Genomic DNA, 60,948 nt, shown 5'->3' with positions numbered 1-60,948 from the left:
CCCAGCTACTGCCTGCAGAATCAGTGAGTCAGGTCTCTCTGGCCTCAGTCTCCCCACTGGGAGCAAGCAAGTGAAATTCCCCAACCCCAGCCCTGCTGCAGGGAGTGGTGGGGACAAGCATGAGAGGAGCCAGGCAGCGTGGATGTCTGCTGCAGGTGCCAGGCAGCGGGTGGCCACAGGAGAACCTGGGTCTGCTGCGGACGCATCCCTGTGGCAGGGAGGCCCAGCCTTGAGTCAGGCCCCTCCCGTGGACAGGCAAGTGTTTCAGGGAGGCTGACCTGTAGGGCTGTCACCCCCCCAGATCCCAGCCCCCAGCAGAATTCTGAGGGCTTGGAGTGTGCTGGGGGTAGGGAGCGCGTGGGGCATGGCTGTGTCTTCCAGTCACTGGCTCAGGAGTGTGCTGGGGGTAGGAAGGTCATCCCAGATGGGGCTTGGCTGTGTGTCTCAGTCACTGGCTCAGGGAATGAGGGAGGGGGACTTGCTCTCACCTCCCCTGCTTCACGTGGCTGTGTGATCCCCCACGAGGTCCTGATGACAGGAGTGGGAGGAGGCACTGGAGAACGGGGTCCTTCCTGTAGGACCTCGGTGCCCACGGTGCGGAGCCCTCAGGCCTGCAGAGGAGGGGCCAGTGTGCATCCAGACCCCTAAGGTGGGAGCCTGCCTCAGGTCCCACCCAGCCAGGCCTGTGGGGTCCCCTCCTATCCCACTCCTGCTCCGCCCTCCCCAGCACCAATGGGGTTTGCAGATGGCACCATCAGCTATTAGGAAGGGGGTGGGGGCAGGGAGTAGCTCCTATGAGGGGAGAGAGGGTGTGGGGCACCTGGGTGTCCTGGAGGGGAGCAGAGGGAGCGTGGGCCTGTGCGCAGGAGGGGTCCCTGGAACCTGCAGCAGGTGGGGCGACCCAGGAGGACAGTGGGGGGCAGGTGCTGGGGGCCAGGACAAAGCAGGGCTGTGCTGGCCCGGGAGGGTCAGGCAGAGAAGGCGCCGGGACAGCCAAGGAGCGGTGGTTGGTGGGGAGAGAGTCGTGAAGGTGCGGGGTGAGTGGCGCAGGGACAGAAGAGTGGGCCTTGGAGGGGTCCATGGGGGGTCCATGATGGGGTCAGCAATTCCTGCAGGAGAGGCGGCACAGTGGAGGGGGCAGCGCTTCCTTCTGCTCTGTGGGTACTTGGACCAGGAGTGGACAGTGTGGGGGTGGCCTCAGGATGGGGCAGCGCTGGGCCAAAGATGGATGGTCCAGGAAAATGGAGCCGGAATCTCCGCAGGAGAGGCGGCACGGGGAGGAGGGGCTGGGAGGGGTGGGCAGCTCTTTACTGCACCATCTTTGGGGTCTGTGCCGCTCGCCGCCCCCACCGGGGCCTCACAGCTGCTTCCCCCACAGGATCCCCAGGACCCGTGGCTGTGGACAGCCCAGGGCCAGGGAGGCCACGCGGCGAGCCACCTGCTTACGTGAACATCCCCGTCAGCCCCCCCTCCGGGAAGCAGCTGCACTACATGGGCCTGGAGCTCCAAGAGGCCAGCGAGGGCGTCCGAGGTGGGTCCCTGCCCTTCGTGGAGGCCCTGACGGTCGGGGACTGGGACCACAGCCTCAAGGCCCTACCCCCCACCAGCCCAGTCCAGCAGCCCTCAGTCAGGGAGCTCTTCCTACAGCCTCCCCCCAGGAGGCAAACGTCCCCAACTCCATCCCCGGCCAGGCCACATCCCCTGAGGGTGTCCCCACTCAGGCACTTCCGAGGGTCTGGCTAGGGGACTGGTGTGGAGGGCAGGGTCACGGGGCTGGGCAGCTTGGGGGCGCAGGCTGCGGCTCACCACAGGCTTCTTTCAGGGGCCAGCGCCTCCCTCTACGCCCAGATCGACATCGCGGCCACTGAGATGGCGCACAGAGTGGGAGCGCAGCACGCACGGGCCCGGGAGGAGCAGCTGTCAGAGCTGGAGCAGAGGAAGGCAGCCCCGCAGTGAGGCTGCAACGCCAGGAGCTGACCGCAAACCTGGCCCCCGGGCCGCCTCGTGGCCCCCAGCAGGCCGGCCCCTTCTATTGGTCCTGGCCTGGTCCCCAGGGAGCCCCCAGTCACAGGAGAGGGCATGGCCGGTCTCCGGGCCACAGTGCGAACAGGAAGACGTCTCCAGGGCCCACAGCCAGGCCTCCCGCCTCACGAGTGCTGGGGGTTGACACTTCCTTTGGCCTGAATGAGTCGCTCTGGACCCCAGGCCACCTGAGGCCCCGCTTCCAGGCATCAGGCAGCTCTGGTTGCTGTTGCGCGTCTCAGGCAGAGGCCGCTGCCCAGGAGTGTTTGGGAGCATGGTTTGTGGTGCCTGGGATGCAAACCGCCCTCTCACCCTGGGGGTGACTGCACGGATGACAGCCGTGTCCTGGCAAAACGCTCATCGCTTCACCTGGGTGTTGTGGCCCCACAGCGCCAGGATCCAGTGCCCGCTCACACTGTCGGCACCACGCCCACTCCTGAGACTGGCGGCTCAGACACTTCCGGCGTCCCCTCCCCGCCTCCCGGCTGTCCTGCCTGGGCCACCGCAGCCCTGCGCCTGGGGACGGAGCCTGGACTCTTCCAGCCGCCTGACTGCTGCACTTCTTGGGACACACTGCAGTCAGTCATGTAAAGAGCTTAAAATTCTGACTGCTCTGTTCCTGACAATGCCTACTTTCTCTCTCCTGGTTTCTGCTCTTGGACATGGATCTGATGTCTTCACCTGGGGATGCTTGGGGTTGAGGCGAGCAGAGCTGCCTTCCTTGGTGGCTTCCTCCTGCGTCAGTGCGGTGCTGTGGCTTGGGGGTTGGTGAACTGATGGGGCTGTGTGCGTAGGTGGTGGGCGTCCTGCGTGCCCTCAACCCCTGTGGCAGGAGGAAGCACCGGGCGGCCCCTGCCTTGCTCCCGGAGATGGGCCTTCTGCTCTGCAAGTCTCCACCCGTATCTGTCCCTTGCTTTCATCTTCCTGCCTGTCCTTCCCCCGCCCCTCCCCTAGCAGCCCGTCAAGGACTTGGAGAGTCTGTGGTTGGCCTGCCCCGGGGGACGGCAGGCAGCTGCCACTGCTGCTCAGTGGGGCCCTCAGTGGGCAGGCTCAGAGCACTGGCCCTCCTGGCGCCCCCACTCCGCATGTGACTGCTGAGGATGCTTGGTGTCAAGGTGGCAGGAGGCAGGGTCAACCCGGAGGCAGCTGGAGCCAGGACAGAGATCCCCTGCTTAGACGCAAAGGCCCTGGGGAGCGTTCTGACAGACAGGGCGGGGCTGGGCTCTCAGCCTGGAGGATCCGTGGACAAGACTTTCAGCTGCACGTTGGGGCAAGGCATGGCCTGCACCCTGGTCCAGGGTTGCAGCCGTGTCGGGCCCTTAGGGTGGCAGAGTTGAGATGTCCACCTCCAGGGCCAGCCGCATGCACCAGCTCAGACACGCAACCTGGGTGGCACAGCCCCACCCCTCCCCATGACCCTGGCCTGCTGGAGCTCGGGCTTCCTGTTCACAAAGTGGGAGAGAGTGTCAGTCCCTCTGCTGCTGATGGGATCGTGGTGCTGCGGGGGAGGGTTTGGAGCCTAGACCCAGTGTGTCTGGGTGTGCCTTGGGCCACACCCTTTTGGCACAATGGAGTGGCCAGGCCATGTCCTGGGGAAACGGCCACATGAAGAGTGTGGATGTGGGGCTGGGGCTGGTCCCACGGCTGTGGGAAGCCAGGAAGCAGGGGTCAGAGTCAGACCTGGCCAGGGCATCACGGGTGGGAGTATGGGGCCCAGGTACACCCAGGCCTCTAGCAGAGTGCCCGGGGAGGCTGTGATGGCCCACGCTGTACCTGGCACCCGTGGTGCCCTGGCCAGGGTCCCAGTTGTGTGGTGGAGGGGCCGCGGGAAGGGGTGATGCTGGCCAAGGCAGGGTCGCTCTGATCTCAGGGCAGCTGCCCTCAGCCCAGGACAGCCACGCAAGGCCAGAGCTGCAACTGGACAAACGCCTGACCTTCCCCTGGAGTTGTGACCAGCAGCCAAAGTCCGACAGGGTCATCTCTGCAAAGTTGTTGAAGACGTGAGGAGGTGGAGCACATGGGCCATCGTGTCTCAGGCACCCTGGACTCCAACCTCATGTACATCCAGCCCCAGAGGAGTTGAACCTAGAGATACCTCGAAACCTAGCTTAGGGAAGAAAAAAAAAAAAAAAAACACCCCCTCTTAATTTTAGTGATATTTTTTTATTTTTAAAAGCTTTTTTTTTTTTTTTTTTTGACACAGAGTCTTGCTCTGCCATCCATGTTGGAGAGCAGTGGCACGATTTTGGCTCACTGCAAACTCCATCTCCCAGCTTCAAGTGATTCTCGTGTCTTAGCCTCCGGAGTAGCCGGGATTATAGGCAGATGCTGCCACCACTCCTGGTTAATTTTTGTATTTCTAGTAGAGATGGGATTTTGCGATGTTGGCCAGGCTGGTCTTGAACTCCTGGCCTCAAGTGATCCTCCTGCCTCAGCCTCCCAAAGTGCTGGGATTCCAGGCGGGAGCCACCCATGCTTGGCTCAAGCTGTTTTTTTTTTTTTTTTAAGGTGAAGTCTTGCTCTTGCCCCCCGGGCTGGAGTGCAATGGCGTGATCTTGGTTCACTGCAACCTCTGCCTCCTGGGTTCAAGCGATTCTCCTGCCTCAGCTTCCTAAGTAGCTAGGATTACAGGTGCCTGCCATCACGCCTGGCTAAGTTTTGTATTTTTTTAGTAGAGACGGAGTTTCCCCATGTTGGCCAGGCTGGTCTCGAACTCCTGACCTCATGTGAGACCCATCTTGGCCTCCCACAGTGCTGGGATTCCAGGCGTGAGCCACTGCGCCTGGCTGGCTTGAGCTGTTTTTAAGAGGATATGTCCTGGTTTGCTGCTGTGTAGTTTCCCCAAAGTCTCAATTTGATGAGAAAACTAGAATAAAAAAATAAATAAAAATTAAATTTCATCAAATTAGAAACCTTTGCTTTCCAAAAGATAACCACTAACAAGTAAAATAGCAAGCCAGAGAATCAGAAATTATTCACAACACGTATCTGAGAAAGGACTCACACCTAGACCTAGAAAGAACTCCAAGACCAGGCTGGGTGTGGGGGCTTACGCCACCTGGAATCCTGGCACTCTGGGAGGTGGAGGCAGGTGAATCACTTAAGACCAGGACTTTGAGATCAGTCTGGGCAACACAGCAAGACCCAGTCTCTACAAAAAAAAAAAAATTAATTAGCAGAGCATAGTGATGCATGACTATAGTCTCAGCTACCCAGGAGACTGAGGTGGGAGGCTCGCTTGAGCCGAGGAGTTTGAGGCTGCAGTGAGCTATGATCGTACCGCTGCACTCCAGCCTGTGCAAGAAAGATCCTGACTCAAAAAAACGACGAGACTTCTAAGATCCAGTTTTTTAAATAGGCAAAAGAATTAAGTAGGCCCTTCCCAAAGAAGATACCCAAATGGCCAAGAGCGCACAAAAAGGTGCTGGGCCTCAGGCATCAGGGAAGTGCAAGTTATTACAAAACAAAAACAAAACAATCAAATGTGTTTAATTGCCTTTTTGTTACTGATTTCCTCCTCAATTGCACACTGGCCAACGAATGTGATTTGTATTATTTATCTACATGTCGTATATTTATACATTATCTTCTGTAAGTTATTGACATTTGCTTCGTGTCCTAGTACATGGTCAATTTTTAAAAGATTCCATGTGTGCTTAAGAATGTTTTCTCTAATGGGCATAAGTAGACCAAGTTTTTAACTGTACTACCCCGTTCTTTCATATTCTTCATCAATGATCTAGGCCTCTACCACATGAACCTAAGACAAGGAGAGCAAATGGAACATAAAATAGGTAGAAGAAAGGAAATTTATAAGAATAAAAGGAGAAAAAGTCAATGAAAAAGAAAACAATAGAAAAAAAATCAATGAATCCAAAAGTAGGTTTCTTTGGGGAAAATATCTGTAAAAACGATCAACTCTTAGCTAGTCTGATCGGGGGAAAAGAAAACACAAATGGCCCAGAGCAGGAATGAAAATGAACATCACCGCACAGTATACAGTGAATAATTTATGTAAATTGTTTTGATAACTTAGATGAAACTCTGCGACAAATCTATCTTTAAAAAAAATGACAAAGGGAGAAACAGAAAATCCAAAACACTCTTTTTTTTTTTTTTTTTTTGAGACAGAGCCTCACTCTGTTGCAGTGGCGTGATCTCAGCTCACTGCAACCTCCACCTCCTGAGTTCAAGTGATTCTCCTGCCTCAGCCTCCAGAGTAGCTGGGATTACAGGCACGTGCCATCAAGCCCAGTTAATTTTTATATTTTTAATGGAGATGAGGTTTCACCATTGTTGGCCAGGTTGGTCTCAAACTCCTGACCTCAGGTGATCCATCCACCTCGGCCTCCCAAAGTGCTGGGATTACAAGTGTGAGCCACCACGCCCGGCCTCATGTCTATTTTTAAAAATCAAGTTCTCTTTTTTTTTCTTTTTTTTTGAGACGGAGTCTTGCTCTGTCGCCCAGGCTGGAGTGCAGTGGCTGGATCTCAGCTCACTGCAAGCTCCACCTCCCGGGTTCACGCCATTCTCCTGCCTCAGCCTCCCGAGTAGCTGGGACTACAGGCGCCCGCCACCTCGCCCGGCTAGTTTTTTGTATTTTTAGTAGCGACGGGGTTTCACAGTGTTAGCCAGGATGGTCTCCATCTCCTGATCTCATGATGCGCGAAAAACCTAAGCAAAAGGAAAATGGCAGGCATAGATGGCTTCACCCATCAAATCTCTGTGAAACAAATAATGTCAATCCTATACAAACTATGGCAGACCTTGTTTCAGGAGGCCAACTTAATGCAGTACCAAACCATGACAGACACATCACATAACAAGAGCCCAGTGTCCTTCATGAGCATTCACACACAGGAGGTCCTCAGCCCGGTATAAGCAAATCTCATCCGGCCATGCAGAGAAAAGGCCAGTGTACCATCATCCGGCCATGCAGAGAAAAGGCCAGTGTACCATCATCCGGCCATGCAGAGAAAAGGCCAGTGTACCACGGCCACATGGACTTACCCAGAAATGCCAGGTGGTCTTGGCATACGAAAGTCAGTGTAACTCGCCACAGTAATGCGGTGAGGAAGCGACCTCATGAATATCTCACTAGGTGCAGCAAAGGCAGCTGACCACATTCAACACGGATTCAGGAAAAGCCCTCAGCAAATGAGGAAGCTCTTCGCCTGTAAGTGCACCAGTGCAAACGCCACACCGAACTGGGAGAGACTGAGCCCATGTTTACCGAGATGGGGAGTAAGATAAGGACGTGCCAGCCCACCTCGCCAGTGCAGTGAGAAGCCGAGTCCCAGACTGCCGAGGGGAAGCAAAGCCACGCACGCACACGGAAACCCCGCGAGTCCACAGAAACACGCCATGGCCAAGACGGGAGTTTAGGGCACAGGATTAAAGCACCACACACAAGTGAGAAATGAAATAAAAATACGCAGTCCTCAATAGCATATCGAACACCTAGGACTAGATCTAAAGGAAAACGTGTCAGATGCATGCACAGAAGACTCCGGTCCATTGTTGGGAGAAGTTGAAGATGAACTCAGTGCCTGGAGTCACACACGGCAGTCAACATGTGGACACCGGAGACTGTTAAAATGCCGATTGGAGTCATACATGGCAGTCAACATGTGGAGACTGGAGACTGTTAAAATGCCGATTCTTCCCCACGTGTATTCAAGACATTCAGAAAAGCTTTTCAAAAACGCCTTCAAGGGAATCGCTATTGAAATTCCAGAAGGCTGCCTTTTTTGGTAGAAATGGAAAGCCTGATTGTAAAATGTGTACGGAAACACCAAGGACATAAACAGCCACGAGAATCTTTAAAAGGAGGAGTTGGAAAATGCACATCACCTTGATTCAGGGTTTATTACAAACCCAACTGTAGCCAGGACAGTGTGGCGGCCGGGCACCGTGGCTCACACCCACAACCTGTAATCCCAGCAGTTTGGGAGGCTGAGACGGGAGGTTCACTTGAGCCCAGATCAAGATCTGCCTGGGGAACATAGTGAAACCCCATCTCTGCCAAAAAAATAATTAAGCAAATAAAATCAGCCGGGCGTGGTGGTGCTCACTTGTGGTCCCAGCGACTCAGGAGACCGAGGCGGGAGGATTTCTTGAGCATGGGAGGTCGAGGGTACAGTGAGCTGAGATCGCGCTACTGCACTCCAGCCTGAATGCCAGAGCAAGACTTTGTCTAAAGTGTGGCAACGGCAATAGCGTAAGGACAAACAGAAACAGATCCAAACCGGTAGGTCAGCTGATTTCTGACAAAGGCACCAAATTAGGAAAAAAAAGCCTATGCAGCAAATACTGCTGAAAGGTAAGGGAGAAATGGATCTTGACTGCACACTGGAAACGCAAACGCTCCTGAGTAGGGACTGGCTACACAACCTGCACACACCCACACAACAGGCCGCCACGCAGCAATCAGGAGTCAGTCACTGATCCACACAAAAGCCTGGGTGAATCTCAGATGCTGAGTGAACGTAAGTAGACATGCACAGACGCACACTACCCAACACCATGCACGTGGAACCCGTGGCAGGCGGGAGGCAGGGAGCTGCGGCGGTGGGAGTCAGAACGGGCACCCCTGTGGGGACTGGCTCTGTGGAGTGGAGGGCGTCACCTACGTCCTTCGTGAGTGCGCACCATGACCAGCCACACCCATGGAACTAACACTGGGCATCTGGGCTTTTTGTGTGTGTAACTGCCTCCCTCCAACACCACGGTCTCCCACATACAAAAGAGCCCATCATAAAATAAGACACGCTACTCCGCAATTAGACATCACGAAATGCCAGCCAGGCTGTCCATAATCAAAAAGACCGAGCACCAAGTCTCAGCAATCCACTAGTGTTCTGCTTCCACCCAGCCGGGAGAAAGAAACAGTCCAACCACTTTGGAATCATCTCTATACTTGGACAGCACACATCGTTAAGATCCATTGGGTATGCCCAGAGCCGTTCCTCCCCCGCCCACACACACGAGTGTTCACCACAGTTATTTCCAAGTGGGTGTTCTTACCCAGAAAGGAAGCAACTCAAATATCCCCCACAATAAAGTGCATTAAAATCAGAGCACAGGACCGTCATGCAATGGAATACTATACAGCAATGAAAAGGAACACACTTCTGCTAGATGACAGGGCTGAGTCTCACCAACACACTGAATACAAGAACTAGATACCTTAAGGCTCTCAGGATAATGGGAAAAAAAGGAACCAGAATCCCCGCCCCCCATCAGCCACACACACACACACACAAGTAAACACAGTGTCATTTCATTTCTATGAAGTTCAAACAGCACAACCCAACTGTCCAAGTCAAGAAGTGCGCTCCGCTCCAGGGAACAGAGGACGATGAGCTGGGTGCGCTGCGGCGGCCAGGGCCCTGACAGTGTCTACTTCACTGGGCTGTGGGCCCCACACTGCTGACTTCACCAAGCTGTGTGTGTGTTTCACACGCTTTTATGAACACGTGGTTTTTTTTACGACCATTTGGAAGTTAGAAGAAAATACAGTCACAGGTGCTGTCTCGGCGGGTGGCAGTAACAGAACTCAGGACACACCTGTCTCTCCTGCAGAGGGAGTCCCTTCTGCTGCTGACTCCAAAGAGGGCAAACTGAGCCACAGACCTCCACTACTCGCTGCGTCCTAGGCCCAGCCCCACCCCAGACCTTGCACCCCTGCCCCCGACTGTGAAGGCCCCAGGGCTGTGCTCTGCACGTGGGTTCCTGACCTGGAGCTCGGAGCCCTGATGGGACCAATGTGGAGATCCTGGCAGACAGTGCTTCTCTGGGCCTCAGAGGCCACATCTGAGTGGACGGTCACCCCAGCCCTGCCTGAGACGGACAGTGTGGCGGACACCGTGGGGGGGCCTGGCAAGGCTCCTGTGCTGAGGGGAGACACAGGGGCACTGCTGGGGCCGGCGCCACCGGGCCAGGCAGAAGGCCACCCTCCCCGGAGTCCACATAGGAGCAGGCACTCACATGCCGCACCCTGGGGCCCCTCCCACCCTGATGCGCCAACTCCCGACATGCTGCCTCTAGCCTTGACCTTTCTTAGAAATGACCGCTAAGCGGATGTTCGTGTTTGGCAGATCTCAACAGTCAAGCCAAGATCCAGCTGCAGCCAAAACACAATATGCCGGATGGAGCCTCTTCCAGGCTCAAACGTGGGAACCGTGCTCGGACCCGGACGGAAGCAATGGCCAGCCCATCAGCTATGGTCAGCGGAAGGCCTCCGTGGCTGTCCCTACCCCCGTGAGATGGGGCATTTACACAGCACACTTAGGGACACGGAGGCCGTGCAGGTTCGCTGCGGTCTCCCCAGGCCCCTGAGCTGCAGAGGTGAGAGTTGAAAGACGCTGCCCCCAGGCCACAGTCTCTGACTGTCCACGGAACCACAGGCTCCTCTCTCTGCCATCTTCCCCTCAAACTCAACTCCAGCGCTCTCAGCTTTCAATCAGGCCGGGCCGTCTCACGGGAAAAGGAGTCTGGCTGCAAAGGCCCGTGGGGCCCAGAGGGGAAGCTGGCTATGACGCGATCCCTTCACAAGCACTGGCTCCGGCCCGAGCCACCAGGACACTTAGTGACCAGCTGACAAGCATGTGGTTTAAATACTGCACTCTATTTTTTAAGGACTTTGTACATAGTATTTCCAGGGGCAGATGTGTAAGATTTTTTTAAGTAAATCGTGTTGTTTAACAAGAAGACTGTCAGACCCGACAGCAGCTGGACATCGAGGTCCTCACTGGGGTGGTGACTGCCACGCTGACGCTGAGTGGAAGACAACCCCCTCAGTCAGAGCTGGGCCCATCTCAGACCCAGACGCGACCACCACCAAGTCCTGTGCTGTGACAGCAGCGGCTGCAGTCACCGGAAACAATCCTTCCTGCTGCGACACCTGTGCCAGCCCCAGCTACCCTCACGGCAGGCTGTCCACGGAAATGCCATGGCCAAGAGCCCAGGTCCTTCATGCTGGCCTCTTCCCTGCCGGGCCGGGTTCCCCGATACCTTCAGAGTTCGTTGTGCCGAGCTCTGGAGATCCTGCTGGACAGGTCCTGAAGATGCTTCTTCACCTGTGGACAGAAACAACTCATCAGCTGGGGAGAGCGCACCTCGAGGCCGGCTCTGTGAGCTCAGCCTCACGTCAGGAGACGTGTGATCCAAAAGGAAAAGGCACAAACCCTGTGCATCTCCAATTCCACGCCCGTCCAGAAATGCTCAAATCACAAGAGCAGCTCAGTGCTAACTAGGAAATCCCACCAAAGAATGCTAAGAGCCGAAAGCTCAGGGTCTCTGGGATCAGCCCATAGTGTTATTTATTTACTTATGGATAGGGTCTCGCTCCGTCAGCCAGGCTGGAGTACAGTGGCATGATCTCAGGTCACTGAAATCTCTGCCTCCCAGGCTCAAGTGATCCTCCCATCTCAGCCTCCCATGTAGTTAGGACTACAGATGCCCACCACCATGCCCGGCTAATTTTTTGTGTTTTTGGTAAAGATGGGGTTCCACTATGTTGCCCAGGCTGGTCTTGAACTCCTAAGCTCAGATGATCCACCCACCCTGGCCTCCCAAAGTGCTGGGATTACAGGTGTGAGCCACCGCCCAGCCCCACGGTGTTGTTTTTAAAAGCAATGACCGGAGAGGCTGGGACAGGGCTGTGGGAAAGACGCCTTCCTCCTCAGGGCTACCTGGAAGGGAAAAAGAGAGACCTCCAGCTCCTCACATCACAATGGCCCAGAGCATCTCCACAGATACCACCCCAGTGGCAGCAGGTGCCGTGTCAGCCCAGCCTGGGCCAGGGTCACTGTAGCTCTCCCCAGATTCTCACAAAACCCTGCTCGTGGGCACCACCTCCCTCTCCACATAGGAGCCCGTGGCTCAGGGTGAATAACTCGCCGAAGGTCCCTCCTCTCAGCCGCCCTCTGACCTCCGCCCCAACGGTGTGGGTGCCTCAGGCAGCGCCACACGGTTTCCTAACCAACACCGAGCTTTGCCACGGTCAGGTGAAACTAGGCGCACGCTAGCATTCCATCCCCGCATCTCGGGGGAGCGCTCTGCAAACCCCCACATGGTGGTGCTCACCCTGGACCTGAGCTCCTGCCCACGGGCGGGGCCCGCAGGCTGCTCTCTTGCACGTTCTGCCAGGCAGACCCATCAGAACTTCTTTGCCTTGATTTTTTAGGCCTTTCCTGTTTTTGAATCGGTAACACCTGCCTGCAGCTCCAAGTTTAAAAGGCACAGATGGGGCTCCTGAACCCCAGTTCCCTCCAGAAAGAACTGGCATGAGCTTCCAGGATTTTCTGTGCCTCTGTGGCAAGGCCGTGCTGCTGGCTTCGGCTTCTCCTGGGATCTGCCCCACCTCTCCTCACATCCCGGGGCTGTGGGGAAGGGGGCTCGCCTGTCTCGAGGGCTGGAAAGTGCCCTGACTTGTGGGCTGGCTGTGGGCATCCAGGTTATGCCCCATCCTGGTCATAGAAGAGGACGAGGCAGTGGCCTGCCAGGGCCTGCGCTCACACCTGAGGGTCGGGGGACTGCACTAGAAGCCCACGGAGCTCTTCTAGCGCGGCTGCTGTGGCCTGCAGTGCCCCACACACTTGTGGCTCTAGGGTTCAACTCGGACAGGGAAGACAACAGCGTGGGGCCCACACCCGGTCTACGGGAGGCCCTGAGCTGCACGTGGACGGCCCCATCTTTTCTGCGGGGTAACTGTGGCCTCCCTAGTCCCCAAACCCGCGCACACCGTGTAGCCCAGCTCCTTGGTCCGCCCCTCCAGCACGGCGTGCTTCTCACGGCTGCGGCTCACACGCTCGCCGTCACCCACGCTCTCTGCGTGCCTCAGCTTCTCGTGTGCGATCTCCAGCTGCTTCTGGTAGTGGTTGTGCTTCTCGATTTTGGCTTCGAAGTGCTTGAGCTCCTCCTGGAACAAGGTTTTTTGTTGTTCACTCACCACAGGTGAGTGCTCCCTCTCTGTGCTCGCCACGCCATCTTGTGGTTCCGGGTGAACTGCAAGGACGCCAAGGGACAGCGCCGTACCCGGGGTGGGACATGGACAATGAGGCAGCAGCTAGGAGGCCATCACATCAGCAGCAGGTCCCAGCCTGTGCCTCCTCAGCAGTCCTAAGCCGACCCCTTCCCTGTCTCTGCAAATGGCACCCCTTCCGAATCTGGGGGGCCTCCAGCTTGTTCCCGGCCAGACTCCATGTCCAGGGGTTGTGCTTCTGTGGTGGCTGCCTCTGCACCCTGCCCCCAGCCTGCCTGGGCTCCAGTTCTGCTGGACTGTAGCTCTGTCCCTGCTCCTGTAGGCGCCCTGCCCTGCCTTGATCCCACACTCCAGACCCAGGGCCCTCCATGTGGCCCCACCTGCCAAGCCCCATGCATATGCCTGCGCCCAGCTAAGGTGCCCTAGCCCCGGAGGAAAGCTCCTGACCCCTTTCTGGGGGAGGTGCTAAGGGCCCTTCCTGGGGCCAGGAAAGTCCCAAGCCCTATGAAGGCAGGACCACGCCCACCTCACTCACGACAGACACCAGCTGGGGACCTTGGGAGAACTCACGGCCTGATACCGTGCCTGGGACTGCCCACCCAGGGACCCCCTGCTGGACTCCTCACTCCTCAGAGCCTTGCTGGGGGCTCACCGAGCTGATTTCTCCACCCTCAGAATGATCTGGCACGCCACACACCCCAGGAGCCCCCTGCCACCTGAGGTGGTCTCCTTCCCTCCCTGGGCCTCCATCTCAGGAAGCGGTGACATCCCCAAATGATCCCAGTAGTCCTTGGTCCCCTCCCCCCAGACTGTGGCTGGTTCCTGACCAATTGCTGACCATCCACAGGACCCGCACCAAGGCCACCTCAGACGTGAACACTGACAAAAGAACCAAAGCCCCTCCACAGCCCGGCCTCGCCCCTGAAACACGAGGTCCCACGCAGATGAGAAGGAAAACGCAAGCAGGTTGGCCGAGTGGTTAAGGAACAAACTGCAAGAGAATCTTCACCACACGAGAGCGCGCGAAAGGAGAGAGGGCCGCGTTTCCTTACCCGGAGCGCCTCCAGCTCCTTGTCGGTGAGGTTGGCAGACTGCGCCAGGTCCCACAGGTCAATCACCCTGGGCTCCTCGAACTCTGCAGGGGAGGAGCGAGAGCGGCCTCAGCGGCGCCTGGGGTGCACAACGCGGCCAGCCCCGCGGGAACCGCGCGGAGTGTGCATGGAGCCTATGAGGGTGTGCAGGCGCGACTTGCATGTGTGTGAAACACGCGTGCGTGCACTGAAAATCTCATGGGGCACAGAGGGCATCTGCTCAGTAGCTCACACAACCTCGCTGAAATGTGGCTACCCTGTCTCCTCGGCCAAGCAACTGCTTCTCCTTTGTGTCCAGAAACACCTGCCTCCATCAGAGCCTGGGAAGCGCCACAGCCCACCCTGGCTGCCTCTGAAGCAGGTGGCGGAGGGTGGACGTGGCCTGTGTGCAGAGGCTGCTCAGGACCTCGGGTGCGGGGCGTGCAAGTTTAGCCAGGTCCAGAGGCAGGCACAGGGCTCCTGGGAAGAGCCAAACAAACGGAGTCGGCTCCTGGACCCTGGTGCTCACGAAGGGACGCGGTGAGAGACGCCGGGGCCGTCACCTCTCTCCATCCAGGAGCGAGCAGTCCAGAGCCGCCTGCCCAGGGAGCCCCACAACAGCGGCTCCTGCTCCCTCCTCTGCTGACCCCTTCCTGCTCAGGCCATCCAGCCCTCACCACTACGGCCAAATGCCTACGGCTGAGAGTCACCAGCACCAGGTCGGGCTAAGGGAGCCTGGGTTTGGGGGTGGGTGGTGAGGGGTCTTGCCCAAGGGCACACAGGTGACAGCCGCAGAGCCAACCGAGGGGCCCTGGACCCACGTGGACACATTCAACTACTGTGCTGGAGGCTGCCTAAGGCCAGACCTTGCAGGTCCCATCCTGGAGAGGAGGCGGCGGCTCTGCCTGGCACCGGGGACAGAGACCGGCCCTGCTGTCTTATCACCATGAGGGCACAGATGCCATCTCCTGGCGGCTGCTGCCTCCTTGAGCCTACAGCAGGGCCTGGCACACAGCCGGTGCTCGGTGTGCACATGGAGGATGAGTTACAGAATCGGAAGCTGTGTGAGTGAGGCCGGCAGGCTTCTGGTAAACTCTGCACAAGGCTCTGTCCTGGGTCCTGGGCAAGTAGCAGCAGTGCCGAGCCTGGCCACTAAGGGCCTGCAGTGGAGTGAGACCAAGACCGAGCCGCTGAGATGGAGCCACAAGCTCTGTGGCCTCAGCGGGCGTCCTGCCCCTGCTGGGCTGAGAGGGACTGACAGACAGTGCGGGTGGCGTGACACGGAGAGAGAGCTGGGCTTGACAAGTGGTCTCTGTTCTTGACCAACAGCAGCAATGGAGGGGCTGTGCTGCTGGGGCTGGGGAGACGCTGGGAGGGGTTGCTCCCAGGCCCGCCGCCGCCACTGCTCTCTGCCAGTCTCCAGGAACAAGGCTGGGGACGGCCAGTGACCTTCACAGAGCAGATCCTGGGAGCGAGGCCCGTGACCACCCCTGGGTAGACAGCGCACCAAGGATCTTGGCTGCGTCCATAGGCCCAGGTGCCCATCGCTCTAAGCACCTGCCTGCTTGTCCCCAAAACACAACCAGAGACAGCCCCACCCTCAGGAACTGACAGTCCCAGGCGGGCACTCACCGGCCTCCGTGCTGTAGCCCTGGCGGCTGACCCTGCGCAGGCGCTCCAGGCCCTGGTTGATGCTGCGCAGCTTCTCCTTCAGCTCTGTGTGTCTGCTGTGCAGGACGTTGCCCTTGACGTCGCTCAGGTCCAAGGGGCTGATGACGTTCTCGTGGATTTCTGTAAAACCGAAGGCAGGACACCATGAGGCTGGGAGTCCGCGCCCGGCCCGCCTGGAGCACTGTCTGGAATGCCCACTGCTGGGGAGCTCAAACTCGCTCTCGTTTCTGGCCGAAAACGTCCCCGTTCCGCGGTCTTGCAGCGCCGCAGAAACGACCGTTGGCACAGCTTCCTTTCCAGATGGGACAGGTGAGACACCGGGACACGCACCAAGCAGAGCCTGGTGGTGACGGCTGGGGCACCAGGTCCAGAGGGCGGACTGGTCAGCTGGGTCACCCTCCATTTTACTCCAACTTTGTAGGGTGGGAAAGGCACCCATTTGGGGAGGGTCACGAGTCCAGAATGAAGGACCCATCAGCGAAGCACAGGTCTGGCAAAGGTGGCAGCTGTGCCCGTGGTGGGGGCAGGTGCCGGTGAGACTCGGTTCATCCAATGCAGGCGGGTGACTCTCAGAGCCAGCCCCGCCTGCACAGCAACCTCCCGACTCACAAGTCCGGTAGAACCCTGGGAGAGGGCGTCCGGTGCCGCCTCCCCACCCCTGCCGTGTCCTGGGGGGAGCCGAGGCTGTCCACTGAGCACAGTGAGCCCCAGGTGCAAGAGGGGCGGGGGCAGGAGTGGTGGGGGCAAGCGGGGCAGGGGGCAGGATGGGGTGGGGGCAGGGGGCACCTTCGGTCCTGCTCAGGGTCTCCAGCAGGACGTTGTACTCGTGAACTTTCTCTTTGTGATGCAGGAACTCCCGCCAGAGCTTGTCCAGTTCTTCACTGGAGAATTTCCCAGAGGTCTTTGCCTAAGAGGGAAACAAGGCCTGGAGTGAAACCCGCCGTGGGCTCGTGTGGCTGGGGCCGCTCTTCAGCCGACGACTCCTCATGGCCCGGCAGGCCCTTGCCTATGTGAGTGTCGGGCCCAGTTCTTGGCCTCACGACCCTCCTGAGCCTCTATTAGGCTGGGTAGGGCAGGAAAACAAAAAACAAACCGGAGAAGAGCTACTAGCAGGCAACCACCCTTCTCCTGGACGTGTCCAGGCTCAATGGGGGACGGCTACTGAGCTGGCTGGGGTGGGGAGCGGAAGATCCCAAGGAGGGGAACAGGGCAGCATCCCAGTGGCCCCCAGACTTGCCTGGCTCTCCTGGCTGCGGGTGGTAAGGACAGCAAGGCCATCTTCCTAGGGGGACCTCTGCCAGCCCGTTCATTGTCATCCTACCTGCCTCCCGGCTACGGGGTGACGTGCATCGCACACACCCAGGGAGGCCACACAGGACCCTCCCTCCCTCTCTGCCCCCTTCTACCAACTCCATCTTTCCTGGCCACGGACAATCAGCTGCGACTGGGCTGGTACAAGAAGTCCAGCTGGCCCCAAATCAATGTGATCCAGAGAAACTGTTCTGGAGCAGCAGCCGCTGGAAATGAGGGAGCTGAAGCAGGTGAACACCCCGTCACAGCCCACCAGCCCTGCTGGGTCCCAGTGCCTGGCCCCCCACCAACACCCCACACCCTTCTCAGGCACAGGGTGAAAGCCCAGCCCCACACACAAGGGCACTTTTCTAATCACAGAAGCATGTTCACAGCACCACTCACTAAATTAAAAATCCGACACACAGTAAAGAACTCAGCCTGTGCTATGTCACGATCCCGTAACCTCACATGACCAGAGCTGAAGGTCTGACAGCTGCAGGCCAAACAGTGCTCCTTTACTCAAAGAGCAAGGAATTTTCTAAACAGGAAAGCTGAAAATACTCACAGAAAGACAGTGGAATGGCTTCCTTAGGAAGCCACTGTCTTTCTGAGACTTCCCCAAACCTCAGCTCCCACGCAGAGACAAGACTGCTCCCTCACAGCCCGACGAGACTGCTCCCTCAGCCCCCCGCCTTAACACTCAACACAACGGCACCAATTCTGCACGGTATGGAAACAGTCGAGGAGTACCTTGTGCCACAGCTTTTCCAGCCTGGGATCATCCAGCCCGTCTTCCTGGGTGCCACTAAGGGAGTTGCTGGCCACCTGCTGAGCGTCCTTCTTCCCGTCCAGACCATACTTGGCCAAGATGACTAGGAGAGAGGGGAGGTTCTATTTGATATGGTTTCCTGTGAAAAACAGTCAACAGCCAACATATCTGGGTTGCCACAGTCGGTGAGACAGGTTTGCCTCTCATTTTCCAGCAGTTTCCTTTCACCAGTTTCCTGGATGACCACTGGAGATATGGCAAGAACAAGAATGTAAACAAGCGTGGGGGCTGTGGTCTCCCAGCGCTTAGAAATGGGTCCGGCGACTCACGGGACGCCCCCAGGACCTCCCTCTTTCCTACCAGGGACACGCTGGCGGCAGTCCTCCATCAAGCTGTGTCCCCTTGAGACGCAGCTGTCGGAAGCGGCTGGTGGGTTGGGCTGTAAGAGTGGTAACTGATTGGCCCATCTTTCCAAACCAGTTGCACACATTTTCAAAAACAAAATTTGCAGCCTCACCTGTTGCCGTACGGCAACAACTCTAAGGACCACAGGGCAGAGGCCACCTGCAGAGTGTGCAGGGTGATGCGGCTTTCTAACAGCCCACATCTTATTTTTTTTTTTTTTTTTTTTTTTTTTGAGACGGAGTCTCGCTCTGTCGCCCAGGCTGGAGTGCAGTGGCCGGATCTCAGCTCACTGCAAGCTCCGCCTCCCGGGTTCCCGCCATTCTCCTGCCTCAGCCTCCCGAGTAGCTGGGACTACAGGCGCCCACAACCGCACCAGGCTAATTTTTTGTATTTTTAGTAGAGACGAGGTTTCACCGTGGTCTCGATCTCCTGACCTTGTGATCCGCTCGCCTCGGCCTCCCAAAGTGCCACATCTTATTTTTATTGGAAGGAAAAACAGTTTGTAAAGGAGAAATGTGTCAGCAGCTTCTAACAAAAAGTTACGGTAGCAGCCAGGAGGAGTAATTAGTCTGCAGTGTGCTGCGGCCCAGTCACTCGGGGAGCCCTCCAGGATCTGCACACGCGGTGCTCCCCTAGCCCCACTTCCCCAAGGGGTACTCAGCATCTGTGGGCTGTGTCTGTCACCACACACTGCCACCAACACGATATGAAAGCAGGCGCTCAAAGCAGGCCCTGGTGCTGACAGGACTCCGCTGTGGACAAGTCTGGCACTTGGGACATGAGAGCAGAGCCCGGGGGCTGGTCTCGGCCTCCACAGGCAGCGGCTCTCCCGAGGCCCCAGTTCCCTGCGCTGTGGTGCTGTGCGACAGGCCCTCTACTAGGTCTCCTGGAATCTGGGGCCAATGCAAACCCACCTGCTTCCTTAGCTGGTGGTGGGCTTGCCTGCCCGTCCTTTCCTGGGGACCAGGGAATTATCCCAGGGCCCCCGCCTCCCACAGAATGGGGTCCTGCCTTCTCCTCCGGGCTGAGGGCCCCGTGTGGGCCTCTCCCAAGACGCTGGGCGTGGAGCCTCCCTTCGCCTCACACTTCCCCTCACTCCGAGGACCTCTTCACCCAGGTGGTGACTCCCAGACCCCGGCGCCTCCTCTGGGCCTTCACCTGTGACCCTACTGGACAGAATCACTCCCAGTGGGGTCTCTGCATGCCCCAGGCTCAGCAGGTCCCACCCCCACACCTCTCCCAAAGGTCCATCCTCTGTCACTGCCAGCCCTGGGGAGTGTCCCTGTCCCAGGGACACGCCGGAAGCCTCAGGCCTCCTTTCTCATCAACACCACCCTGGCCTCAGATCCCTCCTGTTTCATTCCGTCCGGAAGCCTGGGTCATGGGGGTCTCAAGGCCACGCACAGCACGTGCTCCTTGTGTTCCATCCTCTAAGCATGAAAATCCGGCCTGTGGTCTTGTCCCTGAGGAAAGCCGTCTCTGCTGACAGCAGTCAAGAGCTGCTGCTGCTGGGCACGGGTCCTACAGATGCACGCTTCAAAGCTCAACATGCTGGGCCTGTCTTCCATGGCAGGGAATTTATACGTGAAGTAACTATTTTAGGCCAGGCATGGTGGCTCATGCCTGTGATCCCAGCACTTTGGGGGGCCAAGGCAGGAGGGCCATCTGAACCCAGGAGTTTAAGACTGGCCTGGGCAGCGAAGTGAGACCCCGTCTTTTAAAACAAACAATTAAATAAATAATACTAGCTGTGGGGGAAGAGAAAATAAATGAAATAAATACATACATAAATACACAAAATTTTTTAAAAAGTGGCCTGGATGTCTCCTGGCCTTAGAAGCTGGTGCTGGGCCTGCCTGTGAAGGCCGTCCTGCCCAGCCCCCCTAGTCCAGCCACTGCTCAGCAGCGCTGAGGTCACACCCCCGGGCTATGCACCCCGAGCCCGAGAGGAAGAGAGGGGAAGACAGCGAGGGTGGGCCACGTCCTGGGGCTCTGAGGCTAGCCTGGCCCGCGCCTTCCTAGTTGGAGCCAAAAGCTCTCAGCCAGAGCCCAAAGTGGCTGGTCAGACCCCACCAAAAGGCAGAATGCCCAAGGCTGCGATCAGCAGCAGGGACTATGGAAAGTTCTGGATTCTGGAGGTGCTGGGTTCTGCATGGAACGGAGTCATAGAGCACTGAAGCTGGAGGCGGCCTCAGGAGCATCCAGCCCTTAGAGCTCCTGGGGAGGACGAACACGGCCCCACACGCCCTGCGTGTGGAGGACAGACGCCGCCCCACACTCCCTGCCTGGGGAGTGAAGTGGCCCTGGGGGCACGGTGGGGGTGAGGACAGCCGTGAACCCCAGAGCAGAGCAGAGCGTGGCCTGTCTGTCTCAGGGCGGACCTCAGCATGGGCAGTGCCAAGGGCAGGCCCACAAGGTGTGCTGCCCAGGCACCTGGCTATGGCTGGTCCCCCAGGTGTGGTATCAGCCTTGACAATGGCACGGGGGACCTTGGGGGTCCAGGGGCCACATCCAGAAGATGGCGGGCAGCTGGCCAGGACGAGCGTCTCTCCTGAGTGTGGGGACGGTCTGCTCCTGGGACATCGGCTCCTAGAGTCCCACTAAGTCTTCTGCCAGGTCACTCGGCAATGGCAGAAAATAAGACAGCTCCACTTGGGCCACAGACCTGGACACCCCGCAGGAGGGAGCGGGTCCTTAGCCCACTTCTGTGCCCCCTGCAAGCTCCTCCATCTCCTCCAGGCCCTGAATGCTGCCCTGCCGCACAGCCAGTCCCTTCTCCCTGCGGGGCACCTCCAGGACAGGCTCCTTCCTGGCCCTTGGGAATGGCCCTCTAGACACGCTGGTGAGGACACAACCATCCAGAATTGTTTCAGCCGCGTCTCCGCCCCCCAGGCGGCCCCTGCCGCCGCGTCTCCGCCCCCCAGGCGGCCCCTGCCGCTGCTGTCTCCGCTCCCCAGGCGGCCCCTGCCACCATGTCTTGGCTTATATCCCACCCAGACTCTTGAACATGGTGGCATAAACCAGCAAAAATGAAGCCAGCCCTTTGCCTTTAACCCAGGCGCAGTCACATGACATGTCTGCTGATGTCTGCTGATGGGAGAAGAGGGGTGGCTGGGAACAGATCACCTGCTCAGGAGTCAGAAAACCCTGGCTCCAAATCTTTGCTGCACTACTCGGCTCTGCAACTCCAGACAAATTACCCTCTCTGAGCCTGTCAAACGGGATGACAGAGTTTTGAGGAGTAGGTGTTAGAGCATCAGGCCTAACGAAGGAACTCCATAGACACCTCCTCTCCTTGCTAGAGACAACCCGGGCGCTGTAATGCCTGGGGCCACCAGTGCGTGGGAAAGCAGGGCTACAGCAGGCTCCAGACACGGCCAGGACTCTGGGGCTACCCTCAGTGTGATGGCAGCCACCCACCCTCAGTGGGGTGTCCCACTTGGTTCACAACCACTGTCCTGTGAGACAGGAGGAGGAAATGGAGGTGGGGGGCCCAGGTCACACAGGGAGCAGCCGGGCAGGGGACTGGGAAAGGGGTGCCTGGGGTCAGGGAGGGGCAGCAGTTGGGTGGAGGCGCAACAGCTCCTGTGGCTGCTGCACGTAGCTGACAACAGGTGGCCGAGCACGCGACTCCCTGGAGCAGCCCCAAGCCCAGTCCCACAGGCCCACCTGGTGTGCGTCCTCTGCCCGCCAGTGTCCTGCCAACGGGCCTGTGGTGAGGGAGGATGGCGGAGGAGAGGGGTCCAAAAGGACCAGTCGCAACTCGGTCATTTAAAACCCTCCTGGTTCAGAGGACACACCTGTCTTCTGTACACTGGTACCAAGCAGGCGACTGTCCTGCCTCTTCTTGAACACCACAGGGACAAGGGGCTCACTAACCGCATCACAACTAAGTGTCCGTTCTGACTCTTGGAAAGCTATTCTGACAACATCTGGAATATGTTCCCAGACTTCAAGATGCCAGGGCAGACTTCCTTCCTCCTCTGGGAGACAGCCTCCTGCTGTCCTCTGGCCCCTTCCTGCGTCCAGTGCCCCTGCCCTGGTCCTCCCTCTGGCATGCCAATGGCACTTGTGACAGCAAAGGAGCCAAGACCACGGCCAAGGGCACATCTGCGCTCAGAGGAGCTCCCCGCAGGCTGCACCCAATGGGACCCTTGGCCAAGAGCCAAGGAATCAGAGGCGTAGCCCACAGCACTGAGGCGAGCGGCCACCCTCCTCGTGAGGGTGAGCCTCCCCGCAACCAAGGAGGCCAGTGGCCACCTCCCTCACGAGGGTGAGCTCCCCAATCCAAATCCTAAGCTTTCTGGGCACTCGGGATGCTCAGGGGAAAGGCTCATTTTGGATATCCAGATTAAGCATAATGCAAATTCCCAAATCCAAAAACAAAATCCGACATCCAAAACACTGCCGCTCTCAAGCATTTAGGAAGAGGGATACTCGACCTGCACTAGGAAAGAAACAAACGGACCATTGAGGTTGCGTATGAGTCTCGCTTCCTTCTCCCCATCTTTGTCCAAGCCGTCAAGCTTTAGTTTCTTCCAGGTGAGTTCGTCCCTCTCCTGTATCTTCAGATCAGCGTGGAGCTCAGCCAGCCTCACGGGAGGAAGATGTAGCTGCGAATGAAGGGGAGCGGACTGTGAGCCATGAGCAGGATGGACCAGGACACAGCTGGAAACTGACCTCGGAGGAGGCTGGCCACCGGGAGGTTCCGGGAGAACAGGAGGAGGTGGAGTCAGGGTCACTGTCAGCAGGATTCAAACCCCACAGGTTTCGACAAGAACGCGGCATGGACACCAGTCTCCAGGCCCATCTGTATACGTGATCTGGAAACCCCAAATCCATCGGGGGCTGCCCACCAGCAGCGGCTGCCCATTCCTGTCCGGCTGTAAGACACCCCACCCCTCCCACCCTAGCACCTGGGGACAGTCATCGGGCACTTGGATAAACAGGGCAGGAAGAAAATACCCATTGCGTTACCATTCCACTGCAGGCACCACTGCAAGGACACAGACACCCAAAGTTCTCTTTTAAAAGAATCACTGTAATCTCAGATTGGCCCCATCTTCATTTCCCAAAGACCCTTCGTCGCCACCTCTCAAGTGTTCCATGATGCGAACTGTCTTGCTGTGATGGTTCTTACACAGCCCCAGATCCTTCTGGAGCAGGAGTCTGTCACCCTCTCACGTACCTGCTGGCGTAGACCACACAGGCAGGGCCCTGGAACGAGCTGCCGCACTGGGGCTGAGGATCTTCCCCCTCCACCCTCACACCCCTCCACAGGGCAGGCCACACTTTCTTCATCCCACCCTCCCTCCCAGCTCTGGGACCCTGGGTGAGGGAAGGAAGGAAGTGAGGTGACCACTGGGCACACTGCTTTTTGGTTGTAAAGACAGGATTTAGGCCAAGCGTGTCCCCATGTCAGAATGACTGGGCCAGAATGCCAGGTGGCCAAGGCAAGCAGCAGAACGAAACCCACCGGCCAGCTCTCATCAACTCTGGCCTCAGGGCTGGCCCGGCGAGCCCTTCGGGGAAGAAAAGCCTCTTCCGTGCAGAGCAGCGTAGCCCAGCTGTGTGAACCAGAACGTGTCATGAGGTGGGATCAGGGTTCACGGAGCCAGGGTGCTGTCTGGGGAGGCTAGGCCTCATGCCTGTCGTGACACCAGCACACGAAAGGCTCTGTGGAGCCCCGCAGCAAAGGAAGTGCTCGGCACTGTGCGGTGCAGATCCCCAAATCTCTCAGCTCTCAGGAGGGTTCCCTTCCCTGGGCACCTGCATTCTCACATTCCCCTGGGGCGGTCCCCACGAGCTGCCCGTGGTTCTAGGAAGGAACCCCAGCTCCGGCGTCTGAGCTCCAGAGGCCCATCACCCAACGCCTGTCTCTGATCATGTGTGTTTCAATACAGTCTGTTTTCCCTCAGGGGTTGGAAATATTAACCTTTAATCTATACCTCATTAGCTATTTTCTAACATAAATATGACACAAGCCAGTATCCAAAGGATGTGTGTTCAATAAAGTTTATATAAAACAGTGAACATCCCCAGGAAGCGTCGCGAGCCGGCTGCCTTCCCAGTGTCCTGCAGCCCACACCACCTTGCAGCCCGAGGCCTCAGGAGGCCCGGCCCTCAGGCCTGCACTGCACAGGGGCACACGTTTCTTTCAAGACTCGCACGAAGCCAATTCTGGGTGTTTGGCACCCCCCACACTCTGGAACCTCCTTGCCTCGCTCTGCCCGTATCTAGACTGAGCCCATCCTGCTCCCTGCAGCTCAGTCTGTGTTGGGCCTAGGAAGAAGGAGACCCCCGACCACAGGCCCTGTCGCCAGCTGGGTGCTGGGGCTGACAGCTCCACCCTCTCTCCTCTCAGAAGCCCGAACTGGCTCCGCGGCCGCCCTAGCCACACAGGCCCCAGCCTCCAGGAGTTTAAAATTTACTTAGAGACAAATCCAGATCACTGAGCCACGTCCCCCAACCGTAAAAAGAGAGCACACAGTAGGCACAAAATGAATGGCAGGGCCTAGGGCAGAGGAAAGCTTCTAATTCTCTAGAAGGTTCTCTAACCCTTGGTCGGTGGTCCCAGGCAGTCTTTTATCTGGGCCCTCCTGGTAGATGCTCTGGCCCCCATCTCTACAGGGGCTGCTTTCCAGGACTGTCCCGACCTGAAAACCCTTTCCCTGGCAGCCTGACACACCCCTACCTGCGTGCCTCCTCCCCAGCCAGGCCCATTCACCCAGCCCCTTCTCCCCAGAGCTCCACCCCATGCCCCTCTGTGCCCCGGACATTCGTCTGCAGCGTCCACTGGAAGGCCCTAGGAGGCGTGAAGTCTGATCTGAGCGTCCCCAGCAGGTGGACCCGGGACAAAGAGGCACCTGAGTGATGCTGAACTCTCAGAAGGGGCAGTCTGCACCTCAGGAGGAGGGGGAGCCCACACCTGCCTATCTTGTTTGTGACCCAAACTTCTGGAGGAACAGGTCTGCTTTCATCTCTGCTTCCCCATAGGCATCTTATCTACCGCGCTGCACTGCCCAGGAGGGCCCGAGACGCGAGGCCCACAGCGATGCTCCGAGCCAGAAGCAGCACCCTGGGGCGGGCAATCCTGGCCCATGCTCTCGAGTGTGTGCTGGCCCTGAGGGGCCCCGGGTCTGCCCTCTTTAGCTGCAGGGGAGAGGACGCAGGTGTCCCGTGACTGCCCGTGGGCTGCCCGCTGGAAAGCGGAGCTGAAGACCCCGGGCTGCTGAAGCCCTGGGCCCATCCTGGCAGGCTCACAGCCAGGCGCCAATCCCTGTAACCTGCGGTCCTCCCTGGACTCCTGTCTGCCTCCCCAGGACGCTAGGAGAGTCAAGGGCAGGTGCTCCGTGGGCTGTAAAATCTGCAACCCACAGGGAAAGTCATTTTCTCCTTCTGATTTCCCAACTCTCAGGCAACAGGGGGTCTAAATTTCACACCGCGTGTCTCCCAAAAGCCAGCTCCCTTTCCCTTGATATGCGACTGCCAGCGCTCAGCACGGAAGGGGCCAGCCTGGTGGCCGCCACAGAAAGCAGCCCCGGCTCCGTGCAGAGGAAGACCAGCAGGTCGTGTGCAGGGCCCCAGACCCCACGTCTGGACTCTTTCACCTCTCTCAAGTTAAATGTTAATGCATCAAGTTAGAACTACCCTGTGGAAACCAAATGCAGAAAAGAACCTGTCAAACATGAAGCAGTGAGGCAAATCATCAACAACCAGGGAACGCATGCAGGGAAGAAAGCCAGCTCAGCTGAACAAACAACACTGGTCCTGTGTCCTCAGACACAAGCAGAGCCGACCGGGTCCTCCTAACCAGACCCAAGGGCCCAGTACTGCTCGGGATCTCAGCAGCGGCCCTCCCCCACACAGCACAACCCGCGTGCCAGCAGAGCATTCCGGAACTTTCCAGCAACCTGCTACTGCTATTCGATGCCCCAGGAAACCCAGGCCAGGGTCCACAGCTAAGCCACTGGTGTTAACCTGCACATATAGCACAGTTCAGGCTGGGCAGGTTCCAATGCAACTAGGACCATCAATGGACCACCTCTTCAGAGGGCACGTGCCATCCTCCCAGCGTTCACCTGAGTGTCCACACCAGACTGCAAGGCACCCACCCTGAGGAGCAGGTCCACCCTGAGGAGCAGGGGACCAAGGCTTCCTGGCATGCTGCACCTGTCTCACCACGGCAGGTGGCAGTGCACTGTCCCAGCCTTGCCATCGTGTCCCAGCTCCTTCCACCTGAGCTCCGTGGACAACCATACCCGCCTTGAGCTGCTGTGAGGTCATGCATTGGTCTGGCGAGTCCTAGGTGCCCGTGGAGGCCGCCAGCTAGCCCATCCTCAGAGGCCCTTCTCAAGCCAGGGAGGATGCTTGAGAGATGGGGTGGGGCTCTGAGGACTCCTCTCTGCAGACCTCAGTTTCCACTCATCAGACCTCTGGGAACAAGATTCTTCACACACTCTCATCGCAGTCACCATTCATGCCAGAACTAAGGACTGCCCGGGTGCGGTGCCTCCTGGGATTATGCCTGTAATCCCAGCACTTTGGGAGGCAGAGGCGGGAGGATCACTTGAGCCCAGGAGTTCGAGACCAGTCTGGCCAACATGGTGAAACCCCATCTCTACTAAAAATAGAAAAATCAGCCAGGCATGGTGGCGCATGCCTGTAATCCCAGCTACTCAGGAGGCAGAGGCATGAGAATGGCTTGAACCTGGGAGGTGGAGGTTGTAGTGAGCCGAGATTGCGCCACTGCACCCCAGCCTGGGCAACAGCAAGACTCTGTCAAAAAAAAAAAAACAAAAAACAAACAACTAAGGATCTACGGCCAAGGACTCCAAGCTCACAGCACCATGTAGCCCAGGCCAAGAGGTACACGAGTGTGTCCCTGAGCGCGCCGCAGCCGGACCATGCGGACCCTGGAGCTTACTCCTCAGCATCAACACAACACACAGAGCTCTGAAGAGGCAGAATCCCCCGAAGGCATCCGCAAGCACAAGGGCTCTGCACAGCCTCCGACCGCCAAAGCTCCAGGGACAGCCTCTGCTTAGGAGTCTTGCAACACAGCGGAGCCCGCCTGTGAAACAGGAACTGGGAGAGTTCACGGGCGCTGGAGAGGATGAAGCAGCAACTCCCTGGCCGCGTCTCACTGGATGAAAGCGGGTCTCGGCGTCTTCTTGGTGGCACCCACCCCTATCTGTGCCTCAGGGCAGGTCTCACAGCCCCAGGCCATCAAAGGCAAAGGTTTCCTAAGACGCTCCCTTCACCCTATACCTACTGACACATTAAGCAATCCTATATGCCAGGACATGGCTTTACATGCAGAAAACAGGGATGCGAGGTTTTCACGAAGCAAACCAAAGAAAGGACAAGACCGTCCTGGCTGCTGAGCGCAGGTCACAGGAGGCTGAGAGGAGCCGCTGCAGAGCTGGGCGGGATGTGCTTTTCTAAAAAAGCAGCCCTCGCCTCAGTTATCTTCCAGGTGGCGACTCAAGACCCCGTCTCCGTCTGATACCCACCTAGAGTGGCAAGTCGGGTGGGGTAAGAAGCCAACTGGAGTGACTGCACAAACAATTCTCTGCCCCTACGTTCGAACTGACTGTGGCTCCTCCTGCCTCCTGACCACTCCTGATCACCGCTCGGCAGCAAGAGCCACAGCACGAAGACCACCTGCCATGCGCCACCGCCACTGATAACCTCAAAAAGACCAGGACGGGTCTGATGCCCGCACGCTTGGCTCCGGGATACAATACCCTCGCAGCACCGCCGCCCTCCAAGCTTCCATTATCTGGAAGGAAAATCAAGACGAATGGGCTCTGCAGGCCTGCCTGCCAGAGGACCAGGCTCTCTGGAAGGGGGGAAGACACACAAAATCCCCCCAAAACACCCTCACCCTCAAAGAACTTCACATTTTGTTCAGCAAAAAACACTTGCCCACGCAACTAGAACTTCAGGACTTAAAGGGACCAGAAAGACCATGTAGTCCAAGGCTCAGTCCAAAGTGGAGGTGAGCAGCTTGCCCTACCATGGTGCCCAGGGAACCTCAGGGGAGGTTCAGGAGACAAGACCCGACCCAAAACTGAAACCGGTCAGGCGAGCACCCAGCACCGGGGGACGGGGGACAGGGACAGTGCATGGGCAGCCCGAGGGCAGGTGTATCACTGCAGGGGCCCTGGGCTGACAAACACAGAGGACCAGCTGGAGGTGGCTGCAGGTAAGGTGGGGTGCACCAGGGCGGCCCTACAGGGCAGGTGGAAGACTTGGGCCAGGACCCAAAAGCAAAGGGAGTCGCTGGGGTTCCTGGGCCCGAGTGCACTTCCTTAGTGCCACCTCCAATCGGTCAGGGGGTCAGGGAGTCTCTTTCGGGCTCCCCATTCCTCATGGGGAGAGGGGACTCCACCCACTCAACAGATGCCCAGTGCAGCGGGCACGGGGAGGCAGCGCTGCACCCCAGCTGCTCCTGGTTACACCTGTTCCCTGCTGCTGGGAGGCCGTCACCACATCCAAACCCAGCCCTGTCCCCAGCTCCTCCAGAATCCCTTCCTCCAAGAAGCCACCCTGCCGCTCCCGCCCAGAGCATTCTCCCACCTCCGCAGGCTGAACATTACGCGTGGGGCTTGACTGCTGGTCCCAGGAGCAGCTCAGGAAGGGCCTGTGGAGCTGATGCCCAGGCGTCAATCCCCATCCCCAAGCAGTCTTATAACCGTCTGTCCCTCCCCCACCTGTTTCTCTCCTCCCTTTTCGTTCCAAAAGTTCCTTCTTATTCTGCAAATCATTTACTTTTCCTCTCAAAGACTCAGGAATGCGTAGAACTGGAATACTGAGACAGAGATCTAATCTGACTCCTGCATTTGAGATGAGATACTGAGGCCTAGATGGTGGCCATGGTTCGAACACACCCATTTCAGGAACACCTAACAAATGAAGCAACGGTATCTTCATGAAGACAGCACTGGCTATCTCCATGAAGAGGCCTAGGGTCACGCACCAATTAGGAAGCTGTTGTCCCGGGGGGGCCCCACTGGCTGAGCCACCTTGGGGGTGCCCTTTCCCCTCGGGCCTCCGTACCTTCGTCTCTCAAATGAAGGTGGTCAGGTAAGCGCCCTGTTAAGACTGACTTTCAGCATTCCCAAGGTCGCGTTTTATGTGCTCTAAACCGATCCCATCTCCTCACCTCCTCATTTCTCGCTCAAATGAACAAGCACGGGCTTGCTCCTGGGATTCCTTCTCTCCCTGGACACGTCTGTCTACCCAACATTACCTCCTTATGTGGGGAAACAACATTTTTCTTGTTTCCCCACATAGGGAGATAAGGTTGAGGGAAGCGGCAGGCTCGGGAGGCAGGAGGCCTGTGATCTAGCCTGGTTCTGCCCCTACGCTCCGGTCAGCAGGCCGCCCAGGCTGGGGAGGGGGACACTGACCCTCGGGGTGCCGGCCGCAACCTGCTCCACGCGTCGTCGCCGCCGGCACGGGTACCTTTCCTGCTGCAGAAGGGGCCCGGGCACCCCACTTGACACCTGGGGGAGGCTGTGCCAAGGACAGGGCGCGTGGGGCACAGGTGCCCGGGCTGCGACGCCCCCGCCCCGCCTCCGACCCCCGGGCCCCGCTCCACCGCCCCCAACCACGGCCGCCGTCCCCGGGTCGCGCTCACCCGCTGAGCCTTCTCCCAAAGCTGGTTCAGCTTCTCCATGCGGAACTCCTCCCCGGACTCGCGTTTCGGGGGCGGCTCGGGCTGGTTCTTCTCCCGCGAGTACTTGCCGCCGTGGCTCGCCGCGGGCCAGGGCCCAAGCAAGAACAGCAGCAGCAGTAGCAGCGCCGGCAGCCCGCGCAGAAACGACCGCAGCCTCCGGGACGCCATCTTCCTCTGCGACTGGCGCTGTGCGGAGAGACCCAGCCAGTCGATGCCTCGCCCACTACCCTGCCCCGCCCACCGCGCGGTCTCCTGGGAATTGTAGTTGCTCCATGCGCGGCCGGCCGCGGCGAGGCCGCCGGCGGACTCCAGAGCCCAGGAAGCCCTGCGCAGGCGCATGCGTTTCCCAGGCAACCACGCCGCGGCCAGAGGCTGCGGACGCGGGCTGGGGATACGGTTGGAGAATGAGGGTGGCCGGGTGGGAGCAGAGACCAGGCTTCACTCAGAGCCCGGAGCCCGCACTACTCGAGGCCTCTTTCCCCCTTTGCCCCGCAAAAAGAGCGGAAAGCCCAGGAACTGGGCCGTGTTTGGCTGAGCCTGATAATGCTCCGGCTTCACGCGCACTGACGCCGACTCTTGCGTGCCGGGTGCCGTAGCTGGGTTAGGACTGCGGCCCTGGCCTGGCGCTGAGGAGCCTGGCCCAGCCCGCTTCTGCCCCCCGCGGAGCGCCTGGGCGCGGGTGAGCGCAGGCCAGGTTGTCCTGGGGAGGCAGGGCCGCGCAGGCTTCCGCTCACGTCCCGGAGCCCCTGCCCCAGCGCACGTCCCAAGCACCTGCTCTCGCGCCTGCTGCAAGGCAGGGCTTCGCGCGCTTTTCTCCAACTCACTACACTCTAGGAAATCCAGAGCCAAAGTTAGCATAGTCCGCTCGTTGGGGGCTTTTGGCCAGCGAGTTGGGAAGTGCCCTGGAGGTAGCGCGGAAACAAGGGGAAGGAGGGAGACAGACGGCAGCTGGGCCCCTTTGGACTCAGAGAAGGGACAAGGGGAGCTCATCTGGCAAGAATGATCTGAAAAGGCCTCCAAGGGTGGGCGGGATTTTGCCTGGGGAGGGAGAAATTTCCAACTGGAGGAACAGTGACGAAGGGGGTGAAGAGAGCCTGGGCATCTTGGAAGAAATTAATGTTAATTCATTTCCTTTTCTTTTTTTGCATGGGGTGGGGAGGATAGGGTCTCTGTCATCTAGGCTGGAGTGCAGTGGCACGATTATGGCTCACTGCAGCCTCGACCTCCTGGGCTAAAGCGATCCTCCCCCCTCAGCCTCCCATGTAACTGGGACTACAGGTGCGTGCCACCACGCCCAGCTAATTTTTGAAATTTGTTGCAGAAGTTAGGTCTCCCAGTGTTGTCCAGGCTGTTCTCCAACTCGGGCTCAAGCAACCCTCCCGTCTTGGTCCCCCAAAGTGCTGGGATTACAGGCATGGGCCCCTGGGCCTACCCTAATTTACATTTAAATTGTATCTTGTGTTGGTCCAGAGAAGATTTCAGGTGCCTGGAATCAAGGTGATCTGCTGCTGTCGTTTGCTGCTTTTCCAGTATTTTCAGAGCCATCGTTTCATTTATTTTTTTCCAGCTGTTGAGTTGTTTCAGGCAAAAGGGTAAAGTCAGTCTGTTACTGCATCTTAGCTGGAAGCACAAGTTCCCGATATGGGATGTATGGGGGAGAGGAGGTAAAGGAATCCCCCAGGAGGGTGGTGGAGGGAGAATGACCTCATGCAAAGTGACTCCAGAGACAGATCAAATGCTGTCATTGCCATCATTGCATGTTTTTAAGCCTCAGGACAGAATGGCCAGGTGAGCCTGGCCTAGATTCTCACCTGTGCCTGCCTTCCCCATGTGTTCCCGCGTTCCTGCTCTTCTCTCCATCTCCTGGTGCCTAGAATCAGAGGTCACCCGTTTTACCCCACATACATGTTTTGCCCTGATCCCACTCCTGAGAGCTAGAGGTAGCTCTTGGTGGGCTTAGAAGGGGACAGTCCAAATTGGCCCATCCCCCCATAAGCATGTCCCTGTTGGTCATCTGGAATGTGGTCCTCACTGCAAATGTTCCAGCTCTGTGAATCCTGTCCCAGTGTCTTCAGAAAGGCCCTTTATAAACCCACAGGAAATGGAAGCTGGACTGGGAGCAGAGTCTTTGGGGATCCTGCGTCTTACAGTGGTGTGGGGTCCTAGGAGCCGTTTTCTTATACAGCCCAGTTTCCCAGATAACTAAGCAATATTGTATGTGAGGTTGCACACCCAGGCAGTGAAACTAAAAAAAAGCAGGGGACAGCTAAAGGTTGGGATGAATGATACCTGGGCTGGGGGAGGAGGGAGGATGCAATGGGTGGACACAGACAGGCTTCCAAAGTGGTGTCCAGGTTGTATTTCTTCACCAGGTGGTGGGCACACAGGCGTGCATTTTTCCTTACTTTTAAATTGTAGATATTTCATACACTCCCCCGTATGCATTATACATTTCACATTAGTACATCTTTTAAAAAATCACAGTGGTTGATGCAGTCAGTATGGGTGCCAGGCGCATAGCAGGGACTCCAGGTGAGGGCATTGCTCTTCTCTTGGGCTCCTCCTCTAGGGCTGAAAGTTTATTTCTCACCCCTGCTCCTCCCCCATGCCAGCCCATGTCTCTAAGTGGTGAGGGGAAGGTGTGTGAACAGAGACAGATATGGCCCTGCAGGAGCCCAGAGGGAGGCCCATCGGTCTTGGTGAGAATGGATTGTGAGGCTGGCCAGCGCTGAAGCAGAGTATCTTGCTTACTAGAGCAAAGGGGAACTGTGCTATAGGACCATCTCTCAGAGCAAAACAGATTGAGTCTCTTGAGAAGCCTGGCATGGAGGATTGTCCGGCTTTCAGAAGCCAGAGTGTTCAGCCTGACTTCAGGGGCACAAGGTTCTTCCTGCCTGGGCCTGTTCTGTAGTATGGGGCTGTCCCTGACTGGCTGGCTTTTGGAAGCATGCAGCATTGTCACTGACTGATTGGGGCTTTCCTGCCACGACAGCCAAAGAGCAGTTTGTTTTTGTTCTTGAGTTTGGACTATAGATGATTATTCTCTCCGGGCAAAGGCAGGAAGCACACGGGAACAGGTAGCACTGGGTGGCTGCAGGCAGGCGGTCTGGCTGGAGCTCAGTGCAGAAGCACAAGGCGGTGGTGAGGAGAGAGGCAGCCCCAGGGGCTGAGACGCCACTGGAAAGAGGATTCCACCCAGAGCAGTGGAGACCACAGAGTGATCCTGAGGGGAGATTTACACAGAGATGCATTCGAGGAAAAGCAGAGACCAGTGGGAATACGGGTGCTCTCCGCCAGAGGAGAGGCGACGGTGATCGGGACGAGATAGAGACACCGAGGCAGTGAAGATGGAGAGGCCATGTGAAGGTGGAAGGGACAGAATTTGGTGACAAGAGTCCAGACTGACACCCAGGTTTCCACTCGGGGAGACCAGAAGGTGGCAGGGCCAATTCCAATGCCAGCTCTCCGGGGAGAGCACGCTCAGAAGGAAGATGCGAGTCCAGGTCCCTGTGGGATGGATGTGGAGCCCTCCAGGGGCATTGAACTCCATAGATCTGGCAGTCAAGGGCAGAGGGGTCCAGGGGAGAGGAGACAGAGATCTGGGGACCACCCACAAAGGCAGAGTGGGAAGGGGATGAAGCTCTCTGGAGGGAGCCAGCGTGAGGGTGCGAGAAGGAGCTTGTAAAGGAAGCAGAGCGGCAGCCAGGACAAGGGAAGGTACCTGCGAGGAATTGGCCTGCAGACCCCAGGGTCGAGGAGGCTTTAAGGAGTGCATGGGGAGTGTTGGGCCCCTCAGAGACTGAACGAACAGAGGCTGGTGTGCATGCCTGTGGCCTCTGCCCTTGTAACAACCTCTGTCTTGGGTCAGGTTTCCTGGAAGCAGAGCTGAGATGGAATTCCTATGGAGGTGATTATGGAGGGGTTGCTCCTAGGAAAGGAGAGTGGGGGTAGAGAGCCGGTGCAGAGAGCTGAGCAGGGCTGTGACTGCTTCAGCCTGGTTGGATGAAGGGGAGCTCAGGAGCACTGCACCTCACGGCTGTCCCTGCCTTGAGGCCAGGACCATTTTGTGCCTCCTCTCCCTCCCTGCATCAATCAGGCACTGGGTTGTGGGGGAGGGTGTGACCTCCTGAGTGAGGCAGTTTTCCCACCTGGCCTAGGGCAATGAGCCTCCGCTCTCCTCAGCTAGCCACTATCCCTGGAGACAAGTGAGACCCCACGTGCTTGGGCAAAACCAACCCCTTTTCAGCTCCCAGCACGTAGGGAGGGTCTGAGTAAGACCATCCTCAGCTGCCTCCTCTGCTGGCTTACTCCCTGACTGTCACTCCTTCCCCCAATTGTCTGCCACTGTAGACTCCAGGATGAAGCTCATTATGCTGCTTCTCCCTCTGTATGGAGAGTTCGAGTCCCCCAGGCCACCCCTTGCCCCAGACAGCTCTGTATATCAGCTTCTCAGACACATTCTCCCATCCCCAGTTCCCCCAAAACCCTCCCACTCTCGAACTCATGACCAGCCATGAGCAACGTCCCGTATCCTAAACTTTTTGTAAACCAAAAATAAAATTCTGAATGGACTTCCATCTGAATGGAACCATCTGAATGGACTTCCTCCTCTGCCAGGGCACTCTTAGAATGTAACCTGAAAGACTGGTTCGGGCCATGATGGGAAGTGGACGTCAGATTTGCATCATTATCGCTCAGATTTTAGTCTGATAAGAAATTAACATCAACACAGACTTTAGTCTGATAAGAAATATTTTACAATCTATTCTCTCTGAAGCCTGCCACCTGAAGGCTTCCTCTGTAAATAAGAACTTTGGTTTCCACAATCCTTTATCTTAACCCAAACATTTTCTTTCTATTGATCCCAGGTCTTTAAATCAACTCAATCAATTGTCACCCAGAAAATTTTTACCTATAACCTGGAACCCCCCACCCACCCCCCCACCTTCTAGTTCTCTTGCTCTTCTGAACCACTTTATTTCTTAAATGTGTTAGATTGAAGTCTCATGTCTCCCTAAAATGGATAAAATGAAGCTGTACCCTGTGACCACCTTGGACACGTGTTCTCTCTCAGCACCTCCCAAGGGCTGTGTCCTGGGCCATGACCACTCAGGTTTGGTTCAGAGTAACTCTCTTCAAATATTTTACAGAGTTTGACTCTTTTGTCGACACTTTGAGCATCCCCTTGACTTTGCTGTAACTGGAAATGGACACCCCCTCGCCCCTCAAGGACTGCATCGCTCTCCAGCACCCCTCTTCCTCCTCTTATGACTCTTGGTGATTTCCATTTCCCGGTGGGTGATCCCTCCAAAACCCTGGCCTGCTCTCCTTTGATGGTCTTGACCTCAAACCTACCCCTGCCCTCCTCTCCCATGGCCACACGCTAGATATTGTGACCCATAATCCTAAAGTCTTCTGTCTCCACAAACACAATTCCAAGTGACCAACCAGCAGCTGTGGCCTCCTTGACAGAGCAGGAGTATTGCCATCTTGGACAATTGCTGTCATTTTAAGTTCACCTTGATCAAAAACTGCCTATATCCAAAGGGCATCAGCCTAATGGCTAAGGTCAGCATGACCATAAACCGCAAATAACATCTCTGACCAGAAACATTCCAAACTCGTCCCAGCCCCGAGACAGGTGCCTCCCCTCTGGCCAGTGATATGTCAGCCCCGAGGCTGCTTTTTGTGTTTCTTTCCTCTTTCTTTAACCCTGACACTCCTGATTGTGTCCAGCTGACTTCTCTAGTGCCTCACCTAAACATTCCTTCAATGGCTGGGCTTACACTCCACTTCACTGATCCCTCCACATTTTCACTGTGTTCACCCCTCTGTCCTCCCTCCTCCCTCCCAGGTATTATGGCAGGCACCAAACATTCTCAGCAGCATATGCCAGTTCCTCCCAGTCTTCTCTTCATTAGACCAATGTCCCCAGGCCCTCAGTTTCCCCCAACAGGATGTGGACCACAGATCAGCCATGTCCTGGCATCTTCACCTGGTGCTTATGTCCATGTCTTCTCGTACCTGGAAAGAATGTTCTCTGAGAGCAGAGATTGTGTTTCCTGCATCTCTGTCTCCTGTTGCCCACCACAGAATTGGTGCTCAATGAAGATTTGTCCATCCAGATGAAGAATGGATGGGTGGCTGGATGGGTAGGCAGATGGATGATGAGTGGGTAGATGGGTAGGTGGATAGGTGGACGGGTGGAGATAGATGGATGGATGGAGATGGATGGATGATGAATGCATGGATGGATGATTGGGTGGATAGATGGATGGGGATGGATGGATGAATTGGTAGGTGGATGGGTGGGTGGATGGATGGATGGGTGGGTGGATGCATGGATGAGGATGGATGGATGGGTAGGTGGATGCATGGATGGGGATAGATGGATGCTAAATAGGTGGGTAGGTTGATGGATAAGATAAAGAATAAATAGATAACGAATAAGATCATTAGAGTAAATTGAATAAATGGAATAAATGAAATACATTAGTAAGTATTAAGATAAGTAGATAAGATAGATAAAGGAATGAATAATGCGTGTCAAATGAAGTAGATCATTAAATAGATATATCGTTAATAATAAAAATAATGTCAGTAGATAAATGAAGTAGATAGATAGATAAAATGAATAAATGATAAATCATTAGATAGATAAATCGTAAATATAGATAAATAAATAAAACAAATAGATAATAATAGATAAACAAGTAGAAGTAGAATAAATAGATAGAAAAGATGTCGACAAATTAATAAAGTAGATAAATGCAGTAGATAAGATATAAACGTGAGCAAATATCTCACAAAATGGTAGGTGAATGGATGGATGGGGTGGATGGATAATGAATAGGTTGGTAGGTGGATGGATGGATGGTGGATTGATAGGTGGATACAGGGATGGATGGACAGGGATGAATGGATAATCAATGGATTGGTAGGTGGATGGATGGATGGGTGAATAGATGGATTGATAATGATTGATGGATGGATGGATGGGGATGGATGGGAGTGGTGAATAAATGGGGATGGATGGGTAGATAAATGGACAAATGGATGGATGAGGAATGAGTGGGTAGGTGGGAGAATGAATGATGGATGGATGGATGGATGGATAAATGGAGGGATACATGATGAATTTCTCCCTTGTTCCCAGCCTGGTCCTAGAATATGTTGCCTCTTCTCAAAAATAAGGTACCACAAAGCCTCTGGTGATGGTGGGGCATAGGAATAGATGGTGAATGTCTCATACCCACTTCAGATTCAGAACAGGCCTAGGAGAAACTCAGGTGGGATCTGCTGCTATGGAAGGGGGTTAGGGCTGAGGTTGGAGGAGAAGGGCAGCTCTAAACCACCTCTTCCAAGCTCTAGGCCTCTCAGGCCAGACAGCCCCCACCTGTTTCTGCAGATGCCAACATCGTGGTCCTGAGGGGATGGGGGCTGGCCCGGAGGCTTTCCCCTGTGGTGTGTGGCTATAGTGGGGACATGCAGGGGGTGTGTTGGGGACATAGTGACCACTCCCTTCTACCATCAGAGATCCTGCTTCCCGCTGCCCCCTGCCCCTCCTTGGGTGCCCTTCATAACCCCCCACCCACTCCCCACCTCCCATCTCCTGTGCTTGCAGATCCAGGAAGCACCTACCTGGGTACAGAGATCATCGCTCAGTGCCTCGCCCCTACACAAGGGCGATTAACTTGTCTGTTACGAACTCCTACTTAGTAATTCCGACATGAAACTCCCACTAGGCTAAAACTTGGCGCAGAACAGCAATTACTGAAAACACATTTTTTAAAAGGTTGAGGTTTTGTAAGAGTTCATCCTCCTCCACTCCTCAGCCTCCCTCAAGGAGACACATATTTAGGTCTTCTCTGTGTGAGTCTAACTTGGAGACTGTGAGTTGCAGTTTAAAAGGGGCTCTGGGGCCAGGTGTGGTGGCACACACTTGTGGTCTCAGCTACTCAGGAGGCTGAGGTGTGAGGAACGCTTGAGCCCAGGAGTTCAAGACCAGCCTGAGCAACATAGGGAAATGGCATCTACCCAAAACATTTACAAATAAGGCTGGCATGGTGGCATATGCCTGTGGTCCCAGCTACTTGGAGGCTGAGGCAGGAGAATCATTTGAGCCTGGGAGGTCGAAGCTGCAGTGAGGTATGGTTTCACTGCTGCGCTCCAGCCTGGGAGACAGGGCAATAGCCTGTCTCTAAAAAATAAAAAAATAAAGGGCTCTGAGTCCAGTCCCCTGGCCAGGGCCTGGTGCAGTGGCAGAGACTTGGGTCCCCGCCAGGTCTCCTGAAACGTCTCCAGGGCCTGCTGGGGCTGCCATCTGGGTGCTCCGTTGCTCTGTTAAGCAGCAAAATTCCCAAGTCCTCATCTCAATGAGCTACTGAAGCTGGGGAAAAGGGCCTTTCTCATTTAGGATGTGAGTGGCCAGGTGGGTGCCACAGGCCCTTTTCCTGGTGACAACAGAGCCATTGCATGGCTCCAGGAAGGCCACATCATTTCCCGGGCTTCGTAGGCACCTGCGGGATGGAGACAGTTCAGCAGGGCCCTCCTGATCACAAAGACGAGGTCATACTGGCTGCTGCACTCTGCCAGGGAGCGTCCTGTGAGGGAGGGGCTGCACTGCTGCTTTACCGATGAGGAAATTAAGGTTCAGAGAGATGAGGTCATTTGTTCGAGGCCAGACAGCCTCCTCGGCCCATTTCTAAGGTTGTTTCTGTGGTATTTGCCATAAAGTCATAGGTTCATTGATTTGTTCTTAGGTAAAATTTGTGCTTAGGGACAAACAGGAAAGTCCCTGCCCTTGGCAAGTGCAGGGGGACTGAAAGGATTCTGCTCAGCCTCATCCATTCATCTGAACAATCACGTCTCATGACCCCAGGGACGTGGCTTCCCCCAAACACGGATCCTAGGCCAGGCAGAAGCAGCGTGGATTTCCACTCACACGGTAGGCAGCTGTGCGATTTCATCTGAAGTCCCCAGACCCCTCCTCATCCTTCCCAGGGTTGCTCTGAGGCCATCCCTGGTCATCTAGGAGCGGTCCACGTGAAAGCATTTATAAATAGCTCCAAGTGAGAGCCTGGCGTGCCCACCTTTGGAGCACTTTTCTCTACTGTAGGTTTATCTACTGCTAGTTAAATCTCGGGATTTAACTCTAATGAAAGACCTGAGGCTGAAGGAGAACTTCAATATTGTATCCTTTAAAGGTTGACTCACAGTTTGGAGCAAGAATTAAAGAACCACGAACTTGAAGGCAAAACGGGCAACAGCATAGGGGCAAGCCTGTCTGCAGCCAGCGCATCCAGCCTCTCCTGCAGGCCAGAAGTCCCCAGGCAGGAATGTGGTAGGACATCCAGCTGGGGGACAGACAGGCGCCCTCCCACTGAGTCAGGGCCCAGAGAGTGGGTGGAGAAGCTCTGCAAGAGACCTGTGCAAGGGCACCTTGTAGGAGCCTGCAGTCCCCACAGGGGTGTTTGTGGATAACACTTGGGAGCCCTGGCCTTTTGGGGTCATGGAGGGCTTGGCCTCTCACCTCAGAGCTACAGAAGGGCTGCTTCTACATCATGACGTCAGAAGCTAGAACGGGATGGCCGGCGAGGGGCCTCTCGTTGGGGTCACAGCGATGGCCTGTCTGGAAGGTTGGATTCTCACCCCATCTCTGCCCCAGACGTCCCAGGTGACCCTCCCCTCTGTAATCTTGATTTTTTGCCAAACAGTTATGACCTCCTGCCATACTGGGTAATTTGCTTGTATATTATGTTTACTTTTTATTGGGTGCCTGTCCTGCTAAGGTCTACAAAGAAGGGTCTTTGTGGGTGGGGTTCTCAAAGGCGTCCCGAGTACCAGAAGCAGTCCCTGGACTAGGGCTCAGTAAATATTTTTTATTTATTATTTTTTCTTTTTGAGACGGAGTCTCACTCTGTTGCCCAGACTGGAGTACAGTGGCACAATCTTGGCTCGCTACAATCTTTGCCTCCTTGGTTCAAGTGATTTCCAGCTAATTTTTGTATTTTTTGGTAGAGACGGCATTTCACCATGTTGGCCAGGCTGGTCACGAACTCCTGACCTCAAGTGATCTGCCTGCCTCAGCCTCCCAAAGTGCTGGGATCATAGACATGAGCCACCATGCCCAGACAAATATTTGTCAAATTCAATTTGTATTTCCATACAAATTTTAGGCTGGATGAAGTGGCTCATGCCTGTAATCCAAGCATTTTGAGGCTGAGGCCAGCGGATGGCTTGAGCCCAGGAGTTTGAGACCAACCTGGGAAACAAAGGGAGGCTCCGTCTCAATATAAGAAGAATAAGACAAATAAAATAAACAACACAAATTTTACAGTAAGTAGTTTAAGTTCCACAAAAACCTGGTTAGGATTTGGATAGCAATTTCTTTAGTTCTACAAATCAATTTGGAAAAAATTGATTAATTTGGGAAGAATTCATTTTGAGTTTTCTAATCCATGAACATGGTATCTCCATTTATTTAGACCATCTTTAATGCCTACTAATGACATTTCTGTATAGTGATCTTGTACATTATTCTTAGATTCTTCTAATATTATTAGTACATTATTCTGATATTTTATGCTATTATGTCTTTTTATAAATTTTATTTTTCCAATATTGTTGCTAATATATAGTCAGAAAATGGAACCTTGCCTATGGATTTGGAACCCAACAACTTTGCTAAACTTCTCTGAATCCTCAGAATTTCCCTGTGGACTATGTAGACTCTTCTGCATACACAACCATATCATCTGTGAATAAAGAGAGTTTTGTTTTCTTCTTTGCAAACTTTACCCAGCTCACTCTGCAGTGTGCCACATCCAGGCTGATACTGAATAGCAGCGGCGCTAATAGGTGTCTTTGTCCCCTTACCGATCTCGTAAAGAAACCTTTCAACATTTTCCTATTAGCTCTGTTGGCTGCTCTGACTTTTTCCATAGATGGCCTTCATCAGCTTAACAATGGGCCTTTTCTTCCCAGAGGGCTGAGCTTTTCCTTAGTAACAGACAGTGAGTGTCATTGAACACTGGGCCGGCCGCATCTGTTGAGATGGTCATAGGACTTGTGTCTTTTCCTGTGTTTGTGTGTGAACTCTCTCTGGGTGTCTGAGAGCTCTTGTGGCTTTGGCAGAAGAACACAATTTACCCTCGGGTGAGGGGAGGGGAAGGAGGCAGAGGAAGAAAGACCCCAAGTCCCGCTCATCCCCACTGACCTTCCTGCTGGCTTCGTCCTTGATCTGTGCCTCCTTAGAGCCTGCGTTTGACTACTTGCGGTCATGATGACAGGGCCAACCTCCTGGCCAGGGCTGTTGGCACCTCCCCTGCTGTCCAGAGCCCCTGCTCCAAACCACTTCCTTCATCTTCTCTCCCTCCAGCCAATATTTCCCTGCCCGGTATCAACCCAGGCCCGGAACCAGACCACGAGGGTCAGCCCCGGAGCCCAGAATCAGACAAATCAGCCCGTCCCAAGGCTGTCTCCCCTGCTCTGCCCGGCTTTCCTAGGGAAGCCCACAGAGGCTGTGGCTTGGCCTTTCCCTCGCTCCTTTCTGCCTCCTGGTCCGTCTGGGGCTTCCCCCAGCCACCCTGCGGGGCCTACCACGTCTCTCATTTCTAGCGAATGTTTCAAGAGCGATGTTAGACTTTCCTTTCAATAGCGTTGACCTCTCTTAGGTACCTTTATGGATTAAGACCTGGGTGTAGATGGTTTCTTTGGCCTCACGACCTGAAGGTGCTTGGGAGAGATGGTGGGGAGGAGAACGTACCCTGCAATGATCTGCACTGCACATAGATGCGGATTTCACCATGTTGGCCAGGCTGGTCTGAAACACACAGAGCCCAAGCGCCCGGTGGACCCTCTGACGATCCTCAGGCGTGTGCCATTATATGCAGAGCATTCAGCTCTCATCGTATAGCATTATACATGTGCACCCGGTGTTGCTGCTTCCTCTTTTTTTTGATATAGGATCTTGCTCTGTTGCCCAGGCTGCAGTGCAGTAGGGCAGTCACAGCTCACTGCAGCCTCAACCTCTCAGGCTCAAGCAATCCTTCTGCCTCAGCCTCCTGAGTAGCTGGGACTACACACCCAGCGAATTTTTGTTGTTGTTGTTTTGTAGAGACAGGATCTCACCATGTTGGTCAGTCTGGTCTTGAACTCCTGGGCTCCAGTGATCTGCCCACCTTGGGCTCCCAAAGTACTGGCATTACAGGTGGGAGCCACTATGCCTGGCCTGCTTCTTTTCTCAAACAAGAATCTTGTAAATAGAATTAATCAGAACTTGTTGTTTAACGTGCACAGACCTTTTGCTGTACTGCAAAGCTGTGTGCACATGTGTTATGTCATCTGTTCTATGCGTTCTAATTATAAATAAGAAAAAACAAATTTCAATCAGCCATGCTGGAGGAAGAGTAATTACGTTTCTATTCCTTCTCTCGTAGGTGATGTAAAATTCTCAAACAATGAGATGCTTAAACGTTCGCAGCCAAAAAATGCAGGAAGAAGTGTACGGAGATGGAGCAGGCCTTTCATAGAAACACAATGTTGGTTTTCCGGATTTTGTATGTTTGCTTTTTTTTTCCCTCTCATCCTAAAGAAATATTCACTGTCATACCTAGTTTTGTTTTTGTAAGTTTGTATTCTTTTCTTTATAAGGAGGCCCCACAAGACTCGCCTACTGCCCTGTGTCTGCCCGTCTGACCCCCCTCCTGCCTAGCAGGGACATGGGGGGCGGTGGTGCTGTGTGGAGGGTGGCGGGAGGACTGGGAAAACTGTGAGCCAGGAGGCCTTGGGACGGCCTCTCTCTGAATCATCCTGTGCACTGCCGGGTGTGACAGAGGCTCCTAGAATCCTGCCTCAAGTGGCCGCCTTCACAGAGGGAGTCACTCACGTCCCTGCTCAGCACAGCCCTGGCATGAGGAGGCCCCTCTCCTCATGAGAAGCCCCCACCCAATCACCATGAGGTGTGACCCGTGCTTGCATCCAGGGGCCACTCATTTAGTCAGGAAACATCGGCCGAGCCCTTGGCAGGGGCCGGTGCCCGATGCCCGGATGTAGAGAGTGCAGTGGGACGAGGACTTGGTTGTGAGATGTCACAGTCTGGGGAAGGACTAAGAGAAGGTGACACAGACAGTCTAGACTATCCGTCATTGGTTCTCCACTGGGGACACTTTTGACAATGTTTGGGTATAAATTGGTTGTCACGAGTGGTACCAACGTCTAGTGGGTGGAGGCTGGGGGTGCTGCTTAGCATCCTACCAGGCATGGGACAGCCCCCACCACCCAGAGTGCCAGCCCCAAGGGCAGCCCAGGGTGCCCCAGTGGTGAGGAGCCCTGGTAGGGAGCGCAGGGTTCATTTGGACCAGGGCCGTGGAGGCCTAGAGGAGCTCCTGCCATCAGGATGGCTGGGGATCAGGGCTCTGTGAGGGGGAAGGGGGTGTCAGTGCAGCGGCAGGCAGGGGTTCGACGGGCTGAGTCCTGCGACGTGTTGCATCCACACCAGTGACTGGGGCCAGCACCACAGCTCAGGCTCTGAACCCACTTATTTTGCCCAATATTGCAGGTGTGGGAAGTTCCACCTTCCCTAGTCGGCTGCTTATCTTGTCGTTCCAATGCAGTTAGGAAGGGAAAATATTTTCTCCCCATTTTATAGATTAAGAAATGGGGCCTGGGGAGGAGCGAAGCCCAGAACTGCTGCCCACCAACGCCCCCGCCCCCGCCTGGTGCTTTCCTGGGAACAGGCGGGAGCGACTGCCTGGACCTTGGGACCTGCCATCTGTAATTGCAGACCCTGGTCTGCCTGCATGGATGTGGAATCTGTCACTGGGGATCCTGGAGTCCTCCTGAGCTTGTCCAGCAGGGCTCCACTCACCGACGTGCTGACAGAGGCCTAGGCTCGGACCTTTGGAATATCCAAGGCATCTCATTATGCAGAAAATCAACCCCATGAGGTCTTGGGGGCCTCTCTCCATCTTCCTAGGAGTGATGCAATTGAGTGTAACTTCCAGGCTGCCAAGGCAGGCCGTGAGGGGCTGCCCCTGTTGGAGGGGCAAAGTAGTATTTGTGGGGAGGGAGGAATCATTCAATGCCCACCTGCACCCCCCGGGCTCACAGCACACTCTAAGGCCAGTGCTACCAACTCCCTTGGGTGGATAGAGGAGCTACAGCTCAGAAACATGCCCACAGCTCCCCCAGAACCCTGAGGCCAGCCTGTGGCCGGGCCTGTGATTTGAACCCCTCCACAAGGCTTCAAATCAGTGCTCTGTGTCCTGGCCTCATAAAACCTGGCTGCCGAGTTGGGATTGGTGTCACCTGCCTTGCTGAACTGCACACTCACTGGGCAGAGGGTAGGTGCTGTGAGAAGGCGGTGTATCCTGGCTGTGCAGCCTTTGCAGGTGGCTGAACCTCTCTGTGCCTCAGTTTGCTCATCTGCAAAGGGGGCTGGGATTCCTGCCTGCATGCATGTGCTCAAGAGGGAAAGCCAGCCAGGCATGGTGGCTCATGCCTGTAATCCCAGCACTTTGGGAGGCTGAGGTGGGCAGATCACTTGAGGTCAGGAGTTCAAGACCAGCCTGGCCTAAATGGGGAAACCCCATCTCTACTTAAAAAAAAAAAAAAAAAATTAGGTGGACGTGGTGGCAGGTGCCTGTAATCCCAGCTACTGGGGAGGCTGAGGCAGGAGAATCACTTGAATCTGGGAGGCAGAGGTTGCAGTGAGCTGAGATAGCGCCATTGCACTCCAGCCTGGGTGACAAGAGTGAAACTCTGCCTCAAAATAAATAAATAAATAAATAAATAAATAAATAAATAAATAAATAAAGTAAAGTAAAAGAAGGAATGCTGGGAGCCGGGCGTGGTGACCTCTGGCTCTGTAGCTACTCAGGAGGCTGAGTCAGGAGGATTGCTTTAGGCCAGAAATTCCAGGCTGCAGTGAGCTACGGTCATGCCTGGGAACAGCCGCTATATTGCAGCCTGGGAAACACAGTGAGACCCCGTCTCTGAAAAATCAAATATTTAAAAAAGAGTGAATGGTGGATCAGGGTCTTGTGTGGTGGGGTGAGTCTGGGCAGGGGTGGAGGCCCAGCCAGAGTCACTGGGGGTCAGAGAGGGACTGGTGACAAGAAGGCAGACTCCTGGTCAGGGCAGCACTCAGGGAGCCTTCCCTGTGAGGGGGGACCTGGCCTCACACCGGCCTCACCCTAGCTGTGAGTTGGAACCAGCAGGGAGGGAAGGCAGGCCCAGTGCACTCTGCCCAGGGGGATGTAGTTTGGCCAGCGGGAGCTGCCATCAGAGGCTGTCCTTACTGTGGGGTCACTGCGGGTGGTTTTCCTTCCCAAGCCTGGAACCTTGGGTCCCCATGCCCTCCAGCCCTGTGTCTCCTTTGTGGGCACCAGGAAGACAAATTCCCTGGCCTCCTTTGCAGTGGCTGGCTATGGAAGGAGGCGCCTGGGGTCGGGGCAGGTGGGCGTAAGCGGGTACGTGGCATCAAGAGGATGTATTTCTGTAGAGGGAATTACATTCTTTCTTCCAATTTTGTGTTATAAAAGTTTTCCAATTGAAACCACCCCCCACCCCAAGCCTGGGGCTGGCCTCCCATCACTGCCTTCTCAGTCCCAGATGAGGCCTTTCTGCACGGCCTCTGGGCCCATCTGAGCATTCCTCCTCCCTGATGGGAGAAATGCCTGGTGGGGGAGAAGTGGATGTGGGTGTCCAGGCAAGTCTCAAATCCCAATGGCTGACCTGGAATCCCCCCTGCACCCCTCTCCTCCTGGTGCCCAGAGGGGGTGCCCACTCTCTTGCCAGGGATTTCCTGAGCAGCTGCTCTGACCATAGCCAGGGAACAGTCCTTGCAGGAGCTCTGTGGGCTGGGCCTGCCCTCCCCAGCCTTGGCATCTTCTTGTTGGTGTCTGAGTTTGAGTCCGTTCTGTGGGCTCTGCAGGAGGTGGGCCCAGCTTCTCACCATGTAGGACCCCTCACCCAGAGCCTGAAACCCACTTTGACTAACATGCCTCTGGGTTCCTTCACTGGCCCTGCCCAGTCGCATCCCATGGGAAGGAGAACTGGCTGTTTGGGGGCTATCAGACCTTGGCCTGGGAAAACCTGTCTGAGGGCAGGGATAATCCTTGGCCCTGCCTCTGACTGGGCCCTGAGTTTGGTGGGGTTCTTCCCTGCTGGGGGTTCCTGGAGGCATGGGAGGGTTTTGGGGTTTTATGTGAGAGAGGCCCTAACCCCTACAGTTTTCATATGTCCCCCAAGGCTGTGTCTGAGCTGTTGCTTTACATAAGAGAGGAATTGGGGCCAGGCAAAGCCCAGGATTAAAATGGGTGGGGGGTGGGAATGTGTGATTTGAATGTGTCCCTCTAAAACGCATGTTGGAAACTCAGTCCTCAATGCAACAGTGTGGGGAGATAGGGCCTAAGGGGAGGTGTTTAGGATGATCCATGGATGATCCATGCAGGTGACAAAAGGCCTCGAGCCTGGGCATGTGTTCTCACACTCTGTTGCCATGTGATGCCTTCTGTCATGTGATGACACAGCAGGAAGGCCCTCACCAGATGCAGTCCCTTGAACTTGGACTTCCCAACCTCCAGAATCATGAGCCGAATCATCTTCTATGTTTTTTTTGTTTTTGTTTTTGAGGCGGAGTCTTGCTCTGTCGCCCGGGCTGGAGTGCAGTGGCATGATCTTGGCTCACTGCAAGTTCCGCCTCCCGGGTTCACGCCATTCTCCTGCCTCAGCCTCCCAAGTAGCTGGGACTACAGGCACACGCCACCATGCCAAGCTAATTTCCTTTTGTATTTTTAGTAGAGACAGAGTTTCACTGTGTTAGCCAGGATGGTCTTGATCTCCTGACCTTATGATCCACCCGCTTCGGCCTCCCAGAGTGCTGGGATTACAGGCGTGAGCCACCGCACCCGGCCTATATCTTCTGTGTTAAAATGATCTGGCCTGTGATATTCTGTTATAGCTACAGAAAAAAGTGGGCTAGCATAGGAAGGGGGGTCTCTCGGCTGGAGCTGGGATCTCACACTGGATTTGAATGGGCTATTGCAGGTTAAATGCCCACAGCCATGCTGGGTCAGCTAATTCTCTGGATGGTCATCACTTTCCCTAAGGAGCGTTGTTGGGGAGGGCCTGAAGTTCACCCGCTCTGTGCTTGGGGCAGGTGTGTGTGTGCATGTGTGTCGGGGGTAAGGTCCAGCTTGTATCTTCTGAGTCCCTCCCACCTCCTCAGCCACTGTGGTCAGCACATTCTCTTTCTTAGTATTTCCCTCTGTGTTGCTAAACAGGCCCATCCTCTGCTCCTTGATTTGTCCGTTTTGTTATCCTTTGATTTCTGGCTATTACAAAGGAGACAGCCAGGAGCAAATTGTGCTTTCCTCCTGATCTCCCCCAACTCCTGTTGTCTTCCATATTTTTATTATTGATTGCTACATTGTTGGACCATGTTATATTTGCATTCAATTTCTATTATGTTTTCATTCCTATTCTGATAATTTCTTTTGTTTGCAGTTAATTACATTTAATGCTGTCTGTCAATTCTTTGCCAAACTTCTCTCCAACATGCTTTTGATTTGGGGGGTGGGGACAGGGGTTGCTCTGTTGCCCAGGCTGTAGTACAGTGGCACAATCACGGCTCACTACAGCCTCCACCTCCTGGGCTCAATCAATCCTCCCACCTCCTGAGTAGTTGGGACCACAGGTGCGCACCATCACACCTGTATGTTTTTATTATTTGTAGAGACTGGGTTTCCCTATGTTGCCAGGGCTGGTCTTGAATTCCTGGACTCAAGCCATCCTCCTGCCTCGGCCTCCCAAATTGTTGGGATTATAGGTGTGAGCCACTGTGCTGCGCCCAGCCTCTGTCTTACTCTGGAGGGGAAGACGCCTTCCCAGTAAGCACTGCATGCAACACTCATGTGACCACACTTCCTGAATCCTCGCAGGTTTAGAACTGTCATGTGGCCTTTGCACTTGAGGACGGCGAAGCTGGCTGTGCAAATGACATCCCTAGCTTGCACTTTCTTCCCTTGAGTATTTTACTAATTTTTGAGGGCGGCCCTAACAAAGTACCACAAACCAGGGGGTAAAACATGAGAAATTTCCTTCCTGGTTCTGGAGACTAGAAGGCTGGAATCAAGGCACTGGAGGGCCATCTCTCTTGCTGACGGATCCAGGGAGAATCCATTTCTTGCCTTTCTGTCAGCTTCCGGTGATTGCCGGCGAGCCCTGGTGCTCCCTGGTTGTGGCTGCCTTGCTCCAATCTCTGCATCTGTTGTCACATGGCCTTCCTCCTGTTTCTGTGTCTTTTTTCTTCTTCTTCTTCTTCTTCTTCTTCTTTTTTTCAAGACAGAGTCTTGCTCTGTCACCCAGGCTGGAGTGCAGTGGCATGATCTTGGCTCACTGTAGCCTCTGCCTCCCAGGTTCAAGTGTTTCTCCTGCCTCAGCCTCCCAAAGAGCTGGGATTACAAGCACCCGCTACCGCGACTGACTAATTTTTGTATTTTTAGTAGAGATGGGATTTCACCATGTTGGCCAGGCTGGTCTTGAACTCCTGGCCTCAAGTGATGGTCTTGCCTTGGCCTCCCAAAGTGCTGGGATTACAGGCATGAGCCACCATGCCCAGCCTTTTCTGTCTTCTTACAAGGAGGTCAGTTGTATTGAATTAGGGCCCACTCCAATCAGGTGTGACTCATCTTCACTTGACTGTATCTGCAAAGGCCCTATTTCCAAAAAGGTTGCATTCATAGGTGCTAGGGGTTGAGGCTTTAACTTATCTTTTAAAATTTTTATTATTTTTTTGAGACAGAGTCTTGCTCTGTCATGCAAGCTGGAGTGCAGTGGCACGATCTTAGTTCACTGCAACCTTCACCTCCTGGGGTCAAGAAATTCTCTTACTTCAGCCTCCTGAGTAGCTAGAATTACAGGCGCCCCCCTACCCCGCCATGCTCGGCTAATTTTCGTATTTTTATTAGAGCTGGGATTTCACCATGTTGGCCAGGCTGGTCTCGAACTCCTGACCTCAAGTGATTCACTTGCCTGAATTTCCTAAAGTGTAACATATCTTTTTAGGGGACACAATTATACCCACAAAAAGTATTTTCTAGATAAGGAAGCACTACTTCTTTTTCTTCTGGCATCGAATGTCACTGTGGAGAAGTCTGATGCCAAGTTGGTTTTCTTTGCTTCATAAGATACTTGGTTTTTCTGTCTGGCTGCCTAAAGGATTATTTCTTTATCTTTAAAGTCCAGTGATTTTACGAAGGCATGTTTTGTGTTGACTGTTCTGGGCCAACACACCCAAGTATACAGCATGCACTTTTACAAGCAGGCACAAGTCTTCCTGCATTTCAATAAAGAGGTCTTGAATAATAGGTAGTTTCAATCCTTGTTTGGCAGGGTGCCCTGGCGCACGCCTGTGGTCCCAGCTACTCGAGAGGCCAGACGTTCAAGGCCAGCCTGGGCAACGCCAGCTTATATGAGATCCCCTCTCATATAAATCAAGCAGTCAATACTTGTTCTGATCTGTTAGAGCTTTGCCTATCGTATGTGTATGCTGGAGCCCCTTTACTGTGTTTTTCTTGGAGACAGAGTCTCGCTCTAAGGAAGGAGACCACTACTCCTCCTCCTCCCCCCGTACCTTGTCTAGTTCACAAGACAGGAGGAGAGAAAAAGCAAAAAGTTAGAAAGAAACAAAAGTAAGATAAATAGCCAGACAACTCTGGCACCACCACCCGGCCCTAGGAGTTAAAAAAAAGCAATAATAATAACATCAACCCCTGACCTAAACTGCTTGTGTTATCTGTAAATTCCAGACACTGTATGAAAAAAGCATTGTAAAACTTTCTGTTCTGTTAGCTGATGCCTGTAGCCCCCAGTCACGTTTCCCACGCTTGCTTGATTTATCACGACCCTTTCGACCCTTTCACGTGGACCCCTTAAAGTTGTAAGACTTTAAAAAGGCCAAGAATTTCTTTCTCAGGGAGCTCGGCTCTTAAGACGCGAGTCTGCCGACACTCCCGGCCAAATAAAAAACCTCTTCCTTCTTTAATCCCGTGTCTGAGGAGTTTTGTCTGCGGCTCGTCCTGCTACAGCTCTGTTGCCAGGCTGGAGTGTAATGGCGCAATCTCAGCTCACTGCAACCTCTGCCTCCTGGGTTCAAGCAATTCTCCTGCCTCAGCCTCCCGAGCAGCTGGGATTACAGGCGCCCACCACCATGCCCAGCGAATTTTTGTATTTTTAGTAGAGATGAGGTTTCACCATCTTGGCAAGGCTGGTCTTGAACTCCTGACCTCGTGATCCGCCTGTCTCGGCCTCCCAAAGAGCTGGGATTACAGGCGGCAGCCACTGCACCTTGCCCCTTACTGGTCTTTTATAGTCACTCTCTAATCCTTTTCAATCTCTTTCCTCTTTCTTTTCATTTGCTCACTTTTTCCTTTCTTATGTGATTTTCGTGGTGTCTGTGCTCTCGTATCACCTGTAACTTTATTTCTGAAATGGTTCTGTCTTTTTCTTCAGTTTCCTTCCTGAATTCTGTCATTTCCAACCACAGACTCCGCGGCCGTTTGGCCACTTCTTCCCTGCATTCTTATTCTGTGCTTATCCTCCTCTGTTCTTATTCTGTGCTGTGGTCTCCCTTCAGAGCTGAAGTTCTTGTTGGAATATTAGATCACGATTTTCATCTGGTTTGTGGCAGTATTTGTCTGATGAGATTTCTTCTTTTGTAGGAAGACGGCACTGCTTTTATTTATTATTTGTTTTTATTTTTTGAGACTGCGTCTTGCCCCGTGACCCAGGCTGGAGTGCAGTGGTACAATCATAACTCACTGCAGCCTTGACCTGCAGCCTGTACTCGAGCAGTTCTGCTGCCTCTGCCTCCAGAGTAGCTGGGGACTACAGGGGCACGCCACTGTGCCTGCCTATGTTTCTTTTTTTTATTTTTTTGAGAGGGTCTCCCTCTGTCACTCAGGCTGGAGTGCAGTGGCGCGATCTCAGCTCACTGCAACCTCTACCTCCTGGGCTCGAGCGATGCTCCCACTTCAGCCTCCTGAATAGCTGGGACTACAGGTACACACTATCGTGCCCGGCAATTTTTTTTTTTTTTTTTTGTAGAGACAAGGTTTCACGATATTGTCCAGGCTGGTCTCGAACTGCTGGGCTCAAGAGATCTGCCCACTTTGGTCTCCCAAAGTATCGGGACTATAGGCGTGAGCCACCACGCCTGGTCTTTTATTTATTTTTTAAGTTAGAGACTTAGGTCTCCTTATGTTGGCCAGGCTGATCTTTAACTCCTGGTCTCACACAATCCTCCCGCCTCTGTCCCACAAAGTGCTGGTGTTACTGGAAAAGGGGGCTCTGATCCAGACCCCAAGATAGGTCTCTTGGATTTCATGCAAGAAAGAATTCGGAGAGAGTTTTAGAGTAAAGTGAGAGCAAGATTATCAGGAAAGTAAAGGGATGAAGAGGAACTGAGAGCTCCTCCCCTCCCTTTTGAGACCATATAAGGTAACTTCCAGACGTTGCCATGGCATCTGTAAACTGTCATGGTGCTGGTGGGAATGTCTTTTAGAAGCTAATGCATTCTAATTAGCATACAATGAGCCGTCAGGACAATCAGAGGTCACTCTGGTGGCCACCTTGGTTTTGGTGGGTTTTGGCCGGCTTCTTTACAACAGCCTGCTTTATCAGCAAGGTCTTTATGACCGGTATCTTGTGCCGACCTCCTATCTCATCCTTTGAGTAAGAATGCCTAGCCTCCTGGGAATGCGGCCCCGCAGGTCTCAGCCTCATTTTACCCAGTTCCTGTTCAAGATGGAGTTCCTCTGGTTCCAACGCCTCTGGCATTGGGATTTCAGGCGTGAGCCACTGCGCCTGGCCAGCATTGCTTTTAGAAGCGGAGAGTGTGCCCATTTTTATTACTCGCTTATTTGAATAGGATGGCTGTTCCGGCCAGGCGGTGCTGGACCACGGCTCCAGTGAGGACCATGTGCTGCCCTGCTGGATACCTCAGCACCACTCGCTCCTGTTGGCAGCTGAGCCGACCCACCTCGAGGTCCTGTGCCAGGGTTACAGCTGGTGGTATGTGGGTGCATGGTGACGGCAGGCCTCTGAGGGCTGGGGCGGGCCAGTGAGCCTGACTCTGCCTGTAGGAAGTTCTAGAACAGGCCACACTGATCTGCAATGAAAAGTCGCCTCTGGAGGGGGTGCGATGGGGACTGGCAAGCACATGTCTCGGGGAGGTGAGGTTCTTATCTTGGTGGAGTCTGCCTTTGTCAACTCCCTGAGTGATACCCTTGAGATCTGTAAAGCATGCTGGGTTGAACTGTGAGCCCCACATTCATATGTTGAAGTCCTGACCCCAATATCTCAGAATATGAGAGGACAGAGTCAACAAAAAGAGGAAAATCTCCAGCCGATTCCCCAGCTCTGAGCCTGCACCTGCCTTGGGACCAGGAGATGCTGAGGTGTGGGAGAAATGGTGTTTGGGTTCCTCTGCCAGAGCATGGTCCTCTGTGGAGTCGGCCTCCTGCAGTGGGGAGCAGCGGGTGCTGTTGCACGCTACCGCCTCCCCTAAGCCTTCCAAGGTCTCCTTAGGAAGGGGGTGCGTGTTCCCTCCCAGACGCAGCTCACCCCTACCTCTGGCCCCCCGCACCGCCCTCCCCCTGCCCCAGGCAGCCCCCAAGACTTTCCTTGCCCTGAACTCTCATCTGCCTCCTGGGTCTGTCCTCCTTCCCTAGCTGCTTGGGTCAGCCTGGCCTCTGGTTCTCTCCCTTTCTGTCCCTTTTGCACCCTGGCTCCCTCTCTAGGCTGCGGTGCAGTGAGGACGCTGCCCAGGTCGGAGGCTGGCGGGAGGTTGGGTGTGGCGCGAGGCCGTGTTGTTCCGGGCTATTCTGGGGATGCTGACATTAGCGTGGCTCGCGTTTACTGCGGGTCTAGATCCTCTTGTACAGACACGGTGCTCTTCCCTTCCTCCGCGGAAGCAGAACCCTGATGTGTGGTGGGGCATGTAGCTGGCTAGAATGAAAGCCTGCATCTCCCAGCTTCCTCCCTGACGCTAAGTGGAGCCGAGCCGCTAAGTCATGGCCGGTGGGTTAAAGGCAGAAGTGCTGCGGGAGACTTCCAGGAAGATGGCTCAAAAAAGAGCTGACTCAGCTGGGACTTCTGGGAGGGGCCCTTTTCTGCCCTGTACTTTCCCAGCTTTCTTCCATCTGTCCTGTGGTCTTGATGGCTGGAGCTCCAGCAGCCACCTTGGACCATGGAGTGGCTTTGAGGCTACACACCATGTGTGGAGGATGAGGAGCAGGACGGCCGGGATCTGGGTCCCTGAGGACATCATGGAGCTGCCATCTCACCCCCAATCAGTCATCACCAGATTCTCACTTCAGAAAGAAATAAGCTTCTTTCTTGTTTGTGCTTCTTTTGTCGGAATTGCTCTGTTATACGCAGCGAAACCAAAATGTGGAGTTCTGATTGGCTGATAGAAACGAGGAAGGGGTTCCCTCCTCTGCACCGCTCCATGGCACACAGGCCCTAGCTGGCAAGAACAGGAACTAGGGTAGGGGAGAGCCATTGTTCTAAGAAATGGCTAACCACAAGCAGCCCACTTGCACAACCTCCTGTTACCAGCGTGACCTCTGCTCTGCGTGTCGCCTCTCAGCAGCATGACCCTGTCTGCGTGTCGCCTCTCCAGCGTGACCCTGTCTGTGTGTCGCCTCTCCAGCGTGACCCTGTCTGTGTGTCGCCTCTCCAGCGTGACCATTCCCCCTGGCTCCTGCCCCTGGGAGGTGGCCTTCTGTCTGCTGCCCGCTGTTCTCTTGCAAGGTGTCTTTGGACTTTCTTTACCCACGACTGTCTCGGTAAATTCTTTTACCACCTGTGACACCAGCCCCAACCAGTTGCACCTGCACCGCTGACTGCAGTGGATTCCTTGTTGCTGATATTCCGCATAACCTTGCTGTGTGTCATATATGACCATTCTTTAAGAGAGGGGCGAGCTGAGGCTCAGAGAGGTTAAGGCACTTGCTCAAGGTCACACAGCGGACAGGTTGTGGGTAAGCCAGGCTGCTGGTTTAGAACAACACCACGGCGTTTCTGAGATCACCTTGTTTGGGGACTCCTGGCGGTTCCCCCTGCGTCATAGCAGCGAGTCTGTCCAGGACGAGCCACTCCAGGCCACTGAGGGCCAGCTGGAGGGCCTGTACACACCCGCTGTGGAGTCAGGGTCCACACCGTCGGCTGGCAGAGAGGTCTCAGGAGGGGCATTAGTGTCTGTCCTCGCTGTGATTGCACCGACTGAGAAATCAGCTGTGGAAAAACAATGGAAAACACAGCGGCAGCTTGTTACTGAGAAGGGAGGACTCAGGGGGGACCCGACCCCTCTGCAGATGGCTTGGTGAGAGCGTGGCCTGCCCCGTTGGCTCTTCTCTCTGGGTATTGGAATTGCTGGGCAGCCAGAGGCTTACCTGGGCTTACCGGCAGCCAGGGAAGAGCAGCCCTGAGCTGTGCAGCTGCTGAGGAAGGCTGTCTGCAGAGCAGAGCCCAGGGGCTGAACGGGGCCAGTGGGCTCAGCTCGAGGGCTCCATTCTCCTTCCTACAGCAGCCAGGGTGCTTTGGAAAGGGTCAATCGCCCTTCTTACCAGGTGGGGATGCCAGGAGGGAGAGCGAGCCATTCCTCTAACATCAGTGACCACGTCTTGGTTCCAAAACCCTTAAGCCTTGAGCTCTCTATCAGCAAAAAGGGAAGGGAGGTGCTCAGGGGACCTGTGTGGAGATCCTCTGCTCCCCTCACCTTGAATATGGAGAGGGCCCAAGACTCCCTAGGGAAGGCAGGGATATAGACTCCAGATGTGCCCTGCTCCCTCCTCTGCACCACTCTGCAGCATCACAGGCAGCCTGGGGTGCAAATAACATCTCCCTGGGTACAGCTTCGCACCAGGGCATGCTGGGGTTAGAGCCACACTTGCACACCTTGTGGATCCCTGCAGCCTGGGGGTTGGGCTGCTCTTCCCACTGCAGGGAGGGAGGTGGTCGGAGGTAGGGGCTGCTGCTCCTACCTAGGCACTTCTGGCCTCACTGGAAGAAGGTGGAGGGTTTGCACATTTAGTGGCACCTGCTCCGTCTTTGTCCCTGTATTTACATCATTATTCTGAAAGCCAAGAGATTGGACCTACCTGGGCTCCGAGCACAGCCCCTGGGCAGGTGCATGTGGGTTTCTGGCTTCCTGGGGTGCACAGCTCCTTCTCTTCCTTCTGGACTGTGGCAGTGTACTAGGGACATTGTAGCCACTGTGTAAAGTCTCCAGCTTTCTGGGACAATTTTATTCACTCATATGTGTTGAGAGTTCGTTCTGTGCTGGGGTCCCTGGGGAGAACTCTGGGTTCGCTCACAGTTCCACAACAATGTACCTGTGGACAGCAGCCAAGAGCATGTAGAGAAGGCGCTGAATGCTCCTTGGCTTCCAGGGGGAAGATCAGGACTGGAAGGATGTGGGAACCGCCCAAAGCTACAGAATCTGCTGTCTCAATGGCTGAGCAGGGTGCAGAGTGCATGCGGTTTTTTGTTCTGTGGCATTGGTGACCTTGGCACTTCTCCAGGTGTGAAGGACAGCACGGGAGTGAGCCTGTGAAGTTGTAGGCAGAGTCCAGGCGGCCCCAAGCCTGGGTGGGTTGTAGCTGTCAGAGTGGCAGCAGGTGGACAGAGGGGATGGGCTCATGGGTCGGGGGGGACCCGCTTGAGTGGGAGTCAGCCTGGGGGCATTTCAATTCCTCTGATGCCTGGTTTGGGTCTCTAGCACTACTTAGCCCACCCCACTGAGCCTGTCTGTGCCTGGCCTGGCACTGGTGAGGCAGGGCCTGACCCAGAGAGCCCATGGGCAGGCAGTGTTGGTGCTGCATGCCCAGGCTTAAACCAGAAAGCCTGATTCTGAATGTCCACAAGCTCTTGGCTGGTGGGGCCACAGAACCGGGACCCAAGCCTCCTAGCGACATGGGTGAGCCCATCCATCATCGGTCCTTCTCTCAGGCCACCTGGTTCTCTGTGACTCACTCGGTGTTGGCCAGGTGCTTGGATGCAGAGCTGAGCAGACAGTCCCTGTGTCCCTAATCTTGTTGGGGGTGCAGGGGTCTAGAGCCCGTGTGAGCCTAGTGAGAGCCTGGGAAGGAACCACTTTTTCCATGGCAGAGGTGAGTGCAAAGCACGGTGTTGCACTGCTCTGGCAGTGGCACTTTATTGTGTAACCTATTCATCCACCCACTCATGTATTTCTCCACCCACCCACTCATCCACTTGCCACCCACCCACCCATTCATCTACTTATTCACCTACTCACCCATCCATCCACTTATTCATCCACCCATCCACCCATCCATCTATCCATCCACCCATCCACCCACCCATCCATCCACATACTCACCCATCCATCAATTATTTGTTCATCCATCATCCATTCCCCATCTGTCCATCCACTTACTCCTCCATCCATCCACCATCCATCCATCCATTCATGCATCCATCTACTCATCCATCCATCCATCCATCCATCCATTTACTCATCCATCCATCCATCCACCCACCCATCCATCCACCTACCCATCCACCTATTGATCCATCCATCCATCCATCCATCCATCCATCCATCCATCCATCTACCAATACTTCCATCTATCCACATACCCGCCCAACCACCCATCCATCCACTCACCCATTCACTCATCCATCCATCCATTCACCCATCTGCCTGCCCACCCATCTACCCACTCATCAACCCATCCACCCATCTACCCACTCATCCACTCCACCCACCCACTCACCTATTCACCCATCCACCCATCCATGCATCCACCCCACCCATCCATCCACTCAGAGGGAAGGCCAAGGGGGCCTTCCCTGAACCCCAGAGTGGCGGGACTGCCAGCCCAAAAGTGCAGCGCATGCCGGCCTCCAGGGAGCCTCCCCCAGTCAGCAGAGCAGGCCACCCTCTAGGTGGCAGCAGAGAGTGAGCTCAGCCTGCCCTGCATCTCGCCTGGATTTGCTAACCTCCCTGTGGGTGGTGATAAAACGGTGGGAGAGAGGCAGGGGTCGGAGAAGTCGGTTTTCTCCATGTGGAAGGAGGCTCGGGAGGGAGGACGCCCCCACCTTCCCCGGCGGGCTCCCCTTCATTAAGCCACTCCCAGGACTGCAGGGTTTGGGTTTACCCTTGTGAAACCGCCTTTGCAAAAATTATAACTGAGGAAACGATAACAGCGAAAGAGATCAGACCTAACTGACTCCATCTTGCTTCTAACTTTTAAGCTGTCTTTATTCATTCCTGGCTGTACTAACTTTGGGAAGGGATTCAGTTCATGGTTTGACTCTGAAACAAAATTGACAACAGCCCTTTCCTGAATAGACCCCCTTCTTGCCTGAGGACCAGTCTGCCTTTGTAGGACTAACAAATTAGCTACAAGATTAGAACAGGAGCCAGGGTCTTGCAGCCTCTGGCTGCAAGAGTCTGAACCTACCCAAATTGCTTCTGGAGAAAACACCACTATTGTAAAACCTAAGATCAATGCTGGAGATATTTTGCAGACCCCGCACTCGTGGATCAGCTGACACCACCCAGACCGGTCATCTGGCTCAACCAGTTCCACCATCCCACCCAGAAACAGAAGACAGCAAGAAAAACTCACTTCGACCCGCTATGAGTCCATCTCCAAACTGACCAACCAGCATTCCCCACTTCCTGAGCCCCTACCTGCCACATTATCTTTAAAAACTCTGATCCCTGAATGCTCAGGGAGACTGATTTGAGTAATAATAAAACTCTGGTCTCCCGCACAGCTGGCTCTGCGTGAGTTACTCTTTCTTCTTTGCAATTCCCCTGTCTTGACAAATCGGCTGTGTCTAGGCAGCTGGTGAGGTGAACACACTGGGCAGTTACACCAGGATTAATGAAACCGACCCAAAGCTCCTTTGTGCCAAAGCTGGAACTCACACCTCCCACCCGCCGTCCACGCGGTGACCAGCTGCCCGGTCACGTGACATGGCAGCTCTGCTGTGGCGACGGCAAGACTGTGACACACAGCGGCCCAAACGTGGGGGGCTCTTCCACTCCTGCATTACTTGACAGAAGAAGTCTGTAGGTCAAAGGCCCTTGCAAATTACAGTCCTTAGACTTTAGAGTGAAAAGGCATTTTCTTGCCCTCACCATTTAAAAGCCAAAGCTCAAAACTTTGAGTTTTAAGTGAAAGTCCCAAATGATGGGATTCAATTTTCCCCTGCACAGCAGCCAAAGGGGCTGTCGCAGGGAGATGAGGGCTGCCCAGGCACCTGGGGCAATCTTTTGAGGCTTCTCTCAGGAGGCCCAGGGGCACGGGCGAGGGGTCAGCCGCTCTGCACCCAGGCCATTCTCCTTCCAGGGGCTTCGTGGCCGGCCGAGTGGTCCTGACGTTTCCCAGACGCCGTTGCAGGGAGCTCCTGTAGTGGGGAGGGCAGCTTTTCTCCTGCGTGTGGGTGGCTTGTAAGGTGGCAAGGCTGCGTTCCCCGGACCCCTGTCTGGGAGGATTCTTTGAGGTCCAGGTTTCCAATGCCTTCTCTGGAAAGGTTTCGCCTCTCTGCCAGAAGCCTGGGTTGCCAGGACTCCCTCAAACTAAATTTTTGGCCTGGGGCTTTTCCAGGCGTCCAGTGATCGTGAGCTCTGGCCACACTGCTCCTGAGGTGGGCTTGTGACTGGAATTTCCTGGGGTGACCTTTTTGTGCTTTTCCCACTGCTTCTAGAGCCGAGGCGACATGCCCACCATCTCCCCCCGGGTGGGCTTCCCAGGTCGTCTGTGGAGCAGTCGCCTCCTTGGTCCTCCTGTGGGCAGCTCTCACATCCCCTTGGCCTCTGGCACCCTGTGTGCCTGGTTCACTTAAGCCAATGGAAGAAACCCAGAAACTCCACAGAGAAGTGGGTAAAATCCATGAACAGACTGTGTGGAACAGGATAACAAATGGCTCTGAAATATAGGGAAAGAGGCTCGTAGTAAAGAAATGCAAATACAAGCTAACGCTGAGATGCAATTTCTCACATATCAGACTGGCAGCGACTCAAAAGCATGACTGCGCCCGGGGGAGGAGGCCATGGGAAACTGGCTCCCTCAGACACTGGGAGGGAAACCGTCCTTCCCCAGAGGGAGCAGAAGGTGGCGGTAGCTAACAAAATTACACGGGCTTTGCCCCTTGACCCAGCAATTCCATTTCTAGGAATTTCCCTCGAGGCAACACCTCTGCAAATAGGGAACAGTGCATGCTTGACGGATGCAGCACGGCCTCATTGGTCGCAGCGAGACCCTGGGAACAACCTGAGCGCTCATTCACCGGGTGGGGCTGTGCAAACGGGAACAGCCACAGCGCGGGGCATCATGTGGCTTTGGGGAGCCTGGGGACCCTGGGGGGCTGGGGGAGACCTCAGGGAGCCGGAGTTAATGGAGCACAGGACAGGCTGCTCAGTATGGAGAAGTGCCGAGAGGCATCTCCAGGTGGGTGGTGGCAAGTGTAAGGGGAGACTCATACACACCACACATGCAATGCAAACCACACACAAATCACACACACACAGGTAAACTACACACACAAATCACACACATCAGACACACCACACACGCACATGTAAACCACACACACAATCATCACACACCACATACACCATACACACACGTAAACCACACCCAAATCACACACACCACACTACATGTAAACCACACACACAAATCACACACATCAGAAACACCACACATGCACATGTAAACCACACACACAATCACACACACCACATACATCAGTTACACAATAATAATACCACACAATTCACAATAATAATAATGTAAACCACAATCTTAAATCACAATAACCACACACACACGTAAACCACACACACAAATCACACACATCAGAAACACCACACATGCACATGTAAACCACACAAAATCACACACCACACACACCACACATGCACATGTAGACCGCACACACAAATCACACATACCACACACACATAAACCACACTCAAACAAATCACACACGTCATACATACACATAAACCACACACACAAATCACGGCACACCCCACACATGCACATGTAAACCACACACACACCCACACACCACACACATGTCAACTACGCACACATAAATCACACATTCCCTCACTACACATGCACATATAAACTACACACAGAAATCACATAGGCAGATACACTACACATGCACATGTAAATTACACACACACATAAACTACACATACAACCTATACACACAAATCGCACACGCACTATACATGCACACATAAACTACACACTAAACAAATACACACACAAATCACCCACATGCACACACACTGCATATACTACACATGCACATGTGAACTACACACATACATAAACTACACACATGTAAAAACCACACACACAAAGGACACACACATAAACCACACACACAAACTATATACACATATAAAAAACACACAAAGTACACACACATAAACTACACACACATAAAAACCACACACAAACTACACACACATAATCTATACACACAAACTATACACACACACACATATAAACCACACACAAACTACACACACATAATCTGTACACACAAACTATACACACACATATAAACCACACACACAAGCTACACGCACAATCTATACACACAAACTATACACACACATATAAACCACACACACAAGCTACACACACATAATCTATACACACAAACTATACACATACATATAAACCACACACAAAGTACACACACATAATCTATACACACAAATTATACACACACATATAAACCACACACACAAACTACACACACAGATAAACCATGCACACAAAGTATACACACATAAACTACACACACAAACTACACACATATAAACTACACATGCAAACTATGCACACACATAAACTACACACGCAAAGTACACACATATAAACTACACATGCAACTATACACAGGCACATAAACCACACACACAACCTGTACACACAATATAAACCACACACACGAGCTACCCACACATATA

General features: G+C 54.8%; 1 protein-coding gene across 2 annotated transcripts; it reads right to left on the bottom strand.

The window, feature by feature from the left end:
* Positions 1-4,729: 4,729 nt before the first annotated feature.
* Positions 4,730-30,210, bottom strand: LRPAP1 (LDL receptor related protein associated protein 1). 2 transcript variants are annotated; one of them, XM_009200746.4, is made up of 9 exons: positions 29,865-30,210; positions 22,686-22,830; positions 17,794-17,915; positions 16,537-16,657; positions 15,712-15,870; positions 14,062-14,144; positions 12,770-12,946; positions 11,038-11,102; positions 4,730-4,888 (listed from the first exon to the last, which is right to left on the bottom strand). In XM_009200746.4, exons 1-8 carry the CDS (start codon positions 30,069-30,071, stop codon positions 11,040-11,042), a joined length of 1,077 nt encoding a protein of 358 aa, XP_009199010.2. In that variant the 5' UTR covers positions 30,072-30,210; the 3' UTR covers positions 4,730-4,888; positions 11,038-11,039. The 2 variants fall into 2 exon arrangements, with proteins under 2 accessions (XP_009199010.2, XP_003890909.2); XM_003890860.4 differs by lacking the exon at positions 4,730-4,888 and having other exon boundaries at positions 10,633-11,102.
* Positions 30,211-60,948: the final 30,738 nt, after the last annotated feature.

This window comes from Papio anubis, chromosome 3, assembly GCF_008728515.1.
Source record: "Papio anubis isolate 15944 chromosome 3, Panubis1.0, whole genome shotgun sequence".
Classification (NCBI taxonomy): domain Eukaryota; kingdom Metazoa; phylum Chordata; class Mammalia; order Primates; family Cercopithecidae; genus Papio; species Papio anubis.
Note: the sequence above shows the minus strand (reverse complement) of the source record. Positions and strands in the feature narration are given on the sequence as shown.

Excerpts from the sequence above, each read along its gene's own strand:
- LRPAP1 (XM_009200746.4), bottom strand. The coding sequence starts at position 30,071 with ATGGCGTCCCGGAGGCTGCGGTCGTTTCTGCGCGGGCTGCCGGCGCTG. Across the intron at positions 15,871-16,536 it reads GACCCTGAGCAGGACCGAAG|AAATCCACGAGAACGTCATC; the intron begins GTGCCCCCTGCC and ends TCGGTTTTACAG. Across the intron at positions 14,145-15,711 it reads GGGCTACAGCACGGAGGCCG|AGTTCGAGGAGCCCAGGGTG; the intron begins GTGAGTGCCCGC and ends CCTCCCCTGCAG.